We start from the raw sequence: 60948 nt of genomic DNA on the forward strand, positions 1-60948 counted from the left end.
TAAGTCTGTACTACTATTACTCCTAGTTTTTTCTCATCATTCCTATCAACCATTTCCACCCACTTATGACTGTACGACTGTAACCTGTTGCTTGTATCCTTAAGATTTTTACTAATATTGATTGTTTCCTTATTCCTTATTTGACCCCTATGACAATCATTAAGTGTTGTACCTCAGGATTCTTGACAAATGTATCTTTTTCTTTGATGTACACTGAGAGCATCTCCACTAAAGGCAAATTCCTTGTATGTGCAATCACACTTGGCCAATAAAGAATTCTATTCTATTCTATTCTATTAAGAAGAGTTCTCCACTCCTCTGCTCACAACAGAATACCTTATTCCACCAGACTTGAACTTTTGGGCTTAGAAAACTTAGAGCTACGTCGCCTTCAATCTGATCTAAATGTAGTTCATAAAATCATCTACCATAATGTCCTACTGATGAATGAATACTTCAGCTTCAGCGCAACAACACATGTACATAAAATAGATTCAAACTCAATGTACTGTAAACCACTTGAAACTCGACTGCAGAAAATACAACTTCAGCAACAGATTGATCAATGCATGGAATGCACTCCCTGACTCTGTGGTTTCTTCCCCAAACCCCAAAAACTTTAACCTTGGACTGTCTACAGTCGACCTCACTCCACTCCTAAGAGGTCTGTAAGGGGCACACATAATATGGATTGTTTCCTCATTGCTTATTTGACTCCTATGACATCATTAAGTGTTGTACCTCATGATTCTTGACAAATGTGTCTTTTTCTTTTATGTACACTGAGAGCATCTGCACCAAAGGCAAATTACTTGTGTGTCCAATCACACTCGGCCAATAAAGAATTCTATTCTATTCTAGCCCCTTGCATTGAGGAAATCCTGCTTTCGGACACTATGAAAATGCCTAGAAATTCTAAAAGGACAGTTTGCCTTCTGATTCATGGGCTGTATTGAGATAACTTTGTACATTAGGAAAGGTTGCCAAGCCAGCCAATTTGCAAAGGGTGCCCATTAGATGTTTTCAACATTCAAAATTGGCACATGCACCATAAGATTGGGTTTTTTAAAAATCCTTTCTTACTCTGTAGCTTTTCTATGTCACACTCTATAGACTCGTTAGCCTTCTCTTTGTCTTTGCTTTAATTTCTCAGTCTCTCCCTCATTCTGAAATGTGAAAGGCATCTCTCACTTTTACATTCACACTAATACTTAGAGCAAGCACAAAACCACTAAAACCACCCATATTTCTCTGCACTGATACTTACCGTCTTCCTGCACTTAATCACCCTACAGCCAGAACGGGAAAGAATTTAAATGGAACAACTGTTTGTAGGCAGGGCAAAAGTAGGGGCAGGACCTTCTGTATCATTCACTGGGTGGAGCCATGAAAATTTTAAAACAGATGATTCTGGATGCTATCTGAAAATAAATCTAATTTGTTTGCATTTTATTTTAGTCCACTGAATGCTTAGGTGATTATTAGCTTAATGTTTCATGATGTTTAGTTTCATGATGTTTATTAAAGATGCTGAACTATAAAAACTGTAAAAGCCACAGTGAACATCAGGAAGGATACATATTAATGATACAGATTATGTGTGATTATTAGAAATCTATAAGTTGATTGAATGTAATAACGATGATTAATTCTAGTAGCATTATTTGTACTAGAATGTATGACACCCAGGTGCAGTGATGGGCTGCCAAATGTTTTGCTGCCACATTGGGCGTGACTTATTTTATGGGTGTGGCTTGACGGTCATGTGACCGGGTTGGAGTGGCTTGACAGCCATGTGACCAGGTGCCAGTGGCTTGACAATCATAATAATAATAATAATAATAATGATTTAATAGATTTGTATGCTGCCCCTCTCCGAAGACTCGGGGCGGCTCACAACAATGATAAAAACAATATTATAGTGGCATAAATTTAATATTAAAAGAAATAACTAAAACCCAATCATATTAATACCAGACAACACATACATACCAAACATAAATTATAAGGAGTCTCAAATCCCCCATGCCCGGCGATATAGGTGGGTCTTGAGTAGAATCATGTGACCAGGGTGGCTTAAAGGTCATATGCCTGGGTGGCTTGTTGACCAAGATAAGTTTTCAAATAGGTGCTTGTACTCTTTTTCAATTGATTAAGTCACATTATTTGAATAGCCATAAAAAGGACAAATGATAGACAGCATAAAATGATTAAAGTGTCTATGGGACTGGTTCGGGTAAGTCCTCTGTTGATTTTTCTATAGTGGGTAAAATGTTTATGTTAGTTTTAATTCGCTTGCGCAGTTGGTCAATATGACGGTGCCAACTACGCCCATCTGTTAATAAAATTAAATATGTTTTTGAACCCGTTTTTTTCACTACTATTCCTTCTTTCCACTTATCATTTGAGTCATAGTCTTTTGCATAGATTAAGTCCCCATTGCTAAATTGTCTTTCATTCTGTATTTTGATTTCTTTTTGTTCGTTTTGGTAATTTGGGTGAATACGGTCTAGTTTGGAACGAAGATTCCTGCCCATTAACAATTGTGCTGGGCTTTTGTGCGTTGAAGCTGATGGTGTTATGTGTTGAATGGTTAGAAATTCATCAATTTGTTGCTGCCAATCTGCTAGTGGTGCCTTGTTCAATGCTTCCTTTGTTGATCTAACCATTCGTTCTGCTTGTCCATTAGCTTGAGGAAAGTGAGGGGGAGTAAGTACATGTTTTATGCCTTGGTCTGCAAAAAATAACTCCATTTGTCAGGCTGTCAATTGAGGCCCGTTATCAGAAACCACAATATCCGGGATGCCATGTGTGGCAAACATTTTCCTTCAGGCTTTTATGGTTGCACTGGTAGTAGTAGATGCCATAAGTTCAATTTCCAACCATTTAGAGTATGCATCTACTACTAAGAGAAAGGATTGGCCCCTGATTGGTCCTGCAAAGTCAATATGTATCCTGGACCAGGGCCCTCTTGGTGTTGGCCACTCTGATGGTGTGGTCTTTGGTGGATTGGGCCTTGATTTCTGGCAGGGTACACAACCACCCACCCACAACTCTATGTCCTTGTCCAATCCAGGCCACCAGAGATTACTTCTGGCTATTGTTTTCATTTTGACTATTCCTGGGTGACCTATATGCAACAGTTGTAAGGCTTGATTCTGTAATGCTTTTGGAATTACAACTCTGTCCCCCCCCTAAAATGCAATCCTTTAATACATTAAGTTCCAGTTGTCTATTTTTAAAAGGCTGAAATTGTTCTGTTTGTTTTTCATTTGGCCAACCTTTTAATACCCATTGTTTAATGTTTTTTAAAATTGGATCTACCTGTGTTTGTTCAGCTATGTCTGATGGTGTCAATAAGGACTGTTTGTTGGTCTCAATTAAGAGAATACTAGCGGCTGGAGCAGGGTCAATAACTAGTTCTTTTTGCGGGCACCTACTCAGTGCATCGGCGTTTCCTATGTCTTTCCCCCCCCCCCTGTGGATTAAGGTATAATTGTAACCAGCTAAAAAAATAGCCCATGTAGTCATGCGAGGGGAAAGAAAGGCGGGAGTCTGTTTATTTCCCACCAAAATGCCAAGGAGAGGCTTGTGGTCCGTAATTAAAATAAAAGAACGACCACAGAGATAATAATGGAATCTTTTGACACCAGCTACAGCTGCCAGTGCCTCCTTATCAAGTTGTGAATAGTTTCTCTCTGCTGAAGAAAGGGTTTTAGAATAGTAGGCAATTGGGGCTTCTGTGCCGTCTGGGAAATTATGACTAAGAACGGCGCCTATGCCGAAGGGCGAAGCATCGCATGTCAATGTTAGGGGCATGGCAATATTGTATTGAACCAAAACACTGTTGGATGAAAGTAAATTTTTTACTGCAATAAAAGCGGCATGTTCTTTCGGTCCCCACGTCCAGGCAGTGTCTTTCTTTAGGAGATTATGGAGCGGCTCTGCTACCGTCGCTTTCTGTTTAAGAAAGACGGAATAAAAGTTAAGGAGTCCAAGGAAAGCCTGTAAGTCCGTTTTATTGGTGGGGGTTGGGATGTTCTTTATGGCCTCAACTTTATCATTAGTGGGATGGATGCCAAATTTGTCTATGTTAAATCCTAAAAATTCAACATTGGGAACTGCCCAGGAACATTTGTCTGCCTTTAAATGGAGTCCTGTCTCTTTAAATTTTGTTAAAACAGTTCTGATTCGTTCCCAGAGTTCTGATTTTGATGTGGCCGAGATTAATACGTCATCGAAATATGGAACGACCCCGGGAATGTTATTTAATATGCGTTCCATGAGGCCTTGGAAGATTCCAGGGGCAGTAGAAACTCCAAATTGAAGTCTAGAGCATTTAAAGGCGCCCCCGTGAGTAACAATCATTTGGGCTTCTGCGGTGTTTTGATCGACGGGGAGTTGCTGGTATGCCTGTGCAAGGTCCAATTTTGCAAAGATTGACCCATTTCCCAAGGTGTGCAGGAGTTGTTGCACGACCGGTATTGGATAAGCATTGTGTTGCAATGCTTTGTTGATTGTGGCTTTATAATCTGCACAAATTCTAATTGAGCCATCTGGTTTGATAGGGGTGACTATAGGTGTTTCCCATTTGGCGTGATCCGTTGGGATCAATATGCCCTGAGCTATCAGTTTATCCAATTGTTCATCTACTTTAGGCAAGAGTGGAATGGGAATTCTGCGGGGCTTTAATCGGATAGGAGAAACGTTTGGGTCTAGATTAAAAGAAATAGGGCTGCCTGTATATTTACCTAATTCACTAGAAAAAACTTCAGGGAATTCCCTAAGTAAGTCGTTTGGGTCAAATGATTCACATACATTATTGACTCCTGAAATTGAAATGCCCAAAGGTTGTAACCATTTAAGTCCCAACAATGTGTGTCTAGGACCATCCACCACAATAAGAGGTAAAAGACCTCAAAATTTCTTAAACGTAATTGGTACATTTAAAGTTCCTAACACAGGAATTCTCCGACCTTGAAAATCACTCAAACCCGCATCCCAAGGTTTTAAATCGGCTTTTGTTACACGGGGCAAGTAAAGATTAAGTTTTTGCCACGGCATAATTGAATGTCTCGAGCCCGTGTCCAACTCCATTTCACAGGGAAGGTCGTTTAGGAAAAGGGAAACAATTAATTTGTTCTCCGTGGCGGGAGAATTGAAGTTGACAGAAGAGGGGCAGTTACCTCTTTGGTTGAAAGAGTGCGAATTGTCGGCTGGTCGGGAAACGTTGCGAGAAAATGGAGGTTGTCTATTTCTCGGTGTAGAGAAAGATCTTGAGTTTTGTGGGTTTGTTGAGATGGGACACACGGCGCGGAAAACCTCTGCGATGTGTCCACGACGCTGGCGACAGTAGGCATCCTTGAAGTGGCAGCGGTAGCGTGAATGATTGCCATTGCAGCTGGCACACTTGTCCTGGTGAGGTGGCTCTTTGGTGTCGCGGTCAGATGGCCTGCGGATTTGGAGGCAGGTATCCTCTGCTGTGGTGGATTCCAGATGTTTGTCATCATTTGGGCAGCTGTGCCAATCGGAGTCATCTGGAATGTGGTGGACGGTAGGCGTTGTGCGCTTGATTTCAGCTACAGAAGTTTCGGATATCTCGGACGCTTTCGTGGCTTTAAGAATGTCTTGGAGGGAAGCCTCTTCGTCCACTAGGTATTTCTTCTCAAGCGTAATGTTGGTTAACCCAAAGATGAGGCGGTCAACCAGTTGTTCTTCAGGATCATTAAATCTGCATTTCGGAAGAACGGCACGGAGGCGGGTGATGAAATCGTTGGTGGATTCCCCTTCCGATTGCCACATCTCAGCGAATTGGTGACGGTGAACACGGACGGGAGTCGTGGGTTGATAATGTGCAGCGAGCTTGGTTTGGAGGGTTGACCATGCGACGGTTTCCAATTTGTCTGGGTCAATGAGAGTTGAAGCCAAGCTGTAGATATCCTGACCACAATAGCTCAAAAATATGGCTTTTTTCCTTTCGTCCTCTGCATCGTGCAGGTTGCTCGCTTTGAGAAAGAGTCTGAATTTGGACATATATGAAGTCCACGATTCTGACTCGGAATTGAAGAGAGGCGGCGGTGGCGCCATGGCCGAGTTCATAGTTGCGTTCGCGGGAGTTCGACCTCCTCGTCGCCACTGTTAAATCACGACTCCGGTGGTTGGTTAAACAATAATATTTATTGGGTCATCAGAACAGCAAACAATCACTAAGCGAGTATCTTCCGAATGAGGGCAACGGCTAATCCGTTGCCCTATTTATATTCTTAAAAACGGCGGGCTTTTCCCAACAAACAGTTATTTAACTTTCGTGGCTCTTTTCCAAATAGCCGCGTCTTGACCAATCAGTGAATTTCTTGCAATATTTTTAACGAACACAACAGAATTCACATTTTGCTAGTTTGACACGCAGATTGGTTATCAAAAGTTTTTCTAGTACCTGGCAGACTAGGGGTTTCAGTGTAGATGAGAATATCGTTCAGGTAGACTAGGACCCAGCCAAGGGCAGCCATTTGGTGCCCTACTGGAATGCTCTGGTGGGGAGTGGGTTCTACCCCCACCTTCTTAAAGAGAAGCGAGCAGTTTAAGAAGGTGGGGGAAGCTCAGCTCTGCTCAGCATCCCACTAGAAAGTTTCAGATCCCCTTCCCATTCTTCCTACTCCTGTTGTTGGCAGCAGCCAAGGTGGCAAAATCCGTGATACTTGTTGCTGGAAGAAGTGGCAGCGGTGGCATCATCTCCCTTGCCTGCCTCTCATCAGACATTCAAATTAACCATCCACCCACATTGTGCCTGCCTTCGATCAGTGTTGCCCTGGGAAAGGTAGTGGAGCAAAATTCCTTCATGGAGCTTTTCCTACATGGAAATTGACCCAGTGTGACTTTTGCCTGCCATTCGATTCCCGGGCAACTTTCCCAACCTGAGTTCCTCCACCATTGTATCCTTCTGCACTAACTGGAGCGATTGGGAGTGGGAGGTAGCGTATTATGTGATTCTCCTCCTATCTCTTTCGTCAGTCACAGTCAGTGTTGGCAGGAGATCAAAGGTTGGCCCAGTGGTCCCTCCTTTGTGAGGTTCCTCAGAGGTCAGTCCTCTACCCCCTGCTGTTTAATATCTTCATGAAAGTGCTGGGTCAGTTCATCCAATAACACAGATGAGTTACCATCAGTATGCTGATGACATTCAGCTGTACATCTCCACCCTGTGTCAACTCAGTAAAGCAGTGGAAGTGATGTGCCAGTGTCTAGAGGCTGTTAGGGTTTGGATGGGTGTTAACAGACTCAAGCTCAACCCCAAGAAGATGGAGTGGCTGTGGGTTTTGCCTCCAAAAGACAACCCCATCTGTCAATCCATTACCCTGTGGGGGGAGCTTTTGACCCCCTCAGAGAGGGTTCGCAACTTGGGCATCCCCCTCGATCCCTATCTGAGCTTAGAACACCACCTGTCAGCTTGGCAAAGGGGAAGATTCAACAATGTGCATAACAATATGTCTATGTCTAATATTTCTCCAGAAGAGTTAACCAAGAAATTCTGCTGACTGTACATTTACTGTCTTTAAGTTTTGAAATTGATTATTTAGGTGAATCTAGAACAAATGCTCAGGCTAACTGCTCAAAATATGCTTTTCAAACTGATTGCTGAAATTAATTGTGGAAATGATTTCTCATAAAATTAACAAATTGCTGAACTATATCACAGTGAAATAATAATCTCATGAAAACTTTTTCTAATCAGTTGTAGATACCATCTTGTATCCTCTTAAAGAATGAAACCCACACGACTTCCCTCTTTTCTGCATTCAGCCCTTCAAACACTTGGGGGCAATTATTGTCCCATAATTTCCTATTTTCTAAGCTGAATTATATTTCCTCATAGGTTTAGTCCTTTCATATCTGTTTCCCGGAAGTCACTGAACATCTTAATTGCTTTCTTCTGTACATTCAGTTCATCCATGTTCTTCCAAAGCTGTAGTGCCCAGAACGGAATGTAATATTCAGTGAAGGGCTACCAAAACTTTTACTACCACACTGTGGGCGTGGCTTATGCAGGATGCCCTGCACTTCTTTCAACATCTTTCTGTGCAAAATGAGTGCTCTGGGTTAGAGCTCCATTTTCGCTACCCCACTGTGCCCCCCCAATCCGGGTAGCAGCCCACCCCATTCTTGAAGTGGCCAGACCATGCCAAAGGGATTATGTCTTCTGGTGTGGGCCCAGTTCAAGATCTTTCAATTGTTATGCAATAATTGTATTGTTCTGTGGTCTCTACTAGCTTCACTAAAACCTCAGGTCATTTTTGCCCAGCATACTTTCATTCCTCTAACACTGTACTTCTCCATAGTGGTTCCCTCCCTCTGCAACATTACCACCATGAAGAAAAGATTGGCCCTCACCTTGATACTCTTTCAAAAGGCCCTGGATAGATGGTTTGCTAGAGCCCTTGGGGAACAGCTGAGTGAAATCTATCCCATCAAGGGGATTGCTTGATATGGAGCTGGATAGGGAAGGACTTATTCAATTTTGTCATTGGGGGTTTTTTATTCTATAAGCTGCCTGGAGATATTTTGAGTGACATGGGCAGTCCGATAAATTTTCTTAATAGATTTTCCTACAGAATTATTTATCAGGTTTCCCTGTTCAAATTCATCTTGCGCCTTTCTACACATTGCTGCTCTTTCTCCTGATCTTCCTTGAACCTTGATTTAATCCTCAGAGAAGTTTGCTGTTTGATAATCCGATTGTGTATGGTCTTGCCCATGCTATTTACAAACATGTTGAGCAGTACTGGATCCAGGATCTCACTTGCATGTGTAGTAAGATGGGCAGCCAATAAATTTATAAATGCTATTATGGAAAATTGTATTTTGTATATTGATATAATAGAACACATAATTACCATGTGTGCACAAACGCTAGAAGTTGAAAGAATATGATTATGCATATCTAAATAATATTAGTAGTAATACTGTATTTAAAATATATTGACCCAGACAATATACTGATCACCAATTCAATTCAATTCAATTTATTAGATTTGTATGCTGCCACTCTCTGAGGACTCGGGGCAGCTCACAACAATGATAAAAACAATATTATAATGACACAGATCTAATATTAAAAATAACTAAAAACCCTATCATAATTAAAAAACCAAACAGTACATTCATACCAAACATAAATTATAAGGAACCTGGGGAAATGATGTATCAAATCCCCCATGCCTGGTGGTATAGGTGGGTCTTGAGTAGTTTACGGAAGACAAGGAGGGTGGGAGGAGTTCTAATCTCCGGGGGGAGTTGATTCCAGAGGTCCAGGGCCACCACAGAGAAGGCTCTTCCCCTGGGGCCCGCCATACGACATTGTTTAGTCGACGGGACTCGGAGAAGGCCAACTCTGTGGGACCTTATCGGTCGCTGGGATTCGTGCGGTAGCAGGCAGTTCCGGAAGTACTCTGGTCCAATGCCAAACATTTATGGGTGTTAAAGAAAAAAACAATTTAAGAACTATTTTAAAATTTAATAAAATAATAATGGCCTGGATTGATTATAAGAAAGCATTTAACTCTGTTCCACATAGTTCAATTCAGAAATGCTTAGACATTTTTGAATGCTGAACTTCTAACTTACAATACATACTATAAATACCACACACTGACTACCTCCCCCTCTGCTAGAGAGAGGTTCCCTGATGATGGGATTCAACATGAGTCCAAAAGCTTGGAAGACAAATCCTCGGTCCCAATGACCAATCCAGATTGGGTCCTTCAACTTCATCCTGGGACATGTATACTTATTAGTTTCTTTGTTTTGTCAAGTACATATTGATAGTATACAAAGATATAATAATATTTATATACATGATAGTAGGAAAATAAAAACATTAGGACAAGGAACGGAAGGCACTCTACTATACTTTTGCATGTCCCTTACTAACTCCCTTAGGAATCGGGAGAGGTCAAAAGTGGATAGTCTAAGAGTAAAGTTTTTGGGGTTAAGTGAGGATATTAGAAAGTCTGGCAGTGAGTTCCATGTGTCGGTTAGCTAGTCGTATTTCCTGCAGTCGAGTTTAGAGCTGTTTACTTTAAGTTTGTATCTGTGGTGTGCTCGTGTGTTGTTGTGTTGAAGATGAAGTAGCCGTTGACAGGAAGGATGTTGTAGCATATGATTTTATGGGCTATGCTTTGGTCATATTTAAGGTGATATAGTTCTAAACTTTCTAAACCTAGGATTGTAAGACTAGTTGTGTAGGGTATTCAGTTGTAAGTGGAGGAGTGGAAGGCTCTTCTAGTAAAGTATTTCTGGACATTTTCTAGAGTGTTTATGTCAGAAATGCTGTGTGGGTTCCAGACGGATGAGCTGTATTCAAGGATTGGTCTGGCAAAAGTTAATAGTGTGAGATTACCGGAGCTGAAGCTATGTAGTATTAGGTTAACAATAATTGAAGCCTTTTTTTTTTTTTGCGATATTGTTGCAGTGGGCTTTGGCATTTAGGTCATTTGATATGACTATTCCAAGGTTTTTTATGGAGTGAGGGTTGTCTGTAAGGTCTTGTTTATTCAGCTTGTATTTGGTGTTTTGATTCTTTTTGCCAATGTGTAGTACAGAGCATTTTTGGTTGAAATTTGGAGTTGCCAGATGTTTGGCCATTCATGCACAAAGGCAAGGTCTTTTTGGAGTCTTGAAAAGTTTTACATTGTCAGCAAAGGGAATGCAGTTGCTTGTGATGTGATCGCAAAGGTCATTTAAATAGAGTATGAAGAGCGTTGGTCGTAGTACGCTGCCTTGGGGTATGCCGCTCTTAAGCAGAACAGGATTAGATATGGCACTCCCTATTTTGACAACTTGTCTGTTTGATAGGAACACAGTTATCCAGCTATGGAGGGATCCTAAATGACATAGGATTTGAGTTTTAGAAGTAGTTTGTCATGAACCACTGAGTCAAAGGCTTTACAGAAGTCAATGTAAATTGCATCTATTAATTTGCCATGATCAAGATGTGTAATGCATATGTTTTTGCAGTGAAGGAGTTGCAGATTGCAAGATAATTTTTTTCTGAAACCAAATTGTGTGTTAGTGAGTAGGTTGTTAGTTTCTAGGTGGGGGGTAATTGACCATCGCTTTGGTAGTGAGATTAGTGATTCAGCTATGGCTGTGGAGAGCTTCTTTAGGAAGTATGCACATAGACCATCAGACCCAATTGATAGAGAAGGTTTAAGGTCGCATAGTGCCTTTCCAAAGTCTATTTGGGTTAAGCGTTCAGCAGCAAAAATCATTGGGAACATCAGGTTGACAAAGTCCTTGAAAACCAACAGATATGCAGAAGAAATTTTATTCATAGTCCCACCAAATACAGAAGGTGCAACAGAATTTTATTTGCATGCAAGCAAGAATAGTATGGCATTGTACTTTGATGCTGTGACTTAGATCAAAATGATGAGAGGAAAGATGGTCAGTCACTTGCAATACTTGAGGTTTCTGCTACCTCCTTTATGCCTTCCCAATCTGGACTGTTTTGAACACCTGGGGGAGTGGTTACTTTATACTGGTGCATTATGCACAAAGATACACATTATTCTCAAGTCAATATTTAATTATAATTAACAGTTTTGAGAACGCATAGCAAAAGTATATTAATAGGTGAGGAAACATGTATCAATTATTGACAGCAGTAAAAAACCACATCATTGAGTGCTGTGTCATCACCAAAAGGGCCCTGTGAATCTTCCACCCTTGTTCTCATTCCACATATACCTCCTGAACGGCATTTCTTACTCCATGGGCCAAATTTACCATTTTTATTGGCAATGCCTCTCAGGCCAATACCATCACTGCACTTGAACTGGATGTTGTTAACTGATGTATCATCATAAATTCCTTGATGACTGTCCACTTTCAGAGAAAAAGAAACCAGGCAGCCTTTATGGCACATTTCATTTCCGTTCCACTCCCCCCACCTGCCCAAAAAAAGACAAAGGTAGAAAAGCATCTTTTAGTGTTTAAATTAAATTTATATGCCGCCCCGAGTTTGCGGAGAGGGGCGGCATATAAATCCAATAAATCTAATCTTTAAATACTTGTCATCAATCCAAGAGATTCAGACACACAATGGCTAAAATCTTGGGCTAGGAATCAAGTGAAAGTCTACTTTTTCCTATTACTCTGGGTCAAAAGTTGATAATCAACCTAATTCTTTGATGCTGTTGTAAAGTAAAAATTAAGGGAAAGGGTCTTTGGGCATCTGGCACAAACCCCTAGGAAATATGGGGTAAAGAATTCTTTCCCTGACCTCATTGCCAAGACTTCTCCTAATCCATGTCAGGTTCATAATCCAGTATGTATGTATTGTATGTATGTATGTATGTATGTATGTATATATGTATGCATGCATGTATGTATGTGACGGACGGACGGACGGATGGATGGATGGTATGTACGTACGTACATACGTACGTACGTACGTACTTATTTATTTATTTATTTATTTATTTCCATTTAATCAAGATTTTTCAGTGGGAGTTAATCCATTTTAAGTAGTATAATGGCTCTTCACTAACTTTTAATTGCTTGTTATTAGTATTTCATTTCATTTCATTTCATTTTATTGGATTTGTATGCCGCCCCTCTCCGTAGACTCGGGACGGCTAACAACAGTAATAAAAACAACGTGCGACAATCCAATACTAAAAAGCTAAAACCCCTTATTTTAAAAACCAATCATACATACAAACGTACCATACATAAATTGTGGAAGCCGAGGGGGAAAGAATATCTTAATTCAGCCATGCCTGACGACACAGTTGGGTTTTAAGAAGCTTGCGAAAGGCAAGAAGGGTGGGAGCTATTCTAATCTCTGGGGGGAGTTGGTTCCAGAGGGCTGGGGCCGCCACTGAGAAGGCTCTTCCCCTGGGTCCCGCCAAACGACATTGTTTAGTTGATGGGAACCGGAGAAGGCCAACTCTGTGGGACCTAATTGGTCGCTGGGATTCGTGCAGCAGAAGGCGATTCCGGATATAACCTGGTCCGTAACTCAAACATCCATAAGGAGGAGGACATAAAAGCAAACAAATGCAGAGGGGTTTTTTCTATTTTACGTTATACCTCTGGACACTCAATATAGAATATCAGAGTTGGGAGGAACCTTGGAGGTCTTCTAGTTATAAGGAAGGCAAATAGGATCCTGAACTGCACAATGGAAGAAATATGTGTGAGACTAAAGTCCACAAGAGGTCTTGTTGGAGCAAATGCATGCTAGGGTAGAACCACCTAGATACACTCACTATAACCCACAAACTATTAGTTACAGCATTGCACATGATTCCAGAGGTTCAGCCCTCTGGAATCAGTTCCCCCCGGAGATTCGTAATGCCCCCATCCTCCTTGCCTTTCATAAGACTCTAAAGACTCATCTATGCCACCAGGCTTGGGGTCATTAGACAACGAGTGTATGGCAAGTTTGTTGACTGAATGGATATGAGTGCATTTTAATTGGTTTTCAGGTTTTTAGATTTTTTTAGTTTAATTAATTGGATTTCGATGTCCATTGTTCTTTATATGTTGTAAGCCACCTCGAGTCCTCATAAATCCAATGAATTAATAAATTAATTAATTCAGGAATGCAAAAATCCATATCTCATCCATATCTCAGCATCAGCAGCTCATTCAGAGAGGTCATCTCCTCTCCCAGTCTTCATGACAAGGAAATTAAATATGATGAGAAAATCAGTAACTCACGGTCCAACTTTAGACTCAATTTCTATGTCATCTTTGCAGTACAAGCGGATTCCATTCACAGCTGTATTGTCAGCTAGAGGTTGATGTTTATCCACCTAAGAAAATGTGACCTTGATAAAGTGATCCTTGATCAGCCTTTCTCCACTTGCTGTCCTTCAGATTTCAATCCTCAGAAATTCCAACATTAACCCATAAATATTAGACAATGAATTGGATCAAGATTAGATCTGCCACCCAATATTCCACTCTAGACTCAATACATTATCGAATCAAATGTAATGCTTCAATGCAATTACTTCTTGATTGCCTTTCTCGAAAAATAAGCATTTACCTATCTATATGACCAATCCAAACCAAGGTAATGAGCTAACAAATTAGAAATTAGTTCTCGTTTTCAACACAGCTTCACCGTACACTCACCCACCCCTTTACTTTCTCTATCTCTTTTCTTTCCTTTGTCTTCCTATCTTTCCCCTCCTCCTTTCTCACTCTTTCCCTATTTATTCCTTATCCCTCTTCTACCCCCCTCTCTATAAATCTATATGTTTATAAACTGTTATATATTATACTATACTAAGATTTAACTGTTATCTGTTTTGATTATTCTTTTTATGTTTTGTATATTTGTAAATAAAAATATTTTTTAAAATAATTAAAAAAAAACACTGATAGGCAATCAACTTAAAAAAAAAATTAAAATTCTTGATTGCCCTTCTCGAAAAATAAGCTGAAGAACGAATTTTAAGAGAATATTTACAATTGAAGGCGCATCAGAAAAGTAAACATTTACCTTCTGGGCGAAGCCAACAGCACAGCCAGAAGTACAAAATGAAGCTGGGCCCCATTCACCCCAGACTCCCCCATTTGGCACTTTGAGCTCGGAAGAATATTTTCGAGAGTCAGTAATCCACGGGCAGCAGAAGATAGTCAAGAGAAGGGCAGCTCTGGCAGAGAGACCCACAGAAACCATTCTGATTCTTGAAACAGAAAACTCTTCAGAAATTGTAGTATCCTAGAAACCAGAAATCAGTTATAAACTATCTGCCATACCACCATCATGAAATCATGCTTTTCAAATCTTTTCTTTTGTGGCTTTCCATCACCCTTAATTCCAGGGAGGTGCCTGGATTTAATCTAAAGACCTACATGGCTTAGGACCAGACTATCTTTGGGGCCATCTTCTGCCTCATGCATCCCAGTGGCTGGTTAGGTCCCACAGAGTCGACCTTCTCCAGGTCCTGTCGGCCAGACAATGTCAGCTGGAGGGACTTAGGGGAAGAGTTTTCTAACACTTTTAGTAATTTTGTATAGTTCTTTTTTTAAAGTAATTTAGATTTCTTTATATATATTGTTGCATTTATAACGTTGTACACCGCTCTGAGTCGCCTCGAGAAGGGCAGAATAGAAATCAAATCAATAAATAAATAAACAAACAAATAAATCTTGCGGTTCTCTTGGTAAGATTTTACAAATGGTTTGTCACTTCTTCCTTCTGCCTAGAGCTGAGATAGCGGGACCATCCCAGTTGGCTTTGTACCTAAGACATGACTAGAGCACCAGTCAGTCCCCAGCCTCCTGTCCACAATTAGCAACTTAGAGGATTTCTGGGTTACAGCAAGAAATCAGAATGTGAGATCAACAATAAACTCAAATACATAATTTTCTTAATCTGGCAAAAACTTTAATTCCTACCAAATCAGTCCGAATTACCCAGCTGATACTGAGAAAGCTATGCCGAGAAATAATTTGTATTATTTCCATCATTTGTACAACTTGTTGCAAGCCAAAATGCACCCCATCCTTTCTGTTTATCTGCTCTAAAAGTAACAAAAAGGTGTAAATACAAACTGAGTCTAACTTTGAAATGAGAGACAAAAGCAAGCTGGTCTTGAAGGAGGGAATTTACATATAACGTTAGCATAAAATCAATTCAATAAATAGATATCACATGTAACTTATAACAAAATATAGCATTAATACTAAGCAGCACAAGAAGTAACCCCAAAAAGTAATGGATATATTAATCAGTGGATGATTTTGCGACAAACCCTCTCACCTCAAGATTCCTGCTGAGACTGTTGTTGGAGGTGGGTGAGATTGAGGAATGGGCTCCTGAATGGAAGGAGTAGAAATAAATACATAAACTATTTCAACTCCTACCCTCAAAATGTCGCTGCAGAGCACTGGACATCAATACAGATAGACACAAGAACAGTTTTTCCCAAACGCCATCACTCTGCTAAACAAATAATTTGCTCAACACTGTCAAACTATTTACTAAGTCTGTACTACTATTACTACTAGTTTTTTCTCATCATTCCTATCACCCATTTTTTCCCACTTATGACTGTACGACTGTAACCTGTTGCTTGTATCCTTAAGATTTTTACTAATATTGATTTTTTCATTATTCCTTATTCGACCCCTATCACAATCATTAAGTGTTATACCTCAGGATTATTGACAAATGTATCTTTTTATTTTCTGTACACTGAGAGCATCTCCACTAAAGGCAAATTCCTTGTATGTGCAATCACACTTGGCCAATAAAGAATTCTATTCTATTCTATTAAGAAGAGTCCTCCCCTCCTCTGCTCACAACAGAATACCTTATTCCACCAGACTTGAAATTTTGGGCTTAGAAAACCTAGAGCTACGTCGCCTTCGATCTGACCTAAATGTAGTTCATAAAATCATCTACCATAATGTCCTACTGATGAATGAATACTTCAGCTTCAGCGCAACAACACATGTACATAAAATAGATTCAAACTCAATGTCCTGTAAACCACTCGAAACTCGACTGCAGAAAATACAACTTCAGCAACAGATTGATCAATGCATGGAATGCACTCCCTGACTCTGTGGTTTCTTCCCCAAACCCCAAAAACTTTAAGCTTGGACTGCCGACAGTTGACCTCACCCCATTCCTAAGAGTTCTGTAAGGGGCACACATAATATGGATTGTTTCCTCATTGCTTATTTGACCCCTATGACATCATTAAGTGTTGTACCTCATGATTCTTGACAAATGTGTGTTTTTCTTTTATGTACACTGAGAGCATCTGCACCAAAGGCAAATTACTTGTGTGTCCAATCACACTCGGCCAATAAAGAATTCTATTCTATTCTATTCTATTCTATTCTAATCTAACCCCTCGCATTGAGGAAATCCTGCTTTCGGACACAATGAAAATGCCTAGAAATTCTAGAAGGACAGTTTGCCTTCTGATTCATGGGCTGTATTGAGATAACTTTGTACATTAGGAAAGGTTGCCAAGCCAGCCAATTTGCAAAGGGTGCCCATTAAATGTTTTCAACATTCAAAATTGGCACATGTACCAAAAGATTGGGGGATTTTTGAAATCCTTTCGTACTCTGTAGCTTTTCTATGTCACACTCTATAGACTCATTAGCCTTCTCTTTTTCTTTGCTTTAATTTCTCAGTCTCTCCCTCATTCTGAAATGCGAAAGGCATCTCTCACTTTTACATTCACACTAATACTTAGAGCAAGAACAAAACCACTAAAACCATCCATATTTCTCTGCACTGATACTTACCGTCTTCCTGCACTTAATCACCCTACAGCCAGAACGGGAAAGAATTTAAATGGAACAACTGTTTGTAGGCAGGGCAAAAGTAGGGGCAGGACCTTCTGTATCATTCACTGGGTGGAGCCATGAAAATTTTAAAACAGATGATTCTGGATTCTATCTGAAAATAAATCTCGGTTGGTGGTAAATAAAGCTCTCCTCATCCGGGATTTAATCCTGCATGAGGAGGCCCACCTGTCATGTGTATCTGAAACCTGGCTGGGCCTGGAGGGAGGAGTTCCTCTCTCTGAAATTTGCCCAGCCGGGTTTCAGATATATCATCAACCTCGACCCCAGGGAAGGAGGGGAGGAGTGGCTATTATAGCCAGGGAGAGCCTTTGCCTGCGCAGACTCGTTGCTTCGGAGATTGCAGGTTGCGAGTCCCTCCTGGTGAAGTTGGACTTAGGGGTTCAGGTGGGCTTGCTTCTCACATACCTGCCTCCCAGCTGCGTGGCACAAGCCCTGCCTGTGCTACTCGAGGAGGTAGCCGGGCTGGCGGTGGGGTTCCCTAGACTTATTGTCCTGGGGGACCTCAACCTGCCGTCGCTTGGCGAATCCTCTGGACTAGCATAGGAGTTCATGGCCACCATCGCAGCCATGGACCTGACCCAAGTAGTACAGGGTCCGACTCACAAGGGGGGGGCATGCACCCGACATGGTATTCCTCTCTGAGACTAAGGGGCTTAGAAGTGTTGCCTTTGTCATGGTCAGACCATTTTCTACTGTGGCTTGACTTCCTGGCTCCAATCCTCCCCCGCAGGGAGGCGGAACCGATTAAGCTGTTCTGCCCGAGGTGCCTGATGGATCCAGAAGGCTTTCAGAAGGTTCTTGGGATGCACTCATCCACAGCTCGGCAAAGTCTCTGACTGAGGCCTGGAACAAGGCTGCAGCAGAGGCCCTTGACCAAATTGCGCCGCTGCGACCTCTCCGCGGCACTAGATCCCGTAGAGCTCCATGGTTCAACGAGGAGCTCCAGGAGTTGAAACGCCAGAAGAGACATCTAGAGAAGCGATGGAGGAAGAGTAAGTCCAAATCCGATCGAACACTTGTAGGAGCTCATATTAAGACTTACAAAGTGGTGCTCAAGGCGGCAAGATGAGCATATCATGCCGCCTTGATTGCATCAGCGGAATCCAGCCCGGCCGCTCTGTTTAGGATAACCTGCTCTCTTCTTAACCAGGGGGGAGTTGGGGAGTCCTTGCAGAGTAGTGCCGAGGATTTTAACACTTTTTTCGCTGATAAAATCACTCGGATCCGAGCGGACCTCGACTCCAATTGTAAAACAGAGTCGACTTACAACGAGTCAGTCGAGGTGACTGGGGCTAAACGTCTTTGTCCATCTGTCTGGGAGGAGTTTGACTTGGTGACACCTGATGAAGTGGACAAGGCCATTGGAGCTATGAGTTCTGCCACCTGTCTACTGGATCCGTGTCCCTCTTGGTTGGTTTCGGCCAGTCGAGAAGTGACACGGAGCTGGGTCCAGGAGACTGTCAATGCCTCCTTGGGGAGGGGGTCCTTTCTGGCTCCTTATAAGGAGGCACTTGTGCGCCCCCTCCTTAAGAAGCCTTCCCTGGACACAGCCGTGGTCAACAACTACCATCCAGTCTCCAACCTTCCCTTTATGAGGAACGTTGTTGAGAAGGTGTTGGAACTTCAACTCCAGTGGTCCTTGGAAGAAGCCGATTATCTAGATCATCAGCAGTCTGGATTCAGGCCTGGCTACAGCACGGAAATTGCTTTGGTCGCGCTGATGGATGATCTCTGGCGGACCCGGGAAAGGGGGTTGTCCTCTGTCCTGGTGCTTCTTGACCTCTCAGCGGCTTTCGATACCATCGACCATGGTATCCTTCTGTGCTGGCTGGAGGGGTTGGGAGTGGGAGGCACTGTTCTCCAGTGGTTCTCCTCCTACCTCTCCGGTCGGTCACAGTTGGTGTTAGTGGGGGGTCAGAGGTCGACCTGTAGGTCTCTCCCTTGTGGGGTCCTCAGGGGTCGGTCCTCTCCCCCCTGCTATTTAATATCTGCATGAAACCGCTGGGTGAGATCATCCAAGGACATGGGGTGAGGTATCATCAATATCCCGATGATACCCAGCTTTACATCTCCACCCCATGCCCAGTCAGCGAAGCAGTGGAAGTGATGTGCTGGTGCCTGGAGGCTGTTGGGGCCTGGATGGGTGTCAACAAACTCAAACTCAACCCAGACAAGATGGAGTGGCTGTGGGTCTTGCCTCCCAAGGACAATACCATCTGTCTGTCCATTACCCTGGGGGGAGAATCATTGACCCCCTCAGAGAGGGTTCGCAACTTGGGCATCCTCCTCGATCCCCAGCTCACATTAGAGAAACATCTTTCAGCTGTGGCGAATGGGGCGTTCGCCCAGGTTCGCCTGGTGCACCAGTTGCGATCCTATTTGGACCGGGAGTCACTGCTCCCAGTCACTCATGCCCTTATCACCTCGAGGTTCGACTACTGTAACGCTCTCTACATGTGGCTACCTTTGAAAAGTGTTCGGAAACTTCAGATCATGCAGAATGCAGCTGCGAGAGCAATCATGGGCTTTCCCAAATATGCCCATGTTACACCAACACTCCACAGTCTGCATTGGTTGCCGATCAATTTCAGGTCACAATTCAAAGTGTTGGTTATGACCTATAAAGCCCTTCATGGCACCGGACCAGATTATCTCAGGGACCGCCTTCTGCTGCACGACTCCCAGTGACCAGTTAGGTCCCACAGAGTGGGTCTTCTCCGGCTCCCGTCAACTAAACAATGCCGCTTGGTGGGACCCAGGGGAAGAGCCTTCTCTGTGGCAGCCCCAGCCCTCTGGAACCAACTCCCACAAGAAATTAGAATTGCGCCCACCCTCCTTGCCTTTCGTAAGCTACTTAAAACCCACGTATGCCGTCAGGCATGGGGGAATTGAGATACTCTTTCCCCCTAGGCCTTTACAATGTTATGCATGGTATGTCTCTATGTATGTTTGGTTTTTATATTAATGGGTTTTAATCGTTTTTAGTATTGGATTATTATTGTACACTGTCTTATTATTGTTGTTAGCCGCCCCGAGTCTCCGGAGAGGGGCAGCATACAAATCCAATAAATAAATAATAAATAAATAAATAAACAATATGTCTATGTCTAATATTTCCCCAGAAGAGTTAACCAAGAAATTCTACTGACTGTACATTTACTGTCTTTAAGTTTTGAAATTGATTATTTAGGTGAATCTAGAACAAATGCTCAGGCTTATTGGTCAAAATATGCTTTTCAAACTGATTGCTGAAACTAATTGAGGAAATGATTTTTCATAAAATTAACTGTCAGAACAAATTGCTGAACAATATCACAGTGAAATAATAATCTCATGAAAACTTTTTCTAATCAGTTGTAGATACCATCTTGTATCCTCTTAAAGAATGAAACCCATAAGACTTCCCTCTTTTCTGCATTCAGCCCTTCAAACACTTGGGGGCAATTATTGTCCCATAATTTCCTATTTTCTAGGCTGAATTATACTTCCTCATACGTTTAGTCCTTTCATATCTGTTTCCCTGAAGTCACTTAACATCTTAATTGCTTTCTTCTGTACATTCAGTTCATCCAAAGCTGCAGTGCCCAGAACGGAATGTAATATTCCGTGAAGGGCTACCAAAATTTTTACTACCACACTGTGGGCGTGGCTTATGCAGGATGCCCTGCACTTCTTTCAACATCTTTCTGTGCAAAATGAGTGCTCTGGGGTGGAGCTCCATTTTCACTACCCCACTGTGCCCCACCCCAGTCCGGGCAGCAGCCCACCCCTTTCTTCAAGTGGCTAGGCCATGCCAGAGGGATTATGACTTCTGGTGTGGGCCCAGTTCAAGATCTTTCAATTGTTATGCCATAATTGTATTGTTCTGTGGTCTCTACTAGCTTCACTAAAACCTCAGATCATTTTTGCCCAGCATACTTTCATTCCTCTAACACTATACTTCTCCATAGTGGTTCCCTCCCTCTGGAACATTACCACCATGAAGATAACATTGGCCCTCACCTTGATACTCTTTCAAAAGTCCCTGGATAGATGGTTTGCCCTTGGGGAACAGCTGAGTGAAATCTATCCCATCAAGGGGATTGCTTGATATGGAGCTGGATAGGGAAGGACTTATTAAATTTTTTCTTTGGGTTTTTTTTAATTCTATAAGCTGCTTGTAGATATTTTGAGTGACGTGGGCAGTCCTATAAATTTTCTTAATAGATTTTCCTACAGAATTATCTATTAGGTTTAGTAGTAATACTGTATTTAAAATATATTGACCCAGACAATATACTGGTCACCAATTCAATTCAATTCAATTCAATTTATTAGATTTGTATGTCAGATTTTGTAGATAGATTACAGCCCGCGTGAGCTATAATAAATCAAATCTGGAGGCGATGGATTAAGTTACAGAAACGGATTTAAAACAAAGTTGCTTTTATTAAGCAAAACAAAGAAAATAGCTATGCCTGATCCCAGGCACTTTCTGTGCGTCTTACATTGTTGAAGACTAGAAAAAGATGGAGATTCTTCCCAAGAAGAAAGGAAGTGATGCTGGCTGTCCAGAAGAAAGGAAGTGATGCTGGCTGTCTAGACAGGATTTTACATCATCATGGGTGGAGCTAATTAACATACACACCGTTAACTATTTAATTACTGAATGTCTTTGAATGTCTCTGGGGCTGGCAATACACAGCGTGACACCCCTTCTTTGGCAGTCATCAGGGACATTGGTTCACATGAGGCACATTTTCTTGGATAGGTATTCGTGTTGATCAACTGGCAATGGTTTATTCAGCAAGTCAGCAATCTGTTCAGTAGTAGGACATATTGTATTTTCACGAATCCTTGTTTTACGTATTCTCTTGTATTTTTATATCTTATGTCGATGTGCCGTGAACGAGCTCCAACATATTCAGTTTCAGCTATGAACGTGACTGAAACATTATCCTCCATAATAACAATTGGTTTCATGGGTTTTCCCCAAATACTATCAACGAGAGCAGAAACATTGGTTAAAGCATTACAACAATCAGAAACACATGCATATTCAGCTTCAGTGGAAGAACAAGAAATAAACTTCTGTTTTCTAACTTTCCAATAAATTGGACAACCATTCAAAAACATTATATAACCAGAAGTACTTTTTCTTGTTTCTACATCACCTGCCCAGTCAGCATCTGCATAACAAATCAATTCAGGATACTTATCATGTTTCAGCTCTAGGAACAACTTCATGTCCTTTGTATACTTCATGTATCTCAGCAGTCTCTTTATGCATATTCAATGGAACGTAGCTGCTTTGCCGACATACCGTGACAAAAGATTCACACTCAGTGAAATGTCGGGTCTTGTCTAACTGCTGATATATAATAATGAACCAATTACTGACCGATAAAGCATTTGGTCTTCAAATGGAGGATACTCTTGTTGAGTCAACCTGTAAAAATAAGTTTGCATAGGAGAACGACATGTATGTGCATCAGACATGTTACAATTATGCAAAAGTTGGTCAACCTTGCTTTCTTGTGAGAGGCAGAACCCCTTCTCAGTTTTTTCAATCTGAACTCCTAGATAATCATGAATGTGCCCTAAGCTTTTCAAAGTAAAATGTTTTTCTAGACCTTTGGCAAAAGTTTCACTCATACGTTTGTTAGGACCAATGTAAACAATGTCATCAACATTAAAAAGAATAATTTCATAAACATTACCTTGCCCTTTTGTAAACATGCATTCATCAGAGTCGGACTTAATAAAGCCAATTGAACTTAATTTCTCTATGAGACATCGATGCCACATGAGAGCAGACTGTTTTAACCCATAAAGGCTTTTCTGCAGGTACCAGACATCCCCTTCTCAATCCTAGAACCCGGGTGCGCTCTTCATGTAGATTTCTTCATTTAGATCAGCATTCAAATAGGCAGTCTCGACATCAAACTGAAAAACTTCTAAGTTCAAGGCAATAGCAGTAGTTAGGGCAATTTTGACACTTTCATTTTTAACTGTGGGTGAAAATGTATCTGTGTAGTCTTCAGGATACACCTGTGAGTACCTCTGTGCTACTAGTCTTGCTTTGTATATCTTCTCATCCTTTGGTTTTTGCTTAACTTTGTACACCCACCGTGTGCCAATAATCTTGTTCGTTGGAGGCTCAACTTGTTGAAACACTTTAAGTTTCTTTAAACTGTCCAGTTCATTTTCCATAGCCTCATACCATTTTTCTTGTTCATATTCAGTCAAATGTCTTATTTGAGAAAAGTTCTCAAGAGGAAGTGTAACATTGTTACATAAGAAAGGAAAAGGTTTGTGTAATACTTGTTGTTGGTATTTCTTTGGAGGAGTTCCTTTTGTGGTTCTCTGTGAACGCCTTGGAACCTTGGTCCATCCTTCACCTTGATCATCTCCATTTCCAATTGCATCGCTAGGAACATCATCTGTGACTGTTGAAGACTGTCCATCATCTGGAACATCTGGAACATCTGGAACAGCTACCTTAGGATCAGGTTGCACTGCACCTTGAACATCATCTTTAGGAAAATAAACTGAAGTATCATTACTGTGTATTCTGGACCAATTTGTATCTTCCTCAAATTTAGCTGAATTAGAAATAACACCTCTATGATAAGTGTCAGCATATTTGTAGTACAGTGATCCCCCGTTTATTGCGTCCCCAACCATTGCGAACAGGGTACTTCGCTATTTTTCAACCCGGAAGTCAAAAATACCATCTACGCATGCGTGCCGGGCACGCATGCGTAGATGGCAGCGGCTTCCCTGGGTCTTCCCCCTCTTGCTGGCGTCAGCGAGGAGTTTCCCCACCGCCCACGCAAACTCCTCGCTGCCGCCCGCCCTTCGCCCGCCCACACCGTTCATTCTCACGGCCAGAGCGAGCGCGGACAAGCTGTTCGCTGGCGCTAGCTCTCGCCTGCCTGCCCGCTAGCGAGGAGCCGCCTGCCTGCCCGCTAGCGAGGAGCCGAAGATTGGGGGCGGCGGGACGTCGCCACCGGCATGGGGGGCTTACCAGCACCCCCCGGACCCCCAACCCGGGTTTGGGGGGCTGCTAGGAAGCCCCCCATGCCGGCGGGGACGTTTTAAAACACCCGCGCGACTTTCCAATGAGTCCCGAAGACAAACGCGTTGTCTTCGGGACTCATTGGAAAGTGGCGCGGGTGTTTTAAAACATCCCCGCCGACATGAGGGGCTCGCTAGCACACCCCCAAACCCAGGTTGGGGGTTCGGGGGGGTGCTAGCGAGCCTCCCATGTCGGCGGGGATGTTTTAAAACACCCGCGCCACTTTCCAATGAGTCCCGAAGACAAACGCGTTGTCTTCGGGACTCATTGGAAAGTGGCGCGGGTGTTTTAAAACATCCCCGCCGACATGAGGGGCTCGCTAGCACACCCCCAAACCCGGGTTGGGGGTTCGGGGGTGTGCTAGCGAGCCTCCCATGTCGGCGGGGATGTTTTAAAACACCCGCGCCACTTTCCAATGAGTCCCGAAGACAAACGCGTTGTCTTCGGGACTCATTGGAAAGTGGCGCGGGTGTTTTAAAACATCCCCGCCGACATGAGGGGCTCGCTAGCACACCCCCAAACCCGGGTTGGGGGTTCGGGGGTGTGCTAGCGAGCCTCCCATGTCGGCGGGGATGTTTTAAAACACCCGCGCCGCCCCCAATCTTCGGCTCCTCGCTAGCGCTGCGGAAGTAAAAACACCATCTGCACATGCGCAGATGGTGTTTTTACTTCCGCAGCGCTACTTCGCGAAAACCCGCTCGTTGCGGGGGGTCCTGGAACGGAACCCTCGCAAAGAGCGGGGGATCACTGTATTTAGAATTTTCCTCAAAACCAATAAATCTCATTCTCTGTGACACTGGACCTCCTTTTCTTCTTTGATCTAGTGGAATGTTAACCATGGCATACGAGCCAAAAATGTGGAGGTTTTGAATATCAGGTTTCTTTGCATGAAGCAAGTAGTAAGGAGTTTGCTGTATAACACTGCTCCATGTATGCTTAACAATGTAATTAGCATACCTGAGTGCCCTCGCCCCAATATTGATTGTCCATGTCAGCATCCTCTAGAAGGCAATGAAACATAGTCTGTAGGACCCCCTGGTGTCGTTCTGCAATCCCATTAAGCTGACGGAAAAATGGTGCTGACGCTTGATGACGAATTCCATTTCTTTTCATCCATCCTTGGAACTGCTGGGACATGAATTCTCCACCACGATCACTTTGTATTCTTCTGATGCGAACATCATATTGCATAAGTACTTCTGCAGCAAAATCTTTAAAGATCTGAAAAGCCTCAGATTTTTGTTTCATTAGAAACACAAAACCATATCTTGAATAACTATCAACAATAGTCAAGAAATACTTACAGTTACCTTTAGTAGGCCGAAATGGACCGACAATGTCGGTGTGGACCAAATCAAAAATGCGTGTAGACAAATGTAGGGCATATTTGGCAACAGGAGCTGCTTTTGACTTTGTGGAAAGACAAATCTTACATTCTAAATGAACTTTGCAATCACCATCAACTTTAAAACCATTTACAAATTCAGGCATCTTTGCTAAAACTGGATAAGATGTGTGGCCCAAACGACGGTGCCATCTATGAACACACCTGGAATGAAAAGATTTGTTTGTTGATACAGGTTTAACATTTGAAACATCATTGGGAACCTCTTGGACCTCATTGGCTTTAAGAGCCTTTGCATTCATAGTGGCAGCAGGTTTTCTCTCTGGACCTGTGCCTTCGCTCTTTAGAACTTTTATACTTACATCAACCTTTTGCAGAAGGATTTGGCTTTAAGTAATAAACACGTCTAATGGGGATACCGGTAGCAAGAATTTTGCCATCCTTCATGATGCAAGCTTCTGTTAGTTTATGAGTGACTTCACACCCAAAATCTTCATTCAGGCGGTACACGCTAAGTATGTTGCCTTTGGCACTTGGAACATAAAAAACATGTGAGATGAATTTGTCCAATTCTTTTATGTAGACAGTTCCTTCTCCTTCGACTTTACACAGGTGATCTGATACAGCAAGCACTTCTTTGATGTCAGTCTTATGAAACTCTGTGAAAAGTTCCTTCTGGTACACAATGTGAATGGCTGCTCTGCTGTCTAATGTCCATAAGTAACGAATGTCATACTGTGGACTCTTTTCTGGAATGCTGTTAAGTAGGAAGGGGTTGACATAAACACGTTTCTCATCCTTTGAATCTCGTTGAGCTGGTCTGGAATTACTGGAGCCTCGACCCCTGGATCCTCTTCAATGTGTTTCTCTAGATGGAGTAGGATATGAAGGAGACTGAGAATTGCCAGGTTGAGAGCTTTGGGGATCGTCGGATTGAGAGCGTTGAGCGTCATCTCTCTTAGGTTGTTTCTGGCATGAATATCTCAAAGTGTAGCCCTTTTATTGATAGCTTCTAGCCAAAGTAGGTTTGTATGCAGACGACATAGGTCTGAGTCTAGTGTGCATGAGCCCTTCTTCTTCAGTTAGCAGCTTACAGAGTCTCTAAGTTGTTCTATGGGCTAATGGCATGCTATTGTATTTAAAAATAGCTTCTTTCCATTCATGATTGAGAGAATTTATGATAGCAGTATTGACTTGCATTGGATCAATGTTGTCCCCTATCTCTGTTAAGTCTTTCTGCATTGCTAACATCTTGGATAAATGTGGAGCAATGTTCTCTCCAGGCTTTAATTTTGCACCAAAAATTTCAGAGAACAACAGGTATGTTCCCTTGTCTGAAACTGGCCTGTACAGTTCATCAAGGGACTCTATTAACTCACATGCAGTAATATCATGTAGGAATCTGACTGATAAATCTGAGTCCAAAGACATAAGTATAAGGAGAGTTGCATGAATATTTGATTCCTTTTCTTCCTCAGTCCATTGTCTAATTGGGGGATTAAAAACAATATGATCCACCTGTTGAGCAATTAAAATCAATCTTATCTCATGTAGCCAGGTTTTATAATTTTGTTCATTACTTTTTAATCTTGACTCACTTTTCAACGTTGCTAAGGTGATTGCTTGTCTTGTACATGCAGCTAGTACGGCTGCTGGCGGCTGTACTTGTGGTACTGGAACTGGTGCCACTTGGACCGGCTGAGGCACCTGGACTGGCAATGGTGGTTGTGTCAAGATTATAAATCATCAATCACAGCCCGCGTGAGCTGCAACAGATGTAATCCGGAGGTCGATGGATGAAATAACAGAAAAGCTTCAAAATGAAGTTACTTTTATTAATAGGAAAACAATAAATGGGTTTTGCCTGATCACAGGCTTTCACGCAAATCTATATGGCTAGAAAGTTAAAACAAGATGGAGATTTTCCTCCTTCTTCCCCAAACTGAGAGGAGGTGACTAGACAGGATTTACATCATAATGGGCGGAGCTAAATTAACATACATGGAGTTAACTATTTAATTACTGAATGTCTCTAAATGTCTCTGGGGCTGGCAATACTCAGTGTGACACCCCTTCTTTGGCAGTCATCAGGGACATTGGTTCACATAAGGCACATTTTCTTGGATAGGTATTCATGTTGATCAGCTGGCAATGGCTTATTCAGCAGGTCAGCAATCTGTTCAGTAGTAGGCACATATTGTATTTTCATGAATCCTTGTTTCACGCTTTCTCTGGTATTTCTATACCTTATGTCACTGTGCCGTGAACGAGCTCCAACATATTCATCTTCAGCTATGAATGTAACTGAAACATTATCTTCCATAATAACAATTGGTTTCATGGGATTTTCCCAAATACTATTAATGAGAGCAGAAACAAAGGTTAAAGCATTACAACAATCAGAAACACATGCATATTCAGCTTCAGTTGAAGAGCAAGAAATAAACTTCTTGCACATGCGCACACTGGCTCTGAACAGAAAAGGCTGCGAACTCACTAATTAAAATATTCATTTCAAGTTCTCGGAGTTCTCTTAATTGTTGTCTATATGCATATAAATCATCCATGCATTTATCATGTATCTGTTTCTGTTTTAATGTTATTGAATCTCCAAGGTCATCTAAATGGGAAGAATACGATTGGATGTCTTGGATCGCCTGTTCACAACGAGCAATAGTAGCACTGACTCTGTCTGAATCAGAAAGTGATTCACGGCTCCCGGTGCAGCTTCGAGATTTTCTCTCATCACAGTGCTTAGTTTTGGCCTTTGCCTTTAAGGGGAGCTGAGAAGACTGACCGCTTTGAGAAAAGCCGGTACTAGGAGATTCAGAATGAACTAGTGTGTCTTCTTATAAGTTACTGTCTTCACTAAATTTATGGCTAGCAGGCTCTAAAGTCTTTTCGGCCGTTTGACCAAATAAAACTTCTTCCCCCTCTTGAAATAAGTAAGCTTGAGAAATTACGTTTTCTTGAGGGCCTGTCTGCTCCATTGTTTGAAGAGATATTTGCTCTTCCATGATGAGATTTCTTTTTTCTTTAGAAGTATGGATAAGATCCATCAGGTCTGTAAACTGTTCTTTGAAATCTGGTCTATAAAAGACTGCGAAAAAAGTTCCTTCTTTTGCTTGGCCAGCATTACAATGAGCACGGTAGCTATTATTAAAAGTCAGCCAAACTCTGCCTACCATGTCAGATTTTGTAGATAGATTACAGCCCGTGTGAGCTATAATAAATCAAATCTGGAGCTGACGGATTAAGTTACAGAAACGGCTTTAAAACAAAGTTACTTTTATTAAGCAAAACAAAGAAAATAGCTATGCCTGATCCCAGGCACTTTCTGTGCATCTTGCATTGTTGAAGACTAGAAAAAGATAGAGATTCTTCACAAGAAGAAAGGAAGTGATGCTGGCTGTCCAGACAGGATTTTACATCATCATGGGTGGAGCTAATTAACATACACACAGTTAACTATTTAATTACTGAATGTCTTTGAATGTCTCTGGGGTTGGCAATACACAGCGTGACATTGTATTCCGCCCCTCTCCGAAGACTCGGGGCGGCTCACAACAATGATAAAAACAATATTATAATGGCACAAATCTAATATTAAAAATAACTAAAAACCCTATCATAATTAAAAAACCAAACAGCACATACATACCAAACATAAATTGTAAGGAGCCTCGGGAAAAGATGTCTCAAATTCCCCATGCCTGGTGGTATAGGTGGGTCTTGAGTAGTTTATGGAAGACAAGGAGGGTGCGAGCAGTTCTAATCTCCGGGGGGAGTTGATTCCAGAGAGCCGGGGCTGCCACAGAGAAGGCTCCTCCCCTGGGGCCCACTAGACAACATTCTATAGTCAACGGGATTAGGGGAAGGCCAACTCTGTGGGACCTTATCGGTCACTGGGATTTGTGCAATAGCAGGCGGTTCCAGAGGTACTCTGGTCCAATGCCAAACATTTATGGGTGTTTAAGGAAAAAAACAATTTAAAAACTATTTTAAAATTTAATAAAATAATAATGGCCTGGATTCATTATAAGAAAGTATTTGACACTGTTCCACATAGTTCGATTCAGAAATGCTTAGACATTTATGAATGCTGAACTTCTAACTTACAATAGATACTATAAATACCACACACAGACTACCTCCCTCTCTGCTAGAGAGAGGTTCCCTGATTATGGGATTCAACATGAGTCCAAAAGCTTGGAAGACAAATCCTCGGTCCCAATGACCAAACCAGATTCGGTCCTTCAACTTCATCCTGTGACATGTATATTTATTTGTTTGTTTGTTTTGTCAAGTATGTATTGATGGTATACAAAGATAGTTTTGGGGGTTAAGTGATGATACTAGAAAGTCTGGCAGTGAGTCCCATGTATCGGTTACCAAGTCGTATTTCCTGCAGTCGAGTTTAGAGCTGTTTACTTTAAGGTTGTATCTGTGGTGTGCTCGTGTTTTGTTGTGTTGAAGATGAAGTAGCCGTTGACAGCAAGGATGTTGTAGCATATGATTTTATGGGCTATGCTTTGGTCATATTTAAGGCGATATCGTTCTAAACTTTCTAAACCTAGGATTGTAAGTCTAGTTGTGTAGGGTATTTGGTTGTGAGTGGAGGAGAGGAAGGCTCTTCTACTAAAGTATCTCTGGGCATTTTCTAGAGTGTTTATGTCAGAAATGCGGTGTGGGTTCCAGACAGATGAGCTGTATTCAAGGATTGGTCTGGCAAAAGTTATTAGTGTGATATTACCGGAGCAGAAGCTATGTAGTATTAGGTTAACAATAATGGAAGCCTTTTTTGGCGATATTGTTGCAGTGGGCTTTGGCATTTAGGTCATTTGATATGAGTATTCCAAGGTTTTTTATGAGTGAGGGTTGTCTGTAAGGTCTTGTTTATTCAGCTTGTATTTGGTGTTTTGATTCTTTTTGCCAATGTGTAGTACAGAGCATTTTTTGGTTGAGATTAGGAGTTGCCAGATGTTTGGCCATTCATGCACAAAGTCAAGGTCTTTTTGGAGAATAGCTGTGTTTTTAGTGGTCTTGAAAAGTTTTACATTGTCAGTGAAGGGAATGCAGTTGCTTGTGATGTGATCGCAAAGGTCATTTAAATAGAGTAAGAAGAGTGTTGGTTCTAGTACGCTGTCTTGGGGTATGCTGCTCTTAAGCAGAACAGGATTAGATATGGCACTCCCTATTTTGACAACGTGTCTGTTTGATAGGAACACAGTTATCCAGCTATGGAGGGATCCTAAGATGACATAGGATTTGAGTTTTAGAAGTAGTTTGTCATGAACCACTGAGTCAAAAGCTTTACAGAAGTCAATGTAAATTGCATCTATTAATTTGCCATGATCAAGATGTGTAATGCATATATTTTTGCAGTGAAGGAGTTGCAGATTGCAAGATAATTTTTTTCTGAAACCAAATTGTGTGTTAGTGAGTACGTTGTTAGTTTCTAGATGGAGGGTAATTGATTAGTTTATGATTGATTCCATGACTTTGCATGTGATGCAGCATAGTGAGATTGGTCTGTAGTTTTTAACTAGATGGGCTCTCCTCTTACAAGATGGGGATGATCATAGCTTGTGACCATCACTTTGGTAGTGAGATTAGTGGTTCAGCTATGGTTGTGGAGAGCTTCTTTAGGAAGTATGCACATAGACCATCAGACCCAATTGATAGAGAAGGTTTAAGGTCGCATAGTGCCTTTCCAATGTTTTCTTCTGTGAAGTCTATTTGGGTTAAGCATTCAGCAACAAAAATAATTCGGAACATCACGTTGACAAAGTCCTTGAAAACCAACAGATATCATGCAGAAGAAATTTTATCCATAGTCCCACCAAATACAGAAGGTGCAACAGAATTTTATTTGCATGCAAGCAAGAATAGTATGGTATTGTACTTTGATGCTGTGACTTAGATCAAAATGATGAGAGGGAAGATGGTGAGACACTTGCAATACTTGAGGTTTCTGCTACCTCCCTTATGCCTTCCCAATCTGGACTGTTTTGACAGCAGTAAAAAACCACATCATTGAGTGCTGTGTCATCACCAAAAGGGCCCTGCGCATCTTCCACCCTTGTTCTCATTCCACATATACCTTCTGAGGGGCATTTCCGACTCCATGGGCCAAATTTACCATTTTCATTGGCAATGCCTCTCAGGTCAGCATCATCACTGCACTTGAACTGGATGTTGTTAACTGATGTATCATCAAAAATTCCTTGATAGCTGTGCACTTTCAGAGAAAAAGAACCCAGGCAGCCTTTACGGCACATTTGATTTGCGGTCCACTCTCCCCACCTGCCAAAAAAAGACAAAGGTAGAAAAGCATCTTTTAGTGTTTAAATTAAATACTTGTCATCAATCCAAGAAATTCAGACACAATGGCTAAAATCTTGGGCTAGGAATCAAGTGAAAGTCTACTTTTTGCTATCACTCTGGGTCAAAAGTTGATAATCAACCTAATTCTTTGATGCTGTTGTAAAGTAAAAATTAAGGGAAAGTGTCTTTGGGAATCTGGCACAAACCCCTAGGAAAAATGGGGTAAAGAATTCTTTCCCTGACCTCTTTGCCAAGACTTCTCCTAATCCATGTCAGGTTCATAATCCATTATGTATGTATTGTATGTATGTATGGGATGGATTGATGGATGGATGGAATCTACATATATATTTATTTATTTATTTATTTCCATTCAATCAAGACTTTTCAGTGGGAGTTAATCCAATTTAAGTAGTATAATGGCTCTTCACTAACTTTTAATTGCTTGTTATTAGTAACTCAAACATCCATAAGGTTTTCAGGGTTTTAGATTTTTTTTGTTTAATTAATTGGATTTCGATGTACATTGTTCTTTATATGTTGTAAGCCACCCCAAGTTCTCGGAGAGGGATGGCACATAAATCCAATTAATTAATTAATTCAGGAATGCAAAAATCTCTCATCCATATCTCAGCATCAGCAGCTCATTCAGAGAGGTCATCTCCTGTCCCAGTCTTCATGACAAGGAAATTAAATATGATGAGAAAATCATTAACTCACGGTCCAACTTTAGACTCAATTTCTATTCCATCATTGCAGTGCAAGCGGATTCCATTCACAGCTGTATTATCACCAGCAGGTTGATGTTTCTCCACCTAAGAAAATGTGACCTTGATAAAGTGATCCTTGATCAGCCTTTCTCCACTTGCTGTCCTTCAGATTTCAATCCTCAGAAATTCAAACATTAACCCATAAATATTAGACAATGAATTGGATCAAGATTAGATCTGCCACCCACTATTCCACTCTAGACTCAACACATTATCGAATCAAGTGTAAAGCTTCGATGCAATTAATTCTTTCTCGAAAAATAAGCTGAAGCATGAATTTTAAGAGAATATTTACAATTGAAGGCGCATCAGAAAAGTAAACCTTTACCTTCAGGGAGAAGCCAGCAGCACAGCCAGAAGTACAAAATGAAGCTGGACCCCATTCACCCCAGACTCCCCCATTTGGCACTTTGATCTCGGAAGAAAATTTTAGAGAGTCAGTAATCCATGGGCAGCAGAAGATAGTCAAGAGAAGGGCAGCTCTGGCAGAGAGACCCACAGAAACCATTCTGATTCTTGAAACAGAAAACTCTTCAGAAATTGTAGTATCCTAGAAACCAGAAATCAGTTATAAACTATCCGCAATACCACCATCATGAAATCATGCTTTTCAAATCTTTTCTTTTGTGGCTTTCCATCACCCTTAATTCCAGGGAAGTGCCTGGAATTAATCTAAAGACCTACATGGCTTGGGACCAGACTACCTTTGGGAACATCTTCTGCCCCATGCATCCGAGTGGTTGGTTAGGTCACACAGAATCAACCTTTTCCAGGTCCCGTCGGCCAGACAATGTCAGCTGGCGGGACCAAGGGGAAGAGCCTTCTCTGTGGTGGCCCTGACCCTCTGGAAGAAATTCTCTCTGGAGATGCGTACCAACCACTCCCTCCTGGTCTTTCATAAAACTCTGAAGACCCACCTCTGCCGGCGGGCATGGGGACCCTAAGTGATGAGATTGTCTCCGATTGATATTATGAATGATTGAATTGGATGAATGTATATGACTGTAAATGGAGTTTTCTAACACTTTTAGTAATTTTGTATAGTTCTTTTTTTGGTAAGATTTTACAAATGGTTTGTCACTTCTTCCTTCTGCCTAGAGCTGAGATAGTGGGACCATCCCAGTTGGCTTTGTACCTAAGACATGACTAGAGCACCAGTCAGTCCCCAGCCTCCTGTCTACAATTAGCAACATAGAGGATTTCTGGGTTACAGCAAGAAATCAGAATGTGAGATCAACAGTAAACTCACATACATAATTTTCTTAATCTGGCAGAAACTTTAATTCCTACCAAATCAGTCCGAATTGCTGAGTTGATACTGACAAAGCTATGCCAAGAAACAATTTGTATTATTTCCATCATTTGTACAACTTGTTGCAAGCCAAAATGCACTCCATCCTTTCTGTTTATCTGCTCTAAAAGTAACAAAAAGGTGTAAATACAAACTGAGTTTAACTTTGAAATGAGAGACAAAAGCAAGCTGGTCTTGAAGGAGGGAATTTACATATAACATTAGCATAAAAATCAAAGCAATAAATAGATATGACATGTAACATATAGCAAAATACAGTGTTCCCTCGATTTTCGCGGGGGATGCGTTCTGACACCGCCCGCGAAAGTCGAATTTCCACGAAGTAGAGATGCGGAAGTAAATACACTATTTTTGGCTATGAACAGTATCCCAAGCCTTCCCTTAACACTTTAAACCCCTAAATTACAATTTCCCATTCCCTTAGCAACCATTGAGATTATTACTCATCATGTTTATTTATTAAAGTTTATTAAAAAAATGTTTTTTAAAGGCAGACAAAACTTTGGCAATGACATATGATGTCATCGGGCAGGAAAAACCGTGGTATAGGAGAAAAAACCGTGAAGTATTTTTTAATTAATATTTTTGAAAAACCGTGGTATAGATGTTTCGCGAAGTTCTAACCCGTGAAAATCGAGGGAACACTGTATAGCATTAATTCTTAGCAGCACAAGAAGTAACCCCAAAAAGTAATGGATATATTAATCAGTGGATGATTTTGCGACAGTCCCCCTCACCTCAAGATTCCTGCCAAGACTGTTGTTGGAGGCGGGCAGGATTGAGGAATGGGCTCCTGAATGGAAGGAGTAGAAATAAATACATAAACTGTTTCAACTCCTACCCTCAAAATGTCGCTGCAGAGCACTGTACACCAATACAGATAGACACAAGAACAGTTTTTCCCAAACGCCATCACTCTGCCAAAAAATTAATTCGCTCAACACTGTCAAACTATTTACTAAGTCTGTACTACTATTACTCCTAGTTTTTTCTCATCATTCCTATCACCCATTTCCTCCCACTTATGACTGTACGACTGTAACCTGTTGCTTGTATCCTTAAGATTTTTACTAATATTGATTGTTTCCTTATTCCTTATTTGACCCCATGACAATCATTAAGTGTTGTACCTCAGGATTCTTGACAAATGTATCTTTTTCTTTGATTTACACTGAGAGCATCGCCACTAAAGGCAAATTCCTTGTATGTGCAATCACACTTGGCCAATAAAGAATTCTATTCTATTGTATTCTATTGTATTCTATTCTATTCTATTCTATACTATTCTATTAAGAAGAGTCCTCCACTGCTCTGCTCACAACAGAATACCTTATTCCACCAGACTTGAAATTTTGGGCTTAGAAAACCTAGAGCTACATCGCCTTCGATCTGATCTAAATGTAGTTCATAAAATCATCTACCCTAATGTCCTACTGATGAATGAATATTTCAGCTTCAGCGCAACAACACATGTACATAAAATAGATTCAAACTCAATGTACTGCAAACCGCTCGAAACTCGACTGCAGAAAATACGACTTCAGCAACAGATTGATCAATGCATGGAATGCACTCCATGACTCTGTGGTTTCTTCCCCAAACCCCAAAAACTTTAACCTTGGACTGTCTACAGTCGACCTCACCCCATTCCTACGAGGTCTCTAAGGGGCACACATAATATGGATTGTTTCCTCATTGCTTATTTGACCCCTATGACAATCATTAAGTGTTGTACCTCATGATTCTTGACAAATGTTTCTTTTTCTTTTATGTACACTGAGAGCATCTGCACCAAAGGCAAATTACTTGTGTGTCCAATCACACTCGGCCAATAAAGAATTCTATTCTATTCTATTCTATTCTAGCCCCTTGCATTGAGGAAATCCTGCTTTCGGACACTATGAAAATGCCAAAAAATCTAAAAGGACAGTTTGCGTTCTGATTCATGGGCTGTATTGGGATAACTTTGTACATTAGGAAAGGTTACCAAGCCAGCCAATTTGCAAAGGGTGCCCATTAAATGTTTTCAACATTCAAAATAGGCACATGCACCATAAGATTGGGTTTTTTTTTAAATCCTTTCTTACTCTGTAGCTTTTCTATGTCACACTCTATAGACTCGTTAGCCTTCTCTGTTTCTTTGCTTTAATTTCTCAGTCTCTCCCTCATTCTGAAATGCGAAAGGCATCTCTCACTTTTACACTCACACTAATACTTAGAGCAAGAACAAAACCACCCATATTTCTCTGCACTTATACTGTACTTACCGACTTCCTGCACTTAATCTTCCTACAGCCAGAATGGGCAAGAATTTAAATGGCAAGAATTTAAACTGTTTGTAGGCAGGGCAAAAGTAGGGGCAGGACCTTCTGTATCATTCACTGGGTGGAGCCATGAAAATTTTAAAACAGGTGATTCTGGATGCTATCTGAAAATAAATCTAATTTGTTTGCATTTTATTTTAGTCCACTGAATGTTTAGGTGATCATTAGCTTAATGTTTAATGATGTTTAGTTTCATGATGTTTATTAAAGATGCTGAACTATAAAAACTGTAAAAGCCACAGTGAACATCAGGAAGGATACACATTAATGATACAGATTATGTGTGATTATTAGAAATCTATAAGTTGATTGAATGTAATAACGATGATTAATTCTAGTAGCATTATTTGTACTAGAATGTATGACACCCAGGTGCAGTGATGGGCTGCCAAAGGTTTTGCTGCCACATTGGGTGTGGCTTATTTTATGGGTGTGGCTTGACAGTCATGTGACCGGGTTGGAGTGGCTTGACAGCCATGTGACCAGGTGCCAGTGGCTTGACAATCATAATAATAATAATAATAATAATAATAATAATAATAATAATAATGATTTATTAGATTTGTATGCCGCCCCTCTCCGAAGACTCGGGGCGGCTCACAACAATGATAAAAACAATATTATAGTGGCATAAATTTAATATTAAAAGAAATAATTAAACCCTATCATATTAAAACCAGACAACACATATATACCAAACATAAATTATAAGGAGTCTCAAATCCCCCATGCCCGGCGATATAGATGGGTCTTGAGTAGTTTACGGAAGAATCATGTGACCAGGGTGGCTTAAAGGTCATATGACTGTGTGGCTTACTGACCAAGATAAGTTTTCAAATGGGGGCTTGTACACTTTTTCAATTGATTAAGCCACATTATTTGAATAGCCATAAAAAGGACAAATGATAGACAGCATAAAATGATTAAAGTGTCTATGGGAAACTATTTAATTATTTCCCATAGATAGTCTGGTCCTAAGCCATGTAGGGCTTTATAGGTGATACCCAACACCTTGAATTATGATAAGAGACCAATTGGTAGCCAGTGCATGGACTGTTGGTGTTATGTTGGTGTACACCCATGACAGCTCGCGTGACTGCATTCTGCATCCTGTGGTCTAGCCATGTGTGATGGAATTCACATTTTGCTAGTTTGACATACAGATTGGTTATCAAAAGTTTTTCTAGTACCTGGCAGACTTGGGGTCTCAGTGTAGATGAGAATATCGTTCAGGTAGACTAGGACCCAGCCAAGGGCAGCCATTTGGTGCCCTACTGGAATGCTCTGGTGGGGAGGGGGTGCTGCCCCCACCTTCTTAAAGAGAAGCCAGCAGTTTAAGAAGGTGGGGGCAGCCTAGCTCTGCTCAGCATCCCACTAGAAAGTTTCAGATCCCCTTCCCATTCTTCCTACTCCTGTTGTTGGCGGCATCCAAGGTGGCAAAATCCGTGATCCTTGTTGCTGGAAGAAATGGCAGTGGTGGCATCATCTCCCTTGCCTGCCTCTCATCAGACGTTCAAATTAACCATCCACCCACATCGTGCCTGCCTTCGATCAGTGTTGCCCTGGGAAAGGTAGTGGAGCAAAATTCCTTCATGGAGCTTTTCCTGCATGGAAATTGACCCAGCGTGACTTTTGCCTGCCATTCGATTCCCGGGCAACTTTCCCAACCTGAGTTCCTCCACCATTGTATCCTTCGGCACCAACTGGAGTGATTGGGAGTGGGAGGTAGCGTATTATGTGATTCTCCTCCTATCTCTTTGGTCGGTCACAGTCAGTGTTGGCAGGAGGTCAAAGGTTGGCCCATAGGTCCCTCCTTTGTGAGGTTCCTCAGAGGTCAGTCCTCTACCCCCTGCTGTTTAATATCTTCATGAAACTGCTGGGTCAGTTCATCCAATAACACAGATGAGTTACCATTAGTATGCTGATGACATTCAGCTGTACATCTCCACCCTGTGTCAACTCAGTAAAGCAATGGAAGAGATGTTCCAGTGTCTGGAGGCTTTTAGGGTTTGGATGGGTGTTAACAGACTCAAGCTCAACCCCAAGAAGATGGAGTGGCTGTGGGTTTTGCCTCCAAAAGACAACCCCATCTGTCCATCCATTACCCTGTGGGGGGAGCTTTTGACCCCCTCAGAGAGGGTTCGCAACTTGGGCATCCCCCTCGATCCCTAGCTGAGCTTAGAACACCACCTGTCAGCTTGGCAAAGGGGAAGATTCAACAATGTGCATAACAATATGTCTATGTCTAATATTTCTCCAGAAGAGTTAACCAAGAAATTCTACTGACTGTACATTTACTGTCTTTAAGTTTTGAAATTGATTATTTAGGTGAATCTAGAACAAATGCTTAGGCTAATTGCTCAAAATATGCTTTTCAAACTGATTGCTGAAACCAATTGCGGAAATGATTTCTGAAAATTAACTGTCTGAACAAATTGCTGAACTACAGTGGTACCTCAAGATACGAACCCCTCGTCTTACGAACAACTCGTGATACGAACCCGGGGTTCAGAAAAATTTTGCCTCTTCTTACGAACTTTTTTCGAGTTACGAACCAGCGTTCGGAGACTGCTGGGAAGCCGCGTTGCTGTTTTAAAAGGTAACAGCCGGGCGGCGTGGCTTCCCAGAAGCCTCCCGAACGCCAGTTCGTAACTCGAACAAAGTTCGTAAGAAGAGGCAAAATTTTGCTGAACCTCGGGTTCTGTTCGGGAGGTTGCTGGGAAGCCCCCCAGGCCAGCTGCGACCTTTTAAAACACCCGCGCCGCTTCGCAGCTGTCTCCCGAAGCCGAACGCGGAAGTTCGGCTTTAGCGTTCGGCTTCAGGAGACAGCTGGGAAGCGGCGCGGGTGTTTTAAAAGGTCGCAGCTGGCCTGGGGGGCTTGCCAGCACCCCCCCCGAACCCCAAACCTGGGTTCAGGGGGGTGCTGGGAAGCCCCCCAGGCCGGCTGTCACCTTTTAAAACAGCCGCGCGGCTTCCCAGCAGTCGCCGAAAGCCGTTTTTTTGCGGGGTTTGGTTGCACGGATTAATTGACTTTACATTGTTTTCTATGGGAAACAATGTTTCGTCTTACGAACCTTTCGTCTTACGAACCTCCTCCTTGCACCAATTAAGTTCGTATCATGAGGTATTACTGTATATCACAGTGAAATAATAATCTCATGAAAACTTTTTCTAATCAGTTGTAGATACCATCTTGTATCCTCTTAAAGAATGAAACCCACAAGACTTCCCTCTTTTCTGCATTCAGCTCTTCAAACACTTGGGGGCAATTATTGTCCCATAATTTCCTATTTTCTAGGCTGAATTATACTTCCTCATACGTTTAGTCCTTTCATATCTGTTTCCCTGAAGTCACTTAACATCTTAATTGCTTTCTTCTGTACATTCAGTTCATCCATGTTCTTCCAAAGCTGCAGTGCCCAGAACGGAATGTAATATTCAGTGAAGGGCTACCAAAATTTTTACTACCACACTGTGGCCGTAGCTTATGCAAGATGCCCTGCATTTCTTTTAACATCTTTCTGTGCAAAATGAGTGCTCTGGGGTGGAGCTCCATTTTCGCTACCCCACTGTGCCCCCCCTGTCGGGGCATCAACCCACCCCTTTCTTGAAGTGGCCAGACCATGCCACAGGGATTATGACTTCTGGTGTGGGCCCAGTTCAAGGTATTTCAATTGATACTCTTTCAAAAGTCCCTGGATAGATGGTTTGCCCTTGGGGAACAGCTGAGTGAAATCTATCCAATCAAGGAGATTGCTTGATATGGAGCTGGATAGGGAAGGACTTATTGAATTTTGTCATTGGGGTTTTTTAATTCTATAAGCTGCCTGGAGATATTTTGAGTGACGTGGGCAGTCCTATAAATTTTGTTAATAGATTTTCCTACAGAATTATTTATCAGGTTTCCCTGTTCAAATTCATCTTGCGGCTTTCTACACATTGCTGCTCTTTGTCCTGATCTTCCTTGAACTTTGATTTAATCCTCAGAGAAGTTTGCTGTTTGATAATCCGATTGTGTATGGTCTTGCCCATGCTATTTACAAACATGTTGAGCAGTACTGGATCCAGGATCTCACTTGCATGTGTAGTAAGATGGGCAGCCAATAAATTTATAAATGCTATTATGGAAAATTGTATTTTGTATATTGATATAATAGAACACATAATTACCATGTGTGCACAAACGCTAGAAGTTGAAAGAATATGATTATGCATATCTAAATAATATTAGTAGTAATACTGTATTTAAAATATATTGACCCAGACAATATACTGATCACCAATTCAATTCAATTCAATTTATTAGATTTGTATACCGCCCCTCTCCGAAGACTCGGGGCAGCTCACAACAATGATAAAAACAATATTATAATGGCACAAATCTAATATTAAAAATAACTAAAAACCCTATCATAATTAAAAAACCAAACAGCACATTCATACCAAACATAAATTATAAGGAACCTGGGGAAATGATGTATCAAATCCCCCATGCCTGGTGGTATAGGTGGGTATTGAGTAGTTTACGGAAGACAAGGAGGGTGGGAGCAGTTCTAATCTCCGGGGGGAGTTGATTCCAGAGGGCCGGGACCACCACAGAGAAGGCTCTTCCCCTGGGGCCCGCCAGACGGCATTGTTTAGTCAACGGGACCCAGAGAAGGCCAACTCTGTGGGACCTTATCGGTTGCTGGGATTTGTGCGGTAGCAGGCGGTTCCGGAGGTACTCTGGTCCAATGCCAAACATTTATGGGTGTTAAAGAAAAAAACAATTTAAAAACTATTTTAAAATTTAATAAAATAATAATGGCCTGGATTGATTATAAGAAAGCATTTGACTCTGTTCCACATAGTTCAATTCAGAAATGCTTAGACATTTTTGAATGCTGAACTTCTAACTTACAATAGATACTATAAAGACCACACACTGACTACCTCCCCCTCTGCTAGAGAGAGGTTCCCTGAAGATGGGATTCAACATGAGTCCAAAAGCTTGGAAGACAAATCCTCGGTCCCAATGACCAACCCAGATTGGGTCCTTCAACTTCATCCTGGGACATGTATATTTATTAGTTTCTTTGTTTTGTCAAGTACATATTGATGGTATACAAAGATATAATAATATTTATATACATGATACTAGGAAAAGAAAAACATTAGGACAAGGAACGGAAGGCACTCTACTATATTTTTGCATGTCCCTTAGTAACTCCCTTAGGAATCGGGAGAGGTCAAAAGTGGATAGTCTAAGAGTAACATTTTTGGGGTTAAGTGATGATATTAGAAAGTCTGGCAGTGAGTTCCATGTGTCGGTTAGCTAGTCGTATTTCCTGCAGTCGAGTTTAGAGCTGTTTACTTTAAGTTTGTATCTGTGGTGTGCTCGTGTGTTGTTGTGTTGAAGATGAAGTAGCCGTTGACAGGAAGGATGTTGTAGCATATGATTTTAGGGGCTATGCTTTGGTCATATTTAAGGCGATATAGTTCTAAACTTTCTAAACCTAGGATTGTAAGTCTAGTTGTGTAGGGTATTCAGTTGTAAGTGGGGGAGTGGAAGGCTCTTCTAGTAAAGTGTCTCTGGACATTTTCTAGAGTGTTTATGTCAGAAATGCGATGTGGGTTACAGACATATGAGCTGTACTCAAGGATTGGTCTGGCAAAAGGATTGGTATGGCATTTAGGTCATTTGATATGAGTATTCGAAGGTTTTTTATGGAGTGAGGGTTGTCTGTAAGGTCTTGTTTATTCAGCTTGTATTTGGTGTTTTGATTCTTTTAGCCAATGTGTAGTACAGAGCATTTTTTGGTTGAGATTTGGAGTTGCCAGATGTTTGGCCATTCATGCACAAAGTCAAGGTCTTTTTGGAGAGTAGCTGTGTTTTCAGTGGTCTTGAAAAGTTTTACATTGTCAGTGAAGAGAATGCAGTTGCTTGTGATGTGATCGCAAAGGTCTTTTAAATAGAGTATGAAGAGTGTTGGTCCTAGTACGCTGCCTTGGGGTATGCCGCTCTTAAGCAGAACAGGATTAGATATGGCACTCCCTATTTTGACAACTTCTCTGTTTGATAGGAGCACAGTTATCCAGCTATGGAGGGATCCTAAATGACATAGGATTTGAGTTTTAGAAGTAGTTTGTCATGAACCACTGAGTCAAAGGCTTTACAGAAGTCAATGTAAATTGCATCTATTAATTTGCCATGATCAAGATGTGTAATGCATATGTTTTTGCAGTGAAGGAGTTGCAGATAGCAAGATAATTTTTTTCTGAAACCAAATTGTGTGTTAGTGAGTAGGTTGTTAGTTTCTAGGTGGAGGGTAATTGACCATCGCTTTGGTAGTGAGATTAGTGATTCAGCTATGGCTATGGAGAGCTTCTTTAGGAAGTATGCACATAGACCATCAGACCCAATTGATAGAGAAGGTTTAAGGTCGCATAGTGCCTTTCCAAAGTCTATTTGGGTTAAGCGTTCAGCAGCAAAAATAATTGGGAACATCAGGTTGACAAAGTCCTTGAAAACCAACAGATATCATGCAGAAGAAATTTTATTCATAGTCCCACCAAATACAGAAGGTGCAACAGAATTTTATTTGCATGCAAGCAAGAATAGTATGGTATTTTACTTTGATGCTGTGACTTAGATCAAAATGATGAGAGGGAAGATGGTCGGTCACTTGTAATACTTGAGGTTTCTGCTACCTCCCTTATGCCTTCCCAATATGGACTGTTTTGAACACCTGGGGGAATGGTTACTTTATACTACTGCATTATGCACAAATATACACATTATTCTCAAGTTAATATTTAATTATAATTAACAGTTTTGAGGACGCATAGCAAAAGTATATTAATAGGTGAGGAAACATGTATCAATTATTGACAGCAGTAAAAAACCACATCATTGAGTGCTGTGTCATCAGCAAAAGGGCCCTGTGAATCTTCCACCCTTGTTCTCATTCCACATATACCTCCTGAAGGGCATTTCCGACTCCATGGGCCAAATTTACCATTTTTATTGGCAATGCCTCTCAGGCTAATACCATCACTGCACTTGAACTGGATGTTGTTAACTGATGTATCATCAAAAATTCCTTGATGACCCTGCACTCTCAGAGAAAAAGAAACCAGGCAGCCTTTATGGCACATTTCATTTCCGTTCCACTCCCCCCACCTGCCAAAAAAAAAGACAAAGGTAGAAAAGCATCTTTTAGTGTTTAAATTAAATTTATATGCCGCCCCGAGTTTGCGGAGAGGGGCGGCATATAAATCCAATAAATCTAATCTTTAAATACTTGTCATCAATTCAAGAGATTCAGACACAATGGCTAAAATCTTGGGCTAGGAATCAAGTGAAAGTCTACTTTTTCCTATCACTCTGGGTCAAAAGTTGATAATCAACCTAATTCTTTGATGCTGTTGTAAAGTAAAAATTAAGGGAAAGGGTCTTTGGGCATCTGGCACAAACCCCTAGGAAAAATGGGGTAAAGAATTCTTTCCCTGACCTCTTTGCCAAGACTTCTCCTAATCCATGTCAGGTTCATAATCCAGTATGTATGTATTGTATGTATGTATGTATGTATATATGTATGCATGCATGTATGTATGTGACGGACGGACGGATGGATGGATGGATGGATGGTATGTACGTATGTACATACGTACGTACGTACGTACTTATTTATTTATTTATTTATTTATTTCCATTTAATCAAGACTTTTCAGTGGGAGTTAATCCATTTTAAGTAGTATAATGGCTCTTCACTAACTTTTAATTGCTTGTTATTAGTATTTCATTTCATTTCATTTTATTGGATTTGTATGCCGCCCCTCTCCGTAGACTCGGGGCGGCTAACAACAGTAATAAAAACAACGTGCGACAATCCAATACTAAAAAGCTAAAACCCCTTATTTTAAAAACCAATCATACATACAAACGTACCATACATAAATTGTGGAAGCCGAGGGGGAAAGAATATCTTAATTCCCCCATGCCTGATGACACAGTTGGGTTTTAAGAAGCTTGCGAAAGGCAAGAAGGGTGGGAGCTATTCTAATCTCTGGGGGGAGTTGGTTCCAGAGGGCCGGGGCCGCCACTGAGAAGGCTCTTCCCCTGGGTCCCGCCAAACGACATTGTTTAGTTGACGGGACCCGGAGAAGGCCAACTCTGTGGGACCTAATTGGTCGCTGGGATTTGTGCAGCAGAAGGCGATTCCGGAGATAACCTGGTCCGTAACTCAAACATCCATAAGGAGGAGGACATAAAAGCAAACAAATGCAGAGGGTTTTTTTCTATTTTACGTTATACCTCTGGACACTCAATATAGAATATCAGAGTTGGGAGGAACCTTGGAGGTCTTCTAGTTATAAGGAAGGCAAATAGGATCCTGAACTGCACAATGGAAGAAATATGTGTGAGACTAAAGTCCACAAGAGGTCTTGCTGGAGAAAATGCATGCTAGGGTAGAACCACCTAGATACACTCACTATAGCCCACAAACTATTAGTTACAGCATTGCACATGATTCCAGAGGTTCAGCCCTCTGGAATCAGTTCCCCCCGGAGATTCGTAATGCCCCCATCCTCCTTGCCTTTCATAAGACTCTGAAGACTCATCTATGCCACCAGGCTTGGGGTCATTAGACAACGAGTGTATGGCAAGTTTGTTGACTGAATGGATATGAGTGCATTTTAATTGGTTTTCAGGTTTTTAGATTTTTTTAGTTTAATTAATTGGATTTCGATGTCCATTGTTCTTTATATGTTGTAAGCCACCTCGAATCCTCATAAATCCAATGAATTAATAAATTAATAAATTCAGGAATGCAAAAATCTCTCATCCATATCTCAGCATCAACAGCTCATTCAGAGAGGTCATCTCCTCTCCCAGTCTTCATGACAAGGAAATTAAATATGATGAGAAAATCAGTAACTCACGGTCCAACTTTAGACTCAATTTCTATGCCATCTTTGCAGTACAAGCGGATTCCATTCACAGCTGTATTGTCAGTTGCAGGTTTATGTTTATCCACCTAAGAAAATGTGACCTTGATAAAGTGATCCTTGATCAGCCTTTGTCCACTTGCTGTCCTTCAGATTTCAATCCTCAGAAATTCCAACATTAACCCATAAATATTAGACAATGAATTGGATCAAGATTAGATCTGCCACCCAATATTCCACTCTAGACTCAATACATTATCGAATCAAATGTAATGCTTCAATGCAATTACTTCTTGATTGCCTTTCTCGAAAAATAAGCATTTACCTATCTATATGACCAATCCAAACCAAGGTAATGAGCTAACAAATTAGAAATTAGTTCTCGTTTTCAACACAGCTTCACCGTACACTCACCCACCCCTTTACTTTCTCTATCTCTTTTCTTTCCTTTGTCTTCCTATCTTTCCCCTCCTCCTTTCTCACTCTTTCCCTATTTATTCTTTATCCCTCTTCTACCCCCCTCTCTATAAATCTATATGTTTATAAACTGTTATATATTATACTATACTAAGATTTAACTGTTATCTGTTTTGATTATTCTTTTTATGTTTTGTATATTTGTAAATAAAAATATTTTTAAAAATAATAAAAAAAACACTGATAGGCAATCAACTTCAAAAAAAAATTAAAATTCTTGATTGCCCTTCTCGAAAAATAAGCTGAAGAACGAATTTTAAGAGAATATTTACAATTGAAGGCGCATCAGAAAAGTAAACATTTACCTTCTGGGCGAAGCCAACAGCACAGCCAGAAGTACAAAATGAAGCTGGGCCCCATTCACCCCAGACTCCCCCATTTCGCACTTTGAGCTTGGAAGAATATTTTCGAGAGTCAGTAATCCATGGGCAGCAGAAGATAGTCAAGAGAAGGGCAGCTCTGGCAGAGAGTCCCACAGAAACCATTCTGATTCTTGAAACAGAAAACTCTTCAGAAATTGTAGTGTCCTAGAAACCAGAAATCAGTTATAAACTATCCGCAATACCACCATCATGAAATCATGCTTTTCAAATCTTTTCTTTTGTGGCTTTCCATCACCCTTAATTCCAGGGAGGTGCCTGGATTTAATCTAAAGACCTACATGGCTTGGGACCAGACTATCTTTGGGGCCATCTTCTGCCTCATGCATCCCAGTGGCTGGTTAGGTCCCACAGAGTCGACCTTCTCCAGGTCCTGTCGGCCAGACAATGTCAGCTGGCGGGACCTAGGGGAAGAGCCTTCTCTGTGGTGGCCCTGGCCCTCTGGAACAAATTCTCTCCCGAGATGCGTATCACTCCCTCCCTCCTGGTCTTTCATAAAACTCTGAAGACCCACCTCTGCCGGCGGGCATGGGGACCCTAAGTGATGAGATTGTCTCTGATTGATATTATAAATGATTGAATTGGATGAATGTATATGACTGTAAATGGAGTTTTCTAACACTTTTAGTAATTTTGCATAGTTCTTTTTTAAAAGTAATTTAGATTTCTTTATATACATTGTTGCATTTATAATGCTGTACACCGCCCTGAGTCGCCTCGAGAAGGGCAGCATAGAAATCAAATAAATAAATAAATAAACAAACAAATAAATCTTGCGGTTTTCTTGGTAAGATTTGACAAATGGTTTGTCACTTCTTCCTTCTGTCTAGAGGTGAGATAGCAGGACCATCCCAGTTGGCTTTGTACCAAAGACATGACTAGAGCACCAGTCAGTCCCCAGCCTCCTGTCCACAATGAGCAACTTAGAGGATTTCTGGATTACAGCAAGAAATCAGAATGTGAGATCAGCAATAAACTCAAATACATAATTTTCTTAATCTGGCAGAAACTTTAATTCCTACCAAATCAGTCCGAATTGCCGAGTTGATACTGACAAAGCTATGCCGAGAAACAATTTGTATTATTTCCAACATTTGTACAACTTGTTGCAAGCCAAAATGCACCCCATCCTTTCTGTTTATCTGCTCTAAAAGTAACAAAAAGGTGTAAATACAAACTGAGTCTAACTTTGAAATGAGAGACAAAAGCAGGCTGGTCTTGAAGGCGGGAATTTACATATAACATTAGCATAAAAATCAAATCAATAAATAAATATGACATGTAACATATAACAAAATATAGCATTAATACTAAGCAGCACAAGAAATAACCGCAAAAAGTAATGAATATATTAATCAGTGGATGATTTTGCGACAGTCCCCCTCACCTCAAGATTCCTGCCAAGACTGTTGTTGGAGGCGGGCAGGATTGAGGAATGGGCTCCTGAATGGAAGGAGTAGAAATAAATACATAAACTGTTTCAACTCCTACCTTCAAAATGTCGCTACAGAGCACTGCACACCAATACAGATAGACACAAGAACAGTTTTTCCCAAACGCCATCACTCTGCTAAACAAATAATTCGCTCAACACTGTCAAACTATTTACTAAGTCTGTACTACTATTACTACTAGTTTTTTCTCATCATTCCTATCACCCATATCCTCCCACTTATGACTGTATAACTGTAACCTGTTGCTCGTATCCTTAAGATTTTTACTAATATTGATTGTTTCCTTATTCCTTATTTGACCCCTATGACAATCATTAAGTGTTGTACCTCAGGATGCTTGACAAATGTATTCCTTACTCTGTAGCTTTTCTATGTCACACTCTATAGACTCGTTAGCCTTCTCTTTCTCTTTGCTTTAATTTCTCAGTCTTTCCCTCATTCTGAAATGCGAAAGGCATCTCTCACTTTTACATTCACACTAATACTTAGATCAAGAACAAAACCACTAAAACCACCCATATTTCTCTGCACTGATACTTACCGTCTTCCTGCACTTAATCATCCTACAGCCAGAATGGGCAAGAATTTAAATGGAACTTCTGTTTGTAGGCAGGGCAAAAGTAGGGGCAGAACCTTCTGTATCATTCACTGGGTAGAGCCATGAAAATTTTAAAACAGGTGATTCTGGATGCTATCTGAAAATAAATAAAATTTGTTTGCATTTTATTTTAGTCCACTGAATGTTTAGGTGATTATTAGCTTAATGTTTCATGATGTTTAGTTTCATGATGTTTATTAAAGATGCTAAACTATAAAAACTGTAAAAGCCACAGTGAACATCAGGAAGGATACACATTAATGATACAGATTATGTGTGATTATTAGAAATCTATAAGTTGATTGAATGTAATAACGATAATTAATTCTAGTAGCATTATTTGTACTAGAATGTATGACACCCAGGTGCAGTGATGGGCTGCCAAATGTTTTACTGCCACATTGGGCGTGGCTTATTTTCTGGGTGTGGCTTGACGGTCATGTGACCGGGTTGGAGTGGCTTGACAACCATGTGACCAGGTGCCAGTGGCTTGATAATCATAATAATAATAATAATGATTTATTAGATTTGTATGCCGCCCCTCTCCGAAGACTCGGGGTGGCTCACAACAATGATAAAAACAATATTATAGTGGCACAAATCTAATATTAAAAGAAATAACTAAAATCCTATCATATTAAAACCAGACAACACATACATACCAAACATAAATTATAAGGAGCCTGGGGGAAAGATTTCTCAAATCCCCCATGCCTGGCGGTATAGGTGGGTCTTGAGTAATTTACGGAAGAATCATATGACCAGGGTGGCTTAAAGGTCATATGACTGGGTGGCTTACTGACCAAGATAGCATTTTCAAATAGGTGCTTGCACTCTTTTTCACTTGATTAAGTCACATTATTTGAATAGCCATAAAAAGGACAAATGATAGACAGCATAAAATGATTAAAGTGTCTATGGGAAACTATTTAATTATTTCGCATAGATAGTCTGATCCTAAGCTATGTAGGGCTTTATAGGTGATACCCAACACCTTGAATTATGATAAGAGACCAATTTGTAGCCAGTACAGCGCATGGACTGTTGGTGTTATGTTGGTGTACACCCATGACAGCTCGCGTGGCTGCATTCTGCATCCTGTGGTCTAGCCGTGTGTGATGGAATTCACATTTTGCTAGTTTGACATACAGATTGGTTATCAAAAGTTTTTCTAGTACCTGGCAGACTAGGGGTCTCAGTGTAGATGAGAATATCATTCAGGTAGACTAGGACCCAGCCAAGGGCAGCCATTTGGTGCCCTACTGGAATGCTCTGGTGGGGAGGGGGTGCTGCCCCCACCTTCTTAAAGAGAAGCCAGCAGTTTAAGAAGGTGGGGGCAGCTCAGCTCTGCTCAGCATCCCACTAGAAGGTTTCAGATCCCCTTCCCATTCTTCCTACTCCTGTTGTTGGCGGCAGCTAAGATGGATCCTCGTTGCTGGAAGAAGTGGCAGCGGTGGCATCATCTCCCTTGCCTGCCTCGCATCAGACATTCAAATTAACCATCCACCCACATCGTGCCTGCCTTCGATCAGTGTTGCCCTGGGAAAGGTAGTGGAGCAAAATTCCTTCATGGAGCTTTTCCTGCATGGATATTGACCCAGTGTGACTTTTGCCTGCCATTCAATTCCCGGGCAATTTTCCCAACCTGAGTTCCTCCACCATCGTATCTTTCTGCGCCAACTGGAGCAATTGGGAGTGGGAGGTACCGTATTATGTGATTCTCCTCCTATCCCTTTGGTCGGTCAAAGTTGGTGTTGGCAGGAGGTCAAAGGTTGGCCCATAGGTCCCTCCTTTGTGAGGTTCCTCAGAGGTCAGTCCTCTACCCCCTGCTGTTTAATATCTTCATGAAACTGCTGGGTCAGATCATCCAATAACACAGATGAGTTACCATCAGTATACTGGTGCCATTCAGCTGTACATCTCCACCCTGTGTCAACTCAGTAAAGCAGTGGAAGTGATGTGCCAGTGTCTGGAGGCTGTTAGGGTTTGGATGGGTGTTAACAGACTCAAGCTCAACCCCAAGAAGATGGAGTGGCTGTGGGTTTTGCCTCCAAAAGACAACCCCATCTGTCCATCCATTACCCTGTGGGGGGAGCTTTTGACCCCCTCAGAGAGGGTTCGCAACTTGGGCATCCTCCTCGATCCCTAGCTGAGCTTAGAACACCACCTGTCAGCTTGGCAAGGGGGAACATTCAACAATGTGCATAACAATATGTCTATGTCTCTACGGCAATGTCTTACAAAGAGAACCAAATGAAAATGTTTTACCGATGGCATTTGCCCCCAGCAAGAATATCCAAAATGTTCCCCAACTTTTCACCGATTTGTTGGAAATGCAAAACTAAACCGGGAACTTACTACCATACATGGTGGACATGCCCACTTGTACAAAAATATTGGACAACAATTCAAAACCTAATCGACCAAGTCATGTCAATTAAACTACCACTCAAACCGGAGCTTTATCTTTTAGGTATATTTAGGCAAAACCTTACTAAAGCACAAAAATATCTCATCCTACAAATTATAACAGCAGCTAGAATATCATATGCCTCCCTTTGGAAATCTGATCAGACACCCTCTTTTTTCATAATAATTACAAAAATCATAGAATGTGCTGAAATGTCTAAAACAGCAATGGAAGCACAAAATAAAAAAGATTCAGAATACTATGAAATATGGGAAAATTGGTATAAATGGGTTTCTCAAAAAAAATACAAAAACTACTTATTGTAAAACTCTTACTCCATTACACCATTAAAAGTACCTTCGAGCACTCAAGCCAATATTAAAACAAATTAAAAATGGAGCACCAAAAACCAATTAAATTTGCAATGAAAATTATACCAAATCTCTTTTTATCTGTCTTTCAACCAATCCAACATACATTATAAGACTATTAACTTTCTCTAAAACAACTAACCTCTACACCTACTCATTATATTACTTCTATACTCCCCACACTACTTTTAAACAAAAGTCGTCCCTAAAAACGTCTGCGCTAAACGCAGATTTTTTCTTTCTCTCCTTTTCTCTCTTTTTTCCCTCTTCTCCTTTTACTACTACAACTTTAACGTTTATAGACACTAAGAAATACAATATTTGTGTTAAAAATATATATACATATAAAGATTAAGAAATTAAGAAACTTTATACTCTTTTTAAGAAATTCATGCATTATAATTCATATGTATTACAGTGTTACTATAAATGATTTGACTTTGTACTCCCCCCTCCTTTCCTCCCTTTCCCCCACCCCAGACTTTTTGCTTTGTCCCCCTCCCCCTATTTCCTCCTTCCTTTTTATTATATTTGTAAATAAAGTATATTTAAAAAAAACAAAACAACAACAATATGTCTATGTCTAATATTTCTCCAGAAGAGTTAACCAAGAAATTCTACTGACTGTACATTTACTGTGTTTAAGTTTTGGAATTGATTATTTAGGTGAATCTAGAACAAATGCTCAGGCTAATTGCTCAAAATATGCTTTTCAAACTGATTGCTGAAACTAATTAACTAACTAAATTAACTGTCAGAACAAATTGCTGAACTATATCACAGTGAAATAATAATCTCATGAAAACTTTTTCTAATCAGTTGTAGTCAATCTGCCATATTCAGTATAACTTATGATCTGAAGAGAACATGTTCTAACATCTTGTTCCAAGGACCATTGTGTTTGGACTGCATGGACTTCTGCAAAAAAAAACCAGTCCAGCATTGCTATTAATTAAGAAGAGTAGACAATCACCAAAACATTTTGATGGCAAGTGAGGAGGTTCAAAGTAGGTGGGAACAAGAGTGTGTGCTTTTATTTTGTTAACAAGGGATGAAAAGAGGAAGGATAGTTGTAAAGAACCAAAAGCATTCTGCTTCTATCACTTTATATTTTTTCCTACTACAGTGGTATCTCTACCTACAAACGCCTCTACTTATGAACTTTTCTAGATAAGAACCAGGGGTTCAAGATTTTTTTTGCCACTTACAAACCCGAGCCTCTGAAACTATAACCGGAAAAGGCAGGTAGAAGCCTCCATGGGGCCCCTCTAGAAATCTCCTGGGAGCAAACAGGGCCAGAAAAGGTGGGGAGAAGCCTCTGTGGGGCCTTTCTAGGAATCTACTGGGAGGAAACAGGGCCTCCACCCTCCCTGTGGTTTCCCCAACCGCATGCATTATTTGCTTTTACATTGATTCCTATGGGAAAATTTGCTTCTTCTTAAAAACTTTTCTACTTAAGATCCTGGTCACAGAACAAATTAAATTTGTAAGTAGATGTACCACTGTATTTATTTGGATATTAGTTGAGTCGACAAGAGTAGTTAATGTGCAAACCAATCTTCCAGAATTGTCTTCAAGCACTTTGTCTTTCTGCGTCCTTTGTTTCAGACCAAAAGTCAGTCATTAGAGTACCAACCTTAATTCCTAACATATTAATTCCAGCACACGTCTTGGTGGATTCCGGAGCCACCACAAATTTTATGGATGAGGCCATTGCTCGTCATTATGCTAGGAGGGGGGGGAGGGAAGGGACTACAGCTCCAGCTCTGGAATATGGGACTGACTTTCCCAACAACATCAGCAAGCCACCCTCAAATAAGCAAAGTTATTTTGTAATAATTACACTATCCTTAATAATATTGAGTTCTTATTGAAGTTTATTTGCTATTTTTCTGTTTATCATATGTGATCATAATTCATCACAAAACTTTCCAGAATTGTAGTCAAAAATTAAATATTTTGGTCACATCAGCCTGTCTGTCTTTCTCTCAAAGTATAACCCAATAGGTCAGAGATTGCCAAGTACAGTGGTATCTCTCCTAAGAATGACTCTACTTACAGACTTTTCTAGATAAGAACCAGGTGTTCAAGATTTTTTTTGCCTCTTCTCAAAAACCATTTTCCACTTACAAACCCAAGCCTCCGAAACTGTAAATGGAAAAGGCAGGGAGAAGCCTCTGTGGGGCCTCTAAGAATCTCCTGGGAGGAAATAGGGCCGGAAAAGGCAGGGAGAAGCCTCCGTGGGCCTCTCTAGGTATCTCCTGGGAGGAAGAAGGGCTGGAAAAGGTTGGGAGAAGCCTCCCTGGGGCCTCTCTAGGAATCTCCTGGGAGGAAACAGGGCCACCACCCTCCCTGTGATTTCCCCAATCACACACATTATTTGCCTTTACATTGATTCCTATGGGAAAAATTACTTCTTCTTACAAACTTTTCTACTTAAGAACCTGGTCACGGAATGAATTAAGTTCGTAAGTAGAGGTACCACTGTATACAGTACATTAAGCTGCACACACATAACATCACCATAAACACTGCCAATACTTACCTTTTGAAGTGCAGCCATCAGGTGCATCAACAACTTGGCTGAACATAATGTACAGCCATAACTGCATTAAAGTTTACCTGACCATCTCTCCTCGCACCCTGTATCAAATTCTTTGATAAAATAGAAAAGAGCTAAATATCCCTCTCAGTTCCTGCCAATGCTGAATAACTCTGAGTCACAATGTCAGCATGTCAACATCAATCTTACATTGATGGGGGCAGGGGAACAATTCCTGTAAAGTCACCTCCAATTCTTCCCCATTTGTGCGACCGTCTCCTGCCGTACGAATCCCAGTGGCTGATAAAGTCTCATAGAGTTGGCCTTCTCCGGGTCCCATCGACTAAACAGTGTCATCTGGCGGGCCCCAGGGGAAGAGCCTTCTCTGTGGCAGCCCCGGCCCTCTGGAATCAACTCCCCCCAGAGATTAGAACCGCCCCCCACCCTCCTTGCCCTTCGTAAGTTATGAAGACCCATCTATGCCGCCAGGCATGGGGTACTTGAGGTATCCCCAGGCTAATGTGATTTATTTATGTAGGGCATGATTGAAATGTATGGCTTTTAATGATATGGGTTTTTAGATGTTGTTTTTAAGTATTGGATTATCACATTGTTCATTGCTGTGGTGAGCCGCTCCAAGTCTTCGGAGAGGAACGGCATACAATAAATTAATTAATTAATAATAATAATAATAATTATTATTATTATTATTATTATTTTAATCATCATTATGATGATTAGTTGGGGGAAAGATCAAAAGCAACATGAGAAAATATTATTTTACTGAAAGAGTAGTAGATCCTTGGAACAAACTTCCAGCAGACGTGGTAGATAAATCCACAGTAACTGAATTTAAACCTGCCTGGGATAAACATAGATCCATCCTAAGATAAAATACAGAAAATAGTATAAGGGCAGACTAGATGGACTAGGAGGTCTCTTTCTGCCGTCAGGCTTCTATGTTTGTATGTTTCTATTATCATTATCATTATCATTATATCATTATCATTATTATCATCATCATCATCATCATCATTATCATTATCATAAGACTGACCGAATTCTGAAGCATAACACACCAGACATCCTGATTGTGGAGAAAAAGAAAGTATGGATCATCGACATCGCAATCCCAGGGGACAGCAGAATTGAGGAGAAGCAGCTAGAGAAATTAGTGAAATACGAAGATCTAAAAATCGAGCTGCAACGATTCTGGCATAAGACAGTGAAAGTGGTCCTAGTGGTACTTGGCACACTGGGCGCAGTACCAAAGGATTTCAACAGTCATTTGAAAACCATCAGAATTGACAAAATCTCCATCTGTCAATTGCAAAAAGGACGCTTTACTGGGATGGGCAAACATAATTCGCCACTACATCACGCAGTCCTAGGTGCTTGGGAAGTGCCCGACTGGTGATGAAATACGAAATCCAGCATAGTGATCTTGTTTGCTGAGTGGTATTGACATAATAATAATAATAATAATAATAATAATAATAATAATAATAATAATAATAAATAATTTGCCAGGAATTGAGAAGGTTGGATGTCATGATCTTAGTTTTCTTAATGTTGAGTTTCAAGCCACCTTTTGCACTCTTCTTCTTCACCCACATCAAGAGGCTCTTTAATTCCTCTTCACTTTCTGCCATTAGCTTCCTATTACTATTTATAGTGCACATTTTAAAAACTGAAATAAAAGATAACTATTTTTTTTTAAAGGATCTACTTATGAGGAAAGCTAATGATTGATGTAACTGAAATTTTTGTTTATAAAGAGAGGGAACAGCCCAGAAAACAAAATTGAAATTGAAAAACCCACAGTGTTGTGATCTTCAACTTAGTAGAAGAATTTGCTTGTAGGGACTCATGTGATTGCTTTATTTCAGAGCATAATTTCAGTGCGATGTGTTGATAATCACTGTGTTAACATTATCAATATCATCTAAACTTTGTTAAACAACTCAGAGATCATGGATTCAGAGTTCATTGTGCTCAGATTGAGTTCATTGTGTATTTGTAAGCTTTATCTAAAAAGAAAACCTTTGTAGCTCATTATAGACATCTCATAAAAACATATATATCATGAATTTTCATTGGTTCTTAACTAATGCTGGCCCACCTATAAATTATTTTCTTTAATATTTCTGTATTATCTAGTGAAAAGCAGAGTACAAGGATAAATAAACTCAAACAAATACATATGTATTTGGATACCAAATAACAGCAATAATATTGAACATTTTAGTAACCATAATTACATTAATCAGACTCTCAACATTTAATAACAACCCTCAAAACATACATTATCAATTTTTGTTGGTTCTTAACTAATGCTGGCCCACCTATAGTTTGTTTTCTTTAATATTTCTGTATTCTTTGTAGTGAAATGCATAGTACAAGAATAAATAAGCCCAAATAAATACATATGTATTATTGTGGGCCAAACCTGGTTCAATGAAAGAAAGACATAACTTTGAAGATGCAACATAATTTTTATTTGCAAGCAAGAAAGCAGGAATACAGAATTACAGTTTGGTTCTGCGACTTGATTCAAAATGATAGAGAAGAAATCACCAATCTTTGCAAAGTTTGAGGTTTCTGCCACCACATTTGTTTTCTCTCCAATCTGAACCCATTTCAAGACACACATGTGGGGACAGTGTTACCTTGTACTATCACATTTTACTAGCAAAAGTGCATTTCATGGTGACAAAATATGTATCAGCCATTAACAGCAGTAAAACACCACATCATTGAGTGTTGTGTCATCACCATTAATTTGTCTTTCCTCCACCTTTGTTCGTATCCCACATATACCAGTTGAGGGGCAGCGACTGGTCCATGGGCCAAAATAACCCCAATCCTTGCCATGGCCTACCAGGGCTTGACCATTACTGCAGGTAAACTGGATGTTGTTAGCTGCGGTTTCATCACCATCTCCTTGAGGGAGTTCCACTCTCAGAGAAAAAGAAACCAGGTAGCCTGATTGACAGAACTGGGTTGCGGTCCAGATTCCCCACCTGCCAAAAAAAAAGGATGGATACACATCTCTTTGGTTTGTAGATTATGCTCTTGTCGTCAGGTCACAAGACTCACACATAATGGCTAAAATCTGGGACTAGGAACCAGTTGAACATACACACAACATATAACAATGTGCCCAGGGTTCTTAGTGCCTGCCACCCAACAACATTCATACTCCTCCACCAAAATGGGGGCCTATTTTGTATATACCATTTTAACTCAAGGGCAATATATCTATTTACATATTATAAAGTGATTCCTATTTATTTTTGTAGCCTGGTCTCGAATTCTACTGACCCATATATCCTCTTACCTTGTCCCATTGTCCCATCAGTTTCCGCAGATCAGTTTCATTGGTCGAATTCATCCTCTTATCAATAATCTCAAATTGAGTATGATCTACCATATACCGATACATTTTTGTATTGTCCATTTTGTCACATCCTTCAAGCCTAAGACTATTACCGCCTGAGCACTTTCTATTACTGCTTCTTTTATTTCTCTAAATTCTCCCATTTAATTCCTTTTAACTAATACCATCATTTCCTTTGTAATTGTCCATTGTATGTTTAACATCCTATTAATGTCTTCTTGCACTTTTCCCCCAAAAGTTCTGCACTACTGGGCATGCCCAAAACATATGCATAAACACTCCCTTATCTTGACACCCATGCCAACAAGTATTCTTAACATTCTGCTGAAAATATGCAAGTTGAGCGGGTGTATTATACCACTTATGTAATATTTTCCTTTTCATTTCCCTGACCCTTGTATTCTTAATTTTCCTTATATTCTCCACTATATTCTTCATCTTTTGCACATCTACTTGTAATTCACTTTGCCATCATTTAGCCAGTCCTTGGATCACACACCCATCTGCCTGCACTAATATTTTATATATATATATATATATATATATATATATGTATGTATGTATGTATGTATGTATGTATGTATATATATATATATATATATATATATATATATATATATATATATATTACTTGCTTGCGCCTTGGTGCCCCCACCCTCCTTGCCTTTCGCAAACTCCTTAAAACCCATCTCTGTCATCAGGCATGGGGGAATTGAGACATCTTCCCCGAGCCTATACAGTTTATGCATGGTATGGTTGTGTGTATTTTTGCTTTTAATAATGGGTTTTTTAGTATTTTTTAAATTATTAGATTTGTTGTACATTGTTTTATCCCGAGTTTACGGAGAGAGGCGGCATACAAATCTAATAAATAAATAAATAAATAAATAAATAAATAAATAAAGAAAGAAAGAAAGAAAGAAAGAAAGAAAGAAAGAAAGAAAGATAGAAAGAAAGAAAGAAAGAAAGAAAGAAAGAAAGAAATTGCAACTCCATTAATCTTTCAATTTGAAACGCATCTCTATAAAGCTCCAAACAGGTACTTCCTCATCACCCCGCTTTTTCATTAGCTCTTAACCACTTTTTCCTTACTCTCGGTCTTTTATCTTCTTCAACCCAATAATTAAGTTTTTTATCCCAATCCTTTAATTTTGATGCTGATAAACCCCCTAGCAATACCTGAAATAGATACATCTTCTTGGGAACAACCATCATTTTTAATGCTCTTATTTTAGCCATTCTCCTTAACCTTTTCTCTTTCCAACTCATCTGTTTTAACATTTTCCTCCATATCTCTCTATAATTACCCTCCTAAATTTTCCCCAGATTACTCAATAACCAAATTCCCAAATATTTAATTAACTCCCAGAATTACTGACCTAACATGATTAGCTCAGGAATTCTGGGAGTTGAAATTCACGAGTCATAGAAAAGTCAACTTTGCCTACCTTTAACCTAACTCATTGGGCTGTTTTAGTTGGGGGGAAAGGGAAGAGGATCTTGTGGCTGCTGCCATAATCTCCTGAGGGGGGATGAAGAATACATTTTTAAAATCCCAAACCTTCCCTTGACCATATTTCTAAGTCTACTCTCAATCCACATCACACTCAGAAACCATTAGAGCACAGACTCCTTATTCTGGAAATTGCAGTATCGTAAGCACCATTTCCCCTGAAAAGATCTTTTATTTCTATTACCCACTAGTGAAGAGGTGAGTCATTATTCAGCAGGTGAGGCTGTTATAATATTCATGACTGGAGAGCCATATTAACAAGGTTAGCCAATGAATAGGCAAAGCAAATAAGTCGGCCAATGGGAGTTAACCACTTCTGAGTCTGTGCAGAGAATCGAAACTGGAACTTACAGTAATGTTAAATCTGAGCATGGCTCAGTCCACTCTCTGTACTCTCTGCTGAAATGAAAGTAATTCCAGCTTGTGTTTACTTGAAGAAATAATCTGCTTAATGGTATTTTAAATACATCTGTTATTATGTTTATAAATAAGTTATTGAATCTAGCTGAATCAGTCCTCTGTGTGTGCTTCTGGTTTTTAATTTTGCAACAAACTTTAATAGAGGCCCCTGTGGTAATTCAGTGCCTCATTTTCTTACTGAAAGTCTAAGCTTCTATCTCAGTTCACAAGAATATAGAGTGTCCCCCTCTGGATGCCATGTGGGTCTTCCCCGTGGTTTTCTTTGGAGAAATATTATTTTTCAACAAATACAATTGGAACAACGTATCATAGGCCCCCTGCTGCCCTAATCCTGATTTGAATCAGGACTAAAGTGAATAAAGGGCTGTTGGGGGCATGAATGAAGGTCAGGAAAGAGCAAGTGTTGGAGATCGATTACAAAATATTAGTAGCTATTTGGGGACTTCTTTTGAATAAACAAATCTCCAACATGTCTCAGCTGCTAATTCAGGGAGACCATTGCACAACCATGTCAGAAAATTAGCTTTTCTCATTCAGTGCATCCTCTTCTGAAATCAGTAGCGTTAAAGTAAGGATCAGGTATCTACTCCCCAATTCCTGATGATAAGAAAATAAAACAGTACAAGTAAGTCAGTTACTCACGGCCCAACTGTAGACTCAATTGTTTTGCCTTTGGTACAGTGCAAACGGATTCCATTCAGAGCTGTATCATCACCACTTCCTTGGTTTCCTTCTACCTAAGAAAATAAGACTCTGGTAAAGTTCAAGATCAGTCCTTCCGCCCTTGGTGCCTTTCAGCCTTCAATTCTGAGAATTTCCAACACTGACCCATCAATATTGGACAACTGGTGCCTCTCTTTGCTTATAGAATTTTTTAAAAAATGTTAAGCATCAACATATATCTTGTGGCCTTTTTTAAAACACAAAGTGAAAAACTGAAGAGTTAATTTCAAGGAAAGAGAAAGAAGTAGAAGAGCATCTGAAAAATATTTTTTTACCCTCAGGGAGAAGCCATGTACATAGCCTTCAGGGCAAAACTCAAGTGGGCCCCAGGTACCCCAGGGACCACCATTTGGTACAGAGAGTACATATTTGTAATTTCGAGCTTCGGTATTCCCCAGGCAGCAGAAGATGGTCAGAAGAAGAGCGGTGCTGACAGAGAGGTCCATGGAAGAGTAAACCAGCTTGCCTCTTAAATCAGATATGTCTCCAGAAATTGTGGTCTCCTAGAAACCAAGAATCTTTATATAGAGTATCTGCGTTACCACTCTTATGAAACCAGGCTCTTCAATTTATTTATTCTGTACACTTGAATCAGCTTTCTCGGAACTTCTTGGACTACATCCTGCAAATTTTTTGGCAAATTTCAGAATTGTTTTGCCACTGCTTCCTTCTTCCTGCAGAAGGAAGGACTGGTCCAAGGTCAGAATCAGAATCAGAATTGAGTAGAAAGGGACTTTAGAGATCTTCTAGTCCAGCCTCCTGCTCAAGCAGGGGAACCCTACCATTTTAGATATGTGGTTGTCCAGTTTATTTTTTAAAAACCTCCAGTGATAGAGCAGCCATGATTTTTGAAAGGCAAGGCTGTTTCACTGGTTAATTGTCTTCACAATTCAGAAGTTTCTCCTTAATTCCAGGTTGCTTCTCTCTTTAATTAGTTTTCATCCATTGTTTTTGTTTTTCCTTCTGCTGCTTTGGAATATAGGTTGTCCCCTTCCTCTTTGTGGCAGCATTTCAAATACTGGGACACTGCTAACATGTCTCCTGTAGTCCCTCTTTTCTCTAGATTAGCCAAACCCCAATCTTCCAACCATTCTTCATATGGTTCATTCCTACCAAGGTATGCCCATGTTTCTCCAGCACTTTGTGGACTGCACTGGCTGCCAATTGGTTTCCGTGCCTAATTCAAAGTGATGGTTATAACCTATGAAGCCCTACATGGCAAGGGACCAGATTACTTACGGGACC

The 60948-nt window shown here is 40.7% G+C and overlaps 4 protein-coding genes across 4 annotated transcripts; all 4 read right to left on the minus strand.

The window, feature by feature from the left end:
- Positions 1-11647: 11647 nt before the first annotated feature.
- On the minus strand, positions 11648-14692 carry LOC139167109 (vitelline membrane outer layer protein 1-like). The gene is made up of 3 exons (XM_070751536.1): positions 14513-14692; positions 13723-13817; positions 11648-11945 (listed from the first exon to the last, which is right to left on the minus strand). The coding sequence occupies exons 1-3, from the start codon at positions 14690-14692 to the stop codon at positions 11648-11650; spliced, it is 573 nt and encodes a 190-aa protein (XP_070607637.1).
- A 16965-nt stretch (positions 14693-31657) lies between these two features.
- LOC139167230 (vitelline membrane outer layer protein 1-like) lies at positions 31658-34948 on the minus strand. Its single transcript, XM_070751677.1, has 4 exons — positions 34898-34948; positions 33177-33398; positions 32799-32893; positions 31658-32057 (listed from the first exon to the last, which is right to left on the minus strand). Exons 2-4 carry the CDS (start codon positions 33354-33356, stop codon positions 31676-31678), a joined length of 657 nt encoding a protein of 218 aa, XP_070607778.1. The 5' UTR covers positions 33357-33398; positions 34898-34948; the 3' UTR covers positions 31658-31675.
- An 8400-nt stretch (positions 34949-43348) lies between these two features.
- On the minus strand, positions 43349-46377 carry LOC139167110 (vitelline membrane outer layer protein 1-like). The gene is made up of 3 exons (XM_070751537.1): positions 46198-46377; positions 45410-45504; positions 43349-43646 (listed from the first exon to the last, which is right to left on the minus strand). Exons 1-3 carry the CDS (start codon positions 46375-46377, stop codon positions 43349-43351), a joined length of 573 nt encoding a protein of 190 aa, XP_070607638.1.
- Positions 46378-56122: 9745 nt separating this feature from the next.
- On the minus strand, positions 56123-60184 carry LOC139166332 (vitelline membrane outer layer protein 1-like). The gene is made up of 3 exons (XM_070749726.1): positions 59979-60184; positions 59623-59717; positions 56123-56670 (listed from the first exon to the last, which is right to left on the minus strand). The coding sequence occupies exons 1-3, from the start codon at positions 60147-60149 to the stop codon at positions 56379-56381; spliced, it is 558 nt and encodes a 185-aa protein (XP_070605827.1). The 5' UTR covers positions 60150-60184; the 3' UTR covers positions 56123-56378.
- Positions 60185-60948: the final 764 nt, after the last annotated feature.

This window comes from Erythrolamprus reginae, chromosome 4 (genome assembly GCF_031021105.1).
Source record: "Erythrolamprus reginae isolate rEryReg1 chromosome 4, rEryReg1.hap1, whole genome shotgun sequence".
NCBI lineage: Eukaryota > Metazoa > Chordata > Lepidosauria > Squamata > Dipsadidae > Erythrolamprus > Erythrolamprus reginae.

Coding starts and splice junctions, on each gene's coding strand:
- LOC139167109 (XM_070751536.1), bottom strand. CDS start 14,692: ATGGTTTCTGTGGGTCTCTCTGCCAGAGCTGCCCTTCTCTTGACTATC. Junction 13,818..14,512: donor CTGTTGGCTTCGCCCAGAAG/GTAAATGTTTAC, acceptor ACATTTTCTTAG/GTGGATAAACATCAACCTCT. Junction 11,946..13,722: donor ATTGAGTCTAAAGTTGGACC/GTGAGTTACTGA, acceptor TTTTTTGGGCAG/GTGGGGGGAGTGGAACGGAA.
- LOC139167230 (XM_070751677.1), bottom strand. CDS start 33,356: ATGGTTTCTGTGGGTCTCTCTGCCAGAGCTGCCCTTCTCTTGACTATC. Junction 32,894..33,176: donor CTGCTGGCTTCTCCCTGAAG/GTAAAGGTTTAC, acceptor ACATTTTCTTAG/GTGGAGAAACATCAACCTGC. Junction 32,058..32,798: donor ATTGAGTCTAAAGTTGGACC/GTGAGTTAATGA, acceptor TTTTTTTGGCAG/GTGGGGAGAGTGGACCGCAA.
- LOC139167110 (XM_070751537.1), bottom strand. CDS start 46,377: ATGGTTTCTGTGGGACTCTCTGCCAGAGCTGCCCTTCTCTTGACTATC. Junction 45,505..46,197: donor CTGTTGGCTTCGCCCAGAAG/GTAAATGTTTAC, acceptor ACATTTTCTTAG/GTGGATAAACATAAACCTGC. Junction 43,647..45,409: donor ATTGAGTCTAAAGTTGGACC/GTGAGTTACTGA, acceptor TTTTTTTGGCAG/GTGGGGGGAGTGGAACGGAA.
- LOC139166332 (XM_070749726.1), bottom strand. CDS start 60,149: ATGGACCTCTCTGTCAGCACCGCTCTTCTTCTGACCATCTTCTGCTGC. Junction 59,718..59,978: donor TACATGGCTTCTCCCTGAGG/GTAAAAAAATAT, acceptor TTATTTTCTTAG/GTAGAAGGAAACCAAGGAAG. Junction 56,671..59,622: donor ATTGAGTCTACAGTTGGGCC/GTGAGTAACTGA, acceptor TTTTTTTGGCAG/GTGGGGAATCTGGACCGCAA.